The sequence below is a fragment of the Leptodactylus fuscus genome, chromosome 7 (genome assembly GCF_031893055.1).
Source record: "Leptodactylus fuscus isolate aLepFus1 chromosome 7, aLepFus1.hap2, whole genome shotgun sequence".
NCBI lineage: Eukaryota > Metazoa > Chordata > Amphibia > Anura > Leptodactylidae > Leptodactylus > Leptodactylus fuscus.
The window spans coordinates 104,708,309-104,780,397 of NC_134271.1; the positions used below are offsets into that span (position 1 = coordinate 104,708,309).

Here is a 72,089-nt window from a genome sequence, read left to right on the forward strand (position 1 = left end):
TAGTGCTTATAGAGGTATACCGTCCTGTAGCGATATACTGTCCTGTAGTGCTTATAGAGACATACTGTCCTGTAGTGCTTACAGAGATATACCGTCCTATAGCGATATACTGTCCTGTAGTGCTTATAGAGGTATACCGTCCTGTAGCGATATACTGTCCTGTAGTGCTTATAGAGTCATACTGTCCTGTAGTGCTTATAGAGGTATACCGTCCTGTAGCGATATACTGTCCTGTAGTGCTTATAGAGTCATACTGTCCTGTAGTGCTTCTAGAGATATACCGTCCTGTAGTGCTTATAGAGACATACTGTCCTGTAGTGCTTATATAGATATACCGTCCTGTAGTGCTTATAGAGATATACTGTCCTGTATTGCTTATAGAGATATACCGTCCTGTAGCGATATACTGTCCTATAGTGCTTATAGAGACATTCTGTCCTGTAGTGCTTGTAGAGACAATAGAACTCTATTGGAAGTTTTTTTTGGTGGCTGATTTTGGGGCGGATTCAGCATCAAAATCAGCACCAAAAAACTGTGTGTGCACTGACCCTAAGGCTGGGTTCACACTGGGTTTTTTGGTCTGGAACCTGAGGCAGTGCAATGCATTGGCACCCATTCGCGCACTCCGCTCCGGATTAGGCCCAAATGAATGGACCTAGTCAGGAGGGAGTGTCTTCAGGCGGATGTTGCGAGGCAAATCCGCCTGAAAGAATGAACATGCTGCTTCTTTTTTCCAGGCTCTGGAACAAACGGCTCCAGGAAAAAAGAACTGATGGGCTCTCATTGAAATCAATGGGAGACGTCTTTTTGGTCAGGATTTTGAGACGGATACCGCCTCAAAATCCTGACCAAAATACCCTGTGTGAACTTACCCTGAGAGCAGACAGCACACAGGTATATAGGGCTCTCTGCTCCTAAGAATCCACGTATGAGTAGCATTGCTGTGTTTAGTGGGCTGTGCAGTAGGCCCAGCTCCCTCTAATTAAGATAACTGTATTGTAGGTAGTAGCCGGATGGCTAGGATTTTATTTTGTATTGCATCTGTTTTGTTTTCCCTGAAAAGGTCTAATAAAACTGGTTGCGGACAGTTGCAACACACTTGGCTGGAGTGGACTTTCATTACTGTGCCAAAAAGTGCTTGTCTATCAGAGGAGACGACGGTCCGTGAGCTAATCCCGTTACAACGAATAAATGGCATTTACCTAAATCTTTAATAATAGCTACCGTATTTTTCGGACTATATATATACGCACTGGACTATAAGACGCACCCAGGTTTTAGAGGAGAAAAATAGGGGAAAAAAATTTTCAGGCAAAAAATGGTAAAATATTTAATGTATGGGATTTGTAGTTTTGGAACAGCTGCAAGGCCACATTGACAGGTGACCCTGCAGCTGTACGGGGATGTATAGGGCGTTTTTTTTGTGGGGCCAGGTGTACTTTTTAGTTATACCATTTTGGGAAATGTTTATTGCTTAGATCACCTATTATTTAATTCAGAGGCAAAACAGAGAGAAAAACCCGGCGGTTTAGCACTTTTGATTTTGACGTTCACTGTACATAAAACTATTAGTAGACCGGGCATTTTCAGACACAGGGATACCTAATGTATATGTTTCACAGTAATGTTATACTTTTATATGTATTCTAGGGAAAGGAGGTGAACTTTTATTTATTTTATTTTTTATTATATTTTTTTTAAGTGGTTTTTTTTTTTTTTTTTTTACTATTTTATTATCCCCCGCCTAGGGGGCTTGAACCTGCAATCATTTGATTGCAAGTCCCATAGACGGCAATACAAGTGTATTGCCGTCTATGGGAGATTCTATACATTACTATCGTGGAGTGTCATAGACCAGCCGCGATAGTAATATATATGTATGACAGGCCTGGGAGCCTTCATTAGGCTCCCAGCTGTCATCGGAACAGGTCGGCTCCTGCGGCCTCGCTGTGCAGGAGCCGGCCTGCATCACTAAAGGTATGGGGCCGGTGGGGACCGGCCCCGGGGCTAACTTTCACTGCCGGGACCTGCGGAGGAGGAGCGGATTTACAGCATGCCACCGCTGGTTTTCTTCAGCGGCAGGAGCGTGGCAATCTGCAGGCCCCGTGGCAATCTGCAGCTAAGACACTCCCCGGCATCTGCTGTAATAGACCGGCGGATGCCGGGGAGTATCTTAGCTGCTGGGGCCTGCAGTATTGTCACGCTCCTGCCGCTGCAGAAAACCAGCGGTGGCAGTAGCGCGGCCATGCTGCAAATCCGCTCCTCCCCCCACATTCGGACTATAAGACGCACCCTCATTTTCCTCCGAAATTTTGGGGGAAAAAAGTGCGTCTTATAGTCCGAAAAATACGGTAAATTTCCAGACAATGTCAGCTCTGTTATGCAAGAGTACAGGGATCTATCACAAGTGCACAATAACTATTACAGCATATTACATCAATGGACAAACCTGGACAACATTTAGTTAGGCCATACTAGTAAAAGTGTTCCAAATGCTGGTTAATAAATAAGATACCTGAGGCCATGGTAGAGTGAAGGACACTTCATTAGTATAGTGCCACCTCGAAGCGTTTCACCTCAACCAGGCTTTGTCAGGAGGTGAATGACATGCTCCTAATTGATAGGAAAGACCCCAGACCCTATCAGGCTGTATCATCCCACATTACAATCCTTGCTCCACACACATACGTACATACATACATACACACAGACATGCGCGCACACACACACCTGCTCCTCATTACTCAAAGCATACTTGTATTATCCCAAATATCTTACCCCCCACCTGGGCTCGTCCTATTTACCATCCCTCCCCTCCCTATCATTGTCAGCCAAGGAGTCTGTTTTTGGTGCACATATACAGTATATTTACTATCACATTTCTGTATATTTACACAACAGACTCAAATAAGTTACTGAGCTGACTCTGAATTATCTAGTCAGACCACTTAAAGCCACGGTAGGGAACCTTCGGATCTCCAGCTGCTGTGAAACTACAACTCCCAACATGCTCCATTCACTTCAATGGGAGTTCCAAGAACAGCAGAGCAAGTATGCATGCTGGGAATTGTAGTTTTGCAACAGCTGGAGAGCCGTGAGTTCCCTACCCCTGACTTAAAGGAACAGGTAACCAACATTAAAGGGTACAGCTGCAGTCTGCTGTTAACAGTCCGCTGCTAAGGTGAGGCACATATAGTTTACCCAACATTGCCCATGTGATCATACAATCTCTTGTGTCCACAATTGTGCACTTCAAAAGGATTTTTTTGGATTATCACCTAAACCATATTCAAATCCATTCCTCTACTTACTAATATAACAACTAGCAAAAATATGTTATTTATTCGCTTGTTTGTATACAGAGTTACCAATATAAAAAGTAGAGCTGTAGAGTAAAGCAGAGGGACTTATAGAGTAATAGCCAATTACCAACTTTTAAAGGTTATCCAGTTTTTAATACTGATGGCCTCTCCTTAGGATCGGTCATCAACAGGGCTACTGTAACCATAGGGTAAATGGTTCATTTGCATCAGGCCCTATTGTAGCAGAGTCCCCCTTGGGACAGTAGGACAGTCCACCATTTTGAGTGCCGCCCTGCAGTTCTAGGCAGTAGGTTTAGGCCACCATTGTTTACTTTGACACAAAACTAATATGCGTCCTCCAGGCACAGATGAGTTATACAATGTTGAAGACCGAGCTATCCACTCCCTGCATCATCATTCGGCCCCTGCCTCTTGTTGCTGGTGTCTTGGGAGTAGTAAGTGCAATGTAGTGACGTTACTTACATGATACATTGCACCTGTGGATCCCTGAAACTTCCGGGAGCAGAGACAGAAGAGAAATGCATGGGAATGGGGAAAGGTATTAGGTTTTTTTTCTCTTTGTTTGAATCAGGAGGGGAAATGAAACTGTGGGGGCAATCAGATGGGAGAATGAGACTCTGTGGCTACCAGGAGGAGGGCATGAAACTGTGGGGGCAATCAGAGGGGACATGAAACTCTGTGGCAACCAGGAGGAGGGCATGAAACTGTGGGGGCAATCAGAGGGGAGCATGAAACTCTGTGGCAACCAGGAGGAGGGCATGAAACTGTGGGGGCAATCAGAGGGGACATGAAACTCTGTGGCAACCAGGAGGGCATGAAACTGTGGGGGCAATCAGAGGGGACATGAAACTCAGTGGCAACCACGATTAGGGCATGAAACTGTGGGGGCAATCAGATGGGAGCATGAAACTCTGTGGCAACCAGGAGGGCATGAAACTGTGGGGCAATCAGAGGGGAACATGAAACTCTGTGGCAACCAGGAGGAGGGCATGAAACTGTGGGATCAAGCAGGACAATTCTTTTGTCCACACCCTACTGCGATTTCTTCCCTCCAATTGAAAACAATAGGAGGCAGATTCCAGGCGGAATCTGCTGTGGATTTGGTGTCGGAATCTGCCTCCAAATCTACAGCAAATTCTACTATGTGAATATACCTAAAGAAAGCTGTTCCCCAGGTGAAATCAGTGCACTGTTATTTTTGTTTTAGACCAAGATATCAATATTGCTTTATGATGGAGAACACTGCAAAACAACCCCTTCACCATATCTCCCAACTGTCCTGGATTTAGTGAGATAGTCCCAGATTTCAGATGTTGCCCTGTTATCGCAGGTTCTGAGAGAGGTTGCACACTACGGTGAAGCCCTTGTCCCGCAGCTACAAAGCAGGCAGGAGCAATGTTGTGGTGTCAGTACATTGCACTTGCGGCTCCAAAGCCACCTGATTACAGAAGAACGGTAAAGTGATTATACACCTTTTTTGTGCATTTTACTGAGGGGGCCACAATGGAAAGGCATTATTATTTATTTTACTAATATAGTGACACTAAATTTCACAGCCCTTTAGCGATATATACAGAAGTATATATTTTGTGTATTTTACTATGGGGAACACAATCAGGGGGCAATTTAGTGTGGCGCTCACAGGGAGAGGACATTATACTGTATGGGATCAGAAGAAGAACATTATACTGTGGGGTGGGCCGCTTGCCAGCTGTTTTGCTTATCCATAATGTGAGAGGTGACAGGCAAAGTGCTGGAGTCCCACTTTATCAGCCCCACATTCTTGACCTATGTGTGGTCCAGTGCGAGTCTGGAATAGGTTTCAGCCCCAGATGTGGGTCCTGAGGCTCATTACTAGCCCATAAAAGGTTGCAGAGCCTGCACATCAGGGCAGATCCTGGGAGGAGAGGAAGTGGCTGGGTCTATCCTGACACTGAGAGCTTTATGATACAGTATAGTTTTTTTTTTTGTTGTTGCTTTGTGTGGCTGATAGTAAGCCACGTGTACAGTTAGTATTTTCTGTTTAGTTAGCGCTCAGACAAGCAGGATTTTGTTTGATGTTATTTTGCCTGAAGTTAAGGCTCTACTTTATTTTGCTCATCTTTGTGCCTGACATAATGGTTTATTTATGTTGCTGTTTTTCTTAAATAAACCACTGTGCTGCAAGATTTGTGTGCCTGTCTCTGACTGCTTGTACCAAGCTACATTCCACACAATAAAAAGACGTTTACCTCTACATTGCATCTGTGCATGAGTTTGTTGTCACAAAGGTATGTTTCTGCACCTATTAAAGGCCCCGAAACAGCCCTGTTATGCAAAATCTGTAATGGGACCCCTACCCACTTTGTGCCCTTTAGAATAGTTGTTTATTATATGTGTCATAGGTACCCATGAAGCCCCTCAGGGTCCAGGGCTCAGTAGTGGATGCTAGCACTGCACCCCCTTATAGCTGTCCCTCTGCTAATATTGGTTTTGGAGGTAATTTGTACTTCATATAATTCAGTGCCTGGTAATCTAGAAACTCTTATCATCCAAGAAGTTTTGTAATCTGGTATTTATTTCCAGCAATAATATAAATTTACACACCCCATATTGTGTACAATACAGTGCAATCCAAGTGAGTGCATTAACAATATACAATATTGTTATAGCATACTGTGCTCTGTTGTCACTGTGACGTATATATCATGTATTACCTGTCTTGCGGTCTCATAGCAGCCTGCATTGATCACCTAGGATTGGCAGTGGCTACATAAATAGTAGTAAATAAGTCTATTTGTAAATTAATATTGACTTAGCAGCATCCTTCACTTAGTGACTAGTTACTACAACAATACAGCATTAGGACAGGTGTTGTTCAGGTCCCCATAGGAACATGCCACTCCCTGCTTCCTAATAGGAACCCATACACTTGTACAGTAAAAATCATTGTCAGCTGCAGCAAGGTAGTGTTGCTGTATTTTAACACAGGACCACAACAGCAGGATATCTCACAGTTGGTCAAAATGTCAGATGTCTCCAATCAATACAGCTTTGAAGATCACATTGAAAGATTATTTCACAGCAATTCATCTCCAAGCAAATCTCACTCCAAGTCTCGGGATACTCTCAAGTCATTTTTAGAGGTATTGCCATAGAAAACCTTTATTTATGTCCCAATCAGTAATTATTGTTTTATCTGTTTGATATTACATTATTAGCACTTCTAGAGTTCTAGTTGTAGTTGTTGACCTTTGTTGGACACTGGGCGACAAGGGCACCTATTTGGCTGATTTTAATGTGGATGTAAAGTAAAGGAGTTCTCCGATACTTTACTACTGTCATGATCAGCAAGGGTCTCAGAGCTTGGATCACTGCCAATCAAACATTAAAAGGGTCATCAAGGATCTGAAGATAATTGATACTGATGATCCAGCCATGGGATAAGTTATCAGAATCACATTGACCAGGGTCCAAAACACCGATCAGCTGATTTAGCCACTGAAATATTAGCTATATGGCCAGAAGCGGCCTTGTCCCTATTCAGTTATTTGGAGCAGAGCTGCAGTTCCCTGGTGACATCACTACAATATACAGAGCTCTGTACATTGTATATTGCTTCTGATCTGTACACTGTGGCATTGGTGGCTGGAGCTCCAATCTCATTCACTTGAATATGAGCAGAGCTACTTCCAGCAATATACCTTATATACATTTTCCATTGGCCACATAAACTGATCCTGCGGGGTTCAGGTATCGCACCCTGACCCATCTGATACTGATGGCCTATCCTGTGGATTGGTCCTCAGTATCAATTATCTTCACATCCTGGACACCCCCTTTAAATCTACAGCCAGATGTAATTTTTTTTTTATCCTCAGCCCATTATTACCAGTTATAGTGATACCTGAAGAAGGGTGAATTCATTCACATGACACCTTCCTCTACTTATATGGCTGCCAAACAAGTCATGTGATTGGCAGACTGACCTGTCGATTTGCACAAGAGCCATAAGTTGCTTTTTCTATGTGAGTTTTCGAGAGCCCAGATATAAGGCTGTTATAGGCTTGCATAAAAAGTGGTACTTCCAGCTGGTACATGAGTAGGCAGTTCAGTCTGCTGATCACATGCCCATGCAGGGTACCAAGAGGCACAGGGTACCAACAGGCTCACTGTTGGAATTGAAGTACCAGTGTCCACCTTCAATGCACTGGGAACTGCAATTTTTACAGCATATCGGGGTGTGGAATTGTTTGATGCCTGCAGTATCTGTAATGCTCTAAGCATTCTGTTAATTTAGGTTCAGGTGCAATGGGGCGGAAAGATAACTTAGGGTCCATTCACACGGAGGAAAATGGTGAGGAATTTGTTGTGGAATTTCCAAATTACCAAATTCCTCACCATTTTCCTCCGTGTGAATGGACCCTTAGAGTATATCGGGTTGAGTCTGCTAATAGGAGATCAGCTGATAAAACTCAGTTGGAGCTTACACATGTGGTGAGGTTGTATAACAGCACCTCAGCCATGCTTATCGGGGCCTTCCTCTGGACGTCAGCTGTTTACTCTGGACCCTCGAGCCATTATTTATAAGAGACGCACCAGTTATTATATATTCTACTCACAGGAGTTTATTATTTGTATATGTTGCTACTGTTCACGACAGTCAGCTATTACTATCAGACTACATCTTAGTCTAAGGTATTGGTGCATTACTGATACTAGATTTTTTTTTTTTTTTTTTAAATCAGCTCAGACCGATAACACTCGTTGTACCTCACAAAATGAGGCATCAGTCTCCATCATTGCCGAAAAGTGCTTGTAATAATCTTTATTATTCAGGGGATTACAACTTAATTAAATCAATACATGGTGCAAAAACAACAAGCTTTTATGTCAGCCAGTCGCGCCATTTCATGCGCTTCCAGACCCCTTCGGCGTCCAGACCGTTTCGTCTGTCTACTAAGTAATAGAAGTTTAGTTTGTCCATAATCATATTAATGCAATCTTCCACACTCACATCCTCTTGCCGATACATTGGTGCATTACTGATACTAGATAATTGTATCTAGTGGATGATGTACAACACATGCTTACTTGTGTCATTGCTACAGCGAGGGATACAACAGATTCCCCTATGACTTCATATAAGGTCCGTGCATAGGGAATCTTTTTATAGCCCGATTGGAGATGCCACATTGCTACAGAACATTATTATATCCCCCTCCTGATGAACCCAAAAGATGAAACACTTAAGCTGGGTTCACACGGGGGTTTTTGGTCTGGATTTTGACGCGGAGGCTTCCTCAGAATCCGGTACAAAAACCAGCTAGCCACTACTGGATGCCGATGCAGTGCATACAGTGCACCATCATCCAGTCGCAGCATTCCCCTCCGGATTAAGCCCAAATGAATGGGCCTAGTCGGGAGGGAGTGTCACGCCGCGGACATCTGCAGCTGAATCAGCCGTGGAATCCTCCTCAAGTTGCACGTCGCTTCTTTTTTTCTGCGACTGGGAACAAACCACTTGCGGAAAAAGGAACCCATTGAATTCAATGGGAGGCGTTTTTTGAGCCAGACTTTGACGCGGATTCCTCGTCAAAATCCGGATCAAACCCCCCCCCCTGTGAACCCAGCCTTTATATTCTAGAGCTTCTTATTTTTAAAAAAATCTAATAAATGTTACACATTATTTTACAAATTACCCCCTTCGGTGATCTTTTATACATCAGTTTAAAGTGGATCCATTGATTTCTGTTAGGTCCATGCAAATGGAAGAAGAGAAAGCATGTCAGTTCTTTTGACAGTTGTGAAAAAGGGACCTGCAAAAAAACAGACATGTCAATAGACACATTGAATTCAATGTGTTCTTGTGACAGACAGTATAAAAATGCATGTTAGAACTTTGTCTCCACCACAGATCACATGTTGGGGACCCACCATACATAACACCGTGTAAACAGTTTATTATAAGAGACCCTTCTAACAAATATATATGCAGAATCACCCTGGTTGCAAGTGAAAGTGACTCAATAATAAACTCAAGGGGCTGTGGGGAACTGAATTTCTTCACTGTTCTCCTGAAAATCTGTAAGCTGGTTATGGCTACTGTCTTAAGAGACCTGTATATTGTGAATGGAATAGCAGACACTGTGTGAAAGCCCTAATATTCATTATTTAGGCTCTAGATAGAGGACTGTACTGTCTGAGCAAACTTCAGATCACATGGTTGTCCTCAGTTAACTTCCTAGTACTAGAATCCGGTACCCTTGTAGTGAATCAAATGAACATGCAGCTTCCAATTAGAATTAATAAGAAATATGTCCACGCTGTAGATATTGGACATGAATGAGCCGTGTTCATGAGCCTTTCCTGTTGTCATGTGATCAGAACTATCAGATATTACATGCTCATAGTCCGTGTACAATCATATTGATATAGTATGTATAAATGAATGTGGCTGATTTATTTTAAGCAATATTGTATTTTTTTTATCTTTGCTCTTGTTCTCTTTAGTTCAATGATAAAGAACATTCATACTCCAAAAATAAAGATGGCTCCCAGAAAATAAAAAGGTATTTTTTTTACTCTTATCTATTGGGTAAAGTTCATTAGATACCAGATTGTTGCAAAATATACAAAATAAGTTTGGCTCCCATCAAATTTGTGATGTAGGTTCATTGTTACAATAATTCAGGATCATTTCATACATGCTGAAATCGCCATAGGTTTTATTAGTATTATTTACAGTAGCAGTTATGTAAAATAAAATAAGTATGCACTTTCATATGCCTACCTACATACCAAACATCAAGCAGTCATGATAGTGCTGGACAGTGCTGGTTTTATATAGTTTCATAGTTGCTGCGTTGAATAGGAATCAGCAGAATTATGAATGCAGCTCTGGCCTATATTGCAGGCTAGGAAGTTTAAATATAGACAGATTTATCATTCTGCATTGGCCACCATAACACACATTAGTAAATCCAGGCCACTGTATTTATGTTGTTACAGTAGTATGTGTTATGTGTCCATTGGCAGCAGCCAAAGGTGGATTTCACCATAAGGATGCAACTCTTCAAAGAAACCATGGGACCCAATAGCTGTGTGATTTGACGTGACTATTAGGGGATCAGCAAGAACTTTTGAGAGTTAGGCTACATTCACATGACTTGTCATGTGACATGCTTTTTTTTTAATAGATGTCACACGGCAGCCTTAATTTCACTGTTAGTAAATGGGGGCTATTCTCATGACCGTTATTTTGATGGTCCGTTATCATAGGCGTCAAAATGTTGGTCATGTCTTATTTTCGGCTTTTTTCACGGATCCCTCCTTACACTGATTTATTGGGGATCTGTGAAAATGGGTGCCCATCAGGGGCAAGATGTACGTTTTTTTCACAACCATTTTACACCTTGTTTGCATGCATCTAGACTAAGAATATTAAGGTAATAAAAAGAAAGAACAAAAATCGTGTCTGATTGGCGATAAGAGGCACATGATGCTTATGTGAGGCTCCAATCTCAGTGTCTTATATGATATGTTTCATCTGCTCTAGATTTCTGGATGAATTCTACAAACAGAACACTCAATTCCTGGGAAGTATAAACAAAGATTTTGCTGAGACTGAAGTCACTGTTTGTTGTTTGATATAAAACAAGGTCAAGCAGCTCAAATATTTTTAGAAATAACTGACTGAAAGCACACAATGTCCCTTCCTATTGCAGATTTCATGCAGCGTTATATAACACCTACATTGTGTATTGGAATACATCCAATTGATTCCACTTTCCCTGTACACTGGACTCATACAATGAGTACTGCAAATGTATTAACCACAGGCCAAAAGGAGAAAGAAAAGTCTGAAAAAAGATGTAAAATTGATGAATTCCCACACTAAGGGTGCATTCACACTTTGGATACGCTGACTGATTCTGAACGTTAAAACACGTTCAGAATCAGCGCATATAAAGCAGATCCCATTCATTTCAATGGGAGCCGGCATACGAGCGCTCTCCATTGAAGTGAATGGGCTGCTTTTTTCTCTACGAGCGCTCCCATTGAAGTGAATGGGAAGTGTTTAGAAGCGCTCGCGTGTATGGCTCGGAATGAGCTGAGCGCTTACGCCGTGTGAAGGGGCCCATAGAGAAAAAAGCACCTTTTTCATTTCAATGGGGAGCGCTCGTATGCCGGCTCCCATTGAAATGAATGGGATCTGCTTTATACGCGCTGATTCTGAACGTGTTTTAACGTTCAGAATCAGTCAGCGTATCTGAAGTGTGAATGCACCCTAAGGCTGGGTTCACACCTGTGCCTGGTTTCCATTTGGAGATTCCAAAATGCAGAGATGAAAGTCCTGCAAACAGCAATTTTCTGTACGCATTTTTCAGGTGGAGATTGGATGGAAACCCAACAGACCCCATTATAGTGTATTTAAAGAGGACCTTTCACCATATCCGGGCACAGGCAGTTCTATATACTGCCAGAAAGCTGACAGTGCGCTGAATTCAGCGCACTGTCGGCTTTCCCGATATGTACCCGGTGTGAAAAGCTTACGGCCCGGTACCGTAGCTCTTCTATGGTCAGAAGGGCGTTTCTGACCATTAGCCAGAGACGTCCTTCTGCCTCGCGGCGCCAATCGCGCTGTGCTGTGGAGCGGGGAGGAACGCCCCCTCCCTCTGCTCACATAGCTTGTCCGTAGACTAGCATTATCAGGAGAGGGAGGGGGCGTTCCTCCCGGCTCCACAGCACAGCGCGATTGGCGCCGCGAGGCAGAAGGACGTCTCTGGCTAATGGTAAGAAACGCCCTTCTGACTGTAAAGCGCTACGGTACCGCGACCGATAGCGCTTTACACCGGGCACGGGTCGGGAAAGCCGACAGTGCGCTGAATTAAGCGCACTGTCAGCTTTCTGGCAGTATATAACACTGCCTGTGCCCGGATATGGTGAAAGGTCCTCTTTAAGTGGTTTGGGTTTCCATTTTTCCGGGTCCCCAAGTGGACCCGAAGAACATAGCGTCAGCTGCAACGACAATACATTATATCATATGTTATTGCCGCTTGGGTGATGTTCCCCACAGGGATTTGGTCCATTGGAATGCAGAGCCCCAGGGCAACCATTGGACATAGTGGTCATGTGACCTTGCATTACTATGGATGTTTAATCAAATTAGACCTAAGCATTATGCCATAGTATGGAAGACCAAAGGTAGATAATAATGAGAGGAATACAAGGGTAGTCTAAAAAGTTTCCGACCCCCACATGTAGATGAGAGAAATATAAAAAATGCTTTATTTCTTTGTTAGGTCGGAAACTTTTCAGACTACCCACGTATACCATGGGAAGAATATGCAAATCTGTCTTCCATGATGTAATTAGGAAGTCAGGTGCCAAAGTGTTGCAAACCAATAGAGGGCGCTCACTGGAATGTGCAAGCCTGTCTTCCTTGATGTAATTAGGAAGACAGAATCTCAGTGATATAGCCCAATAGAGGCTGCCCCCTTTAACATCTTTAACATCATGCTCGATCTTCCAAGAGGCCTTTGTTTTGCAATGATGCTGGGTTTATTACCAGGTATAGTCTCTTAACCGAGGACGGCTGTTTCAATGTTATTGCATCTCGTCAGCCCGGTGTAGAGAAGACTAACCTGGCAGAGGTGAGAGGCTTAAACAAGGTTAGGGGGATATCGTCACTCCTTGGGGAGAGACCACCATATAGGTGTGTGGAGACTTATTTAGCCTTTAGCACTCCACTGTGCAAGGGACCATGGGAAGAATATGCAAATCTGTCTTCCATTATGTAATTAGGAAGTCAGGTGCCTCAGTGTTGCAAACCAATAGAGGGCGCTCACTGGAATGTGAAAGCCTGTCTTCCCTGATGTAATTAGGAAGACTTGCGGATCCTTTACTGGCAATTAAAGAATCCAAATGTCTTTAAATGTAATGTGGTATTGTAATATTAATTTATTTATTAACAAATATATTAGTTCCACTTAAATCATCATGCTAAAATATGGCAGAAATATAGGATTACAGAGCCCTGAAACTTTAGACGAGCAGAGGTTACTTGTCTAACCTGCTTGGTGACTCTTTGTTTTTCAGCAGGTTACATCGGACACATACTTCACTATACTGTAGCACCAGGCTTTGCAGATGGGTTTAGGCCACATGAGTGACAATACATGAGGGTTGTTAGGCCGGACATTGGAGTACACGGTCTCTGACCATAGGTCAGGTACAATACTATATGATTACCTAGTAACAGTTATTGTACAGGTGTATAGATAAAGCTGATGTTTCTAGGGAACCCGATTGGTTTTCCCTGGATAGACCTGATTTTTACCACTAGAAAGCATATTTTGTTCTGAAAGTGATATCTCCTTAGGAACCACTCTCTAGTTATGACTAGAAGATTGTATGATGCCGAATTTATTGAGGGAAATTTACTAACCAATCTACTCCAGCTTTCTGGTGTAGATGTTTGGAAATTTGGTAAATCTTTTGCTTTTTTTGTGCCAGAGGTGTGCCACATTATTGGAGTGGATGAGAGACCAAGTCAGGCCAGACTAATTTACTATAACTCACACCAGAAAAACTGATATGTGTTGGTATGAGTGTAGTACTGTAGAAGTAGGCCTGAGCCCCTTAATTCAGTCGCATCTTCTAGCAGCAGGGAACTTGATAAAGACTGGCATAGGAAGCATTAGTCTTTATAAATTCCCACCATTGTGTAGTTAGGTAGATTCTATTCTTTATCTTTATTCTTTATTCGTTATTATTTTTTTCTATTTCTTTATCATTTTTTTATGATATTTTTTAAATAAAGCATAATTATCATTACAGATATTGGTGGCATATTATGACATTGTCTGAGGCAGAGGTCTGACTGCCAAGGTGGCAGACATACCAGGATAGCATCACGTCACTTTGCTATTTACTCTACTTTATTTTGACTTTTTTTTACGTAAGTTGCGAGCCCCATACAGAACTCACAATGTACATTTTTCCCTATCAGTATGTCTTTGAAGTGTGGGAGGAAACCCATGCAAACACAGGGAGAACATACAAACTCCTTGCAGATGTTGTCCTTGGCAGGATTGAAACCCTGGACTCCAGTGCTGCAAGGCTGCAGTGCTAACCATGGAGCCACACCATGTTGCCCCAAATTGTTAAAGCCTCATAGTTTCACTGGGGATTTAACCCATGATAAAGCCACCGCTGACAGGAGTCAAAGTGATACAGCAGTTTTATAGCTCTACTACCATTTTGTTCTAATGATCATCTGGGGCCACATATACAGTCCTATGAAAAAGTTTGGGCACCCCTATTAATCTTAACCATTTTTAGTTCTAAATATTTTGGTATTTGCAACAGCCATTTCAGTTTGATATATCTAATAACTGATGGACACAGTAATATTTCAGGATTGAAATGAAGTTTATTGTACTAACAGAAAATGTGCAATATGCATTAAACCAAAATTTGACCGGAGCAAAAGTATGGGCACCTCAACAGAAAAGTGACATTAATATTTAGTACATCCTCCTTTTGCAAAGATAACAGCCTCTAGTCGCTTCCTGTAGCTTTTAATCAGTTCCTGGATCCTGGATAAAGGTATTTTGGACAAACAATTCAAGTTCAGTTAAGTTAGATGGTCGCCGAGCATGGACAGCCCGCTTCAAATCATCCCACAGATGTTCAATGATATTCAGGTCTGGGGACTGGGATGGCCATTCCAGAACATTGTAATTGTTCCTCTGCATGAATGCCTGAGGATTTGGAGCGGTGTTTTGGATCATTGTCTTGCTGAAATATCCATCCCCGGCGTAACTTCAACTTCGTCACTGATTCTTGAACATTATTCTCAAGAATCTGCTGATACTGAGTGGAATCCATGCGACCCTCAACTTTAACAAGATTCCCGATGCCGGCATTGGCCACACAGCCCCAAAGCATGATGGAACCTCCACCAAATTTTACAGTGGGTAGCAAGTGTTTTTCTTGGAATGCTGTTTCTTTTTGGACGCCATGCATAACGCCTTTTTTTTATAACCAAACAACTCAATTTTTGTTTCCAAAATGAAGCTGCCTTGTCCAAATGTGCTTTTTCATACCTCAGGCAACTCTATTTGTGGCGTACGTGCAGAAACGGTTTTTTCTCATCACTCTCCCATACAGCTTCTATTTGTGCAAAGTGCGCTGTATAGTTGACCGATGCACAGTGACACCATCTGCAGCAAGATGATGCTGCAGCTCTTTGGAGGTGGTCTATGGATTGTCCTTGACTGTTCTCACCATTCTTCTTCTCTGCCTTTCTGATATTTTTCTTGGCCTGCCACTTCTGGGCTTAACAAGAACTGTCCCTGTGGTCTTCCATTTCCTTACTATGTTCCTCACAGTGGAAACTGACAGGTTAAATCTCTGAGACAACGTTTTGTATCCTTCCCCTGAACAACTATGTTGAACAATCTTTGTTTTCAGATCATTTGAGAGCGGGCTGTCCATGTTCGGCGACCATCAAACTTAACTGAACTTGAATTGTTTTGTAGAAAGAAATGGTCCAAAATACCTTCATCCAGGATCCAGGAACTGATTAAAAGCTACAGGAAGCGACTAGAGGCTGTTATCTTTGCAAAAGGAGGATGTACTAAATATTAATGTCACTTTTCTGTTGAGGTGCCCATATTTTTGCACCGGTCAAATTTTGGTTTAATGCATATTGCGCATTTTCTGTTAGTACAATAAACCTCATTTCAATCCTGAAATATTACTGTGTCCATCAGTTATTAGATATATCAAACTGAAATGGCTGTTGCAAACACCAAAATATTTAGAACTAAAAATGATTAAGATTAATAGGGGTGCCCAAACTTTTTCATAGGACTGTATTGGATCCTTGCTAATAAGACATTGCTAGCATATCCTACTGATGTTTATGATAAGACAACCTCTTCCTATATATAATATATAGATTGGCATTATTATCGTACACTAGCTGGTACCCGCGACTTCGTCTGCGGTGATTGAGAGAGGGGTATATATAGGCATGGGCAAGGTTTTCGTACTGTGTATAAGGTATGGGATATGAAATGTAACTTTGTATCTTGTTTTTGCTATAATTTAGAGAATACGTGAGACTTTTGTGTTGAAGATAATTTGTATTTGAGCTGCTATACGGTGTTGGTATAAACTTTACATAGTGACTTTGGGACAGAAGTATTTGAAGTTAACCCTTTCCCGCCGATGGCATTTTTCGTTTTTGACTCCCCTCCTTCTAAACCCCATAACTTTTTTATTTCTCCGCTCCCAGAGCCATATGAGGTCTTAATTTTTCCTGGGACAAATTTTTCTTCATGATGCCACCATTATTTATTCTATATAATGTACTGGGAAGCAGGGAAAAAATTCAGAATGGGGTGGATTTGAAGAAAAAATGTAATTCTGCGACTTTCTTACGGGCTTTGGTTTTACGGCGTTCACTGTGCAACCAAAATGACATGTCCCCTGTATTCTGTGTTTCGTTCCGATAATGGGGATACCAAATTTATATGCTTTTATTTACATTTTGACCCCTTAAAAAAAATCCAAAACTGTATTAAAATATTATTTTTTGAAAAGTCACCATATTCTGACAGCCGTAAGTTTTTTTTATACGTGCGTGTATAGGGATGTATAGGGCGTCTTTTTTTGCGGGACCGGGTGTACTTTGTAGTTCTACCATTTTCGGGAAATGTTATTGCTTTGATCACTTTTTATTCAAATTTTTATCAGAATCAAAACAGTGAAAAAATGGCGGTTTGGCAGTTTTGACCATTTTTCCCGCTACGGCGTTTACCAAACATGAAAAATATTTGTATAGCTTTGTAGAGCGGGCGATTTCGGACGTGGGGATAACTAACATGTATGTGTTTCACAGTTTTTAACTACTTTTATATGTGTTCTAGGGAAAGGGGGGTGATTTGAATTTTTAATCCTTTTTATTTATTTTTTTTATATTTTTTTTTACTTTTTTTTTTAAACTTTTTTTTTTGCATTTATTAGACCTCCTAGGGGTATTGACATGGGTGGGCGGTGTCGTCGATTGTCAGAGTGGTGGGGGTCGGCAAACATGGCTGCTCCGGAGCGTTAAAGAGAGCCTCCTGGAGTATCGGTAAAGTGAGGCGCAAAGTGGTAAAGTATATGTATATGAGATTGTGTGGGGTTAGGGGCTAGGCTGTAGAGGGCAATATGAATTTTGTGGCTTGCTATGGTCCAAAGTGTGTGAGATTGCAGAGATGGTGGTGTGAGTTTGGGTTTTGTGGGGTCCTGGCACAAACGTATGTGTGCTATTGTGACGAAAAGTAGCCTATTGTTTAATCGGGTGTATTAACTATGTTTGTGGAAAATTTCAGCCAAATCGGTGGAGCGGTTTTTCCGTGATTGAGGAACAAACATCCGAACATGCAAACATCCAAACACACAAAACCACAAACTCACAAACTTTCACATTTATAATATTAATAGGATAAATGGTATGGAAGAACATATACAGTACATCTTATCTATACTACTGAACAAACAAGCCATAGGGACAAAAAGTTACAGTCTCCGCAATCACCTTTACACCAGAAAATGTTGTTTGACAGCACACTGTACTTGCACTTTGTGACTCATTGATTCTTTTTTTCCACAGACCCTTCTATGACCTATCTAACAGCCATGGAGAAGATAAGGTAAGCTATTATTCACAGTATATTAAGATATAGCCAGCTAGGTCATGCTAGGTGAATTCCAGAAGCAGTTATATATGTCAAATACAATGTTTTATAGTTTTATTTGGGATATAGCCAACATCTTGAGATATCTGTGCACTTTATTAATGAAATATGAATGTAAATAATAAAGCTGGTTTCACAGGTAGAATATTGCTATGTATATAAATGTGCCCCACTGTGTCAGTAGTGTGCAAATATGGATATAAATAAAGGATCATGGGCCCTGCTGCAGAAGCTAAACTTCTCCTCACAAGTCACCAACATCTGCTCCGTTCCATCTATACATTTGACGCTGGGTTCACACTAGCACCCAGACTCCATTCTGAGCACATGCAGAAGACGGAAACCTGTCAGAGCGGGTCTGGCCGTGAGCGCTGGTGAGCGTTTTATGCTCTTCGCTGCGAAACCGTTTTTTTTAAACCGGACACAGAGTACTGCATGTCCAACTCTGTGTCTGTTTAAAAAAAAAACGTTTTTGCCGCGGAGAGCATAAAACGCTCACCGGCGCTCACGGCCAGATACCTTTCAAACCCATTCAAATGAATGGGTATGAAAGAGTCCTGTAGCTTTCCGTCTCCTGCTCTGTTTTGTGCAGGAAACCTGTATGAACGGAGACCGGGCGCAGATGTGAACGAGCCCTTAGCAGCATTTACAATTCCCTTTCCTTATCTATCTGGGCCCAAGATAGACTTGTTCACAACATGGCCGTGAACTTCCCATCATTCCCATCTCCTGTCAGTGTGGGCATGCAGTAATTTGTACTACGACTTTCCTCTACAGTATTCAAACATTCACAAAAAAAAGTATGTCCAGCAACCATTGAATAAAATATAACTTTTACTTGATCAAAGAATAAAAAGGAAACATCTTACATGCTCCAGGAACAAGACAGATGTAAGATGTTTCCTTTTTATTCTTTGATCAAGTAAAAGTTATATTTTATTCAATGGTTGATGGACATACTTTTTTGTGAATGTTCGAATATTGTTGACCCCATGCAGTCGGGGTTTGTCCGGTGCAATCATATCGGATCTACAATTGAGTCGGATGTAGCAGTTACCTTTTGCATTTCTTCTACAGCAGGGGTGCCCAATACGATCTACTGGTCGATCACAATGGATGTATGATGGTCGATCGTGGGATGCAGGCAGGCATCCCCGCTGTCTGCTTCTTCACAGCGCAGGCTGAGAGTTATCTCTGGACACTGGCAGGCGGGGGCTGCGGCAGCCTGTCTACCAGTGTCCGTAGATGACTCTCAGCCTGCGCTGTGAACAAGCACTCCGGACACTTGCAGGCCGCTCTTATGGATGGAGGGGGCCGGGGTGCTGTTTGTTCACAGCGCAGGCTGAGAATCATCTATGGACACTGGCAGGCTCATGGGCCTGGTCACAGCTGCAAGCACTGCACACACTATAGTTATGTCAGTGCCGATGGATATCCAGAGGTTCCTGAATCCAAGTGTTAGGGCTCGTTCACATCTGCGTCCGGTCTCCGTTCATGCAGGTTTCCGTTTCCTGCACAAAACTGAGCAGGAGACGGAAACCTGCAGGAGTCCTTCATACCCATTCATTTGAATGGGTTTGAAAGATATCCGGCCATGAGCGGCGGTGAACGTTTTATGCTCTCCGCCGCGAAACAGTTTTTTTTTTTTTTTAAATCGGACACAGAGTCGGACATGCAGTACTCTGTGTCCGATTTTTAAAAAACGGTTTCGCGGCGTAGAGCATAAAATGCTCACCGGTGCTCACGGCCAGACCCAGTCTGACAGCTTCCCGTCTTCTGCATGTAGAAGACGGAAAGCTGAGAACGGACTCCGGGCGCTAGTGTGAACCTAGTGTTACTGCACTCTCTGCGCACACTTATGTTACTCTCCTGAATGCAAATGTGTAATGTAAATAACCCTGATATGGGATCATGTGTGGTGTGTGCTCCCTTACCACTAGGCTCCATTTTTTTGTAGTGCATCACAGAAATTCTATATGTGAAGTTGGGGTGTTGTAGTTAAAGGGATCCACTACCAACTTAGAAGGTTTGTCACAAGTTTATGATTACTGTAGGTCCCTCAATCACAATAATGGAGGGACCTGTGCCCCCTGTTTAAATGGTGTGACAGTATTACATATCCATTGCCACCATACATTCATTCCAATTGGGACATGGGAGCCCTGGTCCCCTGATTGAAAAGGGATCATCAGTTGCTTATCATCTATCCTGTGAATAGGTAGTATTTTGTGACTGTCAGACAATCCCTTTAAATATGGCCTTCTACTGTATGTACCAAGCTAATGGATATCACTGATCACATCTCTAGACTGAGCTTTTGGAGAATTTGTGATCTCTGTTCTCTGTGTTCATCATTGTTGCTTTGGATAACATAAATGTTATATTGCATCTCATTCAAGGGCAAGATCTAAGCCATCCATGTAATCAGTCACATTATTCTAATATATATATATATATATATATATATATATATATATATATATATATTTATTTATCTTGTAAAAGTTTCCAATACTCGTCTAATGTGTTGCAAAAGAGAAGCTAGTAGATCCCTATAGTTATAACCGGTTGCTGGTTGGAAAGAGGTTTTGCATTTTAAGACTTAAAGTGTAAGTAAACTTATTTATTTCTCCATAAACCAACTGTGCAGGTGTAGAGAACATACTTTGCAATATGCTTTACTAAAGAAAAGCTCCTGAGTTTTTACTTCTTATCTGAGTTATTTCAGTCCGTACACCTTACACAAGCAGTGTCAATCTTGCTATGAAGTCTATGGAGAGGGAAGGGGGAGAAGGAGTAGGCCACAAATAAGAGGCCATGTACAGAATTAAGGCGAAGTCTGGATAGTAATACCTGATAATCCATCTATGCTTTGAAAGAAAACTTTGTTTCTATAGTGCAGATACCTCTTTGCTTTGAGAAGCTATCCTCTTCCTCCCCTCCATAGACTTCTATTCTGCAGTGCAGTGCAGTGTCAGAAAGAGGTAAATATGGCAGGAAACAGGCACTTTTCTTTGATAGAGTATATTACAAAGTTTGATATCCTCACCAGCACTATGTATTTATGAAAGAATAAAAATAAATGTTTAGTTAAAGATGTGTATATTGGCATATCTCAAGTACGTAACGATTGTGTGTGCACGCGTATAAGTCAAAGACTGAGATATATCTGTATCCATTGATAAACAAAGCTTCCAACTCCCTATTTTCCTGCATTTTCTAGATGAGGCCAGTAGAGGGAGCTCTGGTAATACATAAATGATTACAAGTCGAAAGCAATCACAAGTGAAATATTGAGCTTTTAGCAGTTCAAGGTTAAACCACGACCAATATGTCCAATAGTTAAGTATAGCAGATTATTACAGAATAAAAAAAGAACATTTCCTACCCATTTAATCATGCAAGTACAAATTAAATTTAACATAGTCATAATTCTTCTTTTTATGTACTCCCGCTCAGCAGGAGAAAAACAACACACTGAACTTTCCCAGTTATTGTCTATGGCAGCTGTGTATTCCCTGGCAAGTGTTCTCATCATTGGGTGGTAAATGACTGGACTAAGTGTCAGAGACACTTATTAAAACCTATTAGGCTACAATATAGACGTTTCCTTACGCAGTTACCATAGTCCATAATCAACCTAGCAATTCATACTTATATATCCAAAATCACACCTACCTTTATAATGCTAACGTTACTCTTTACTATAATCTGTCAATGAGTCCTGAATTCTGATGTAGTTTCAAAGCTGTATGTATATTATTCTTATTCCTTATTATATATGCTCCATTTTTAGGCTTCTGGGATAAGAGACCAGTTACTTACCTACAAAATGGCAGCTGAATCTGCGCAGAGTGAACAGGCTGCTTTGTTGGTGAAGAATACAGGTTTACAAGCGGAGGTGAGACCCTTGATTCTTGAATGAAAGCCTAAATATAGGATCAATGACCTGGATCTCTACAGAAAGCTAAACGTTTCAAGCTATGTTAAAGTTGGTTCTATATGCTTCAATGAAACAGTGATGTCCAATCCACAAAATGAACATTTGTGTCTTTTAATCTAACTAGGTCATCAAAGTGATCAGTGGGGTCAGACACTTGGAACCCCCACATCTAGTGGCACCGACACCAACATCGAAGACCTTGACCGACCCCATCCTTCGCACTCTATTATGTCCTTTAGTAAGCCCTGCACACAGTATTATGTCCATTAGTGGCCCCTGCACACAGTATTATGTCCCTTAGTGGCCCCTGAATACAGTATTATAAGATAAGATAATCCTTTAATAGTCCCACATTGGGGAAATTTCAGTATTATGTCCATTAGTGGCCCCTGCACACAGTATTATCCCCCATAGTGGCCCCTGCACACAGTATTATGTCCCATAGTGGCCCCTGCACACAGTATTATCCCCCATAGAGGCTCCTGCACCCAGTATTATGCCCCATAGTGGCCCCTGGCACAGTATTATGTCCCACTGTGGACACCCATAAACAATTATTATACTCTGGGGTCTTTTCAGACCCCAGAGTATAATAATCAGAGACCTGGGGGAATAAAAACATAAAAAATTACTGTTTCTTACCTGTCCACGGCTCCTACGCTGTCTTCTCCGCTGCCGTCCTTCAGCAATGACGTCGGACGTCACATGACCCGGGACGCAGGCCAAGTTCATGTGACGTCAGACGTCAGAAAGGACGTCAGGAAGGAGGCCTGGCAGGATCGTGGAGAGGTAAGTAACAGTGTTTGTTACGTTCCTTTACCTCTCCCGGTCCGTCGATCATTATACTCGGAGGTCTGCAAAGACCCCCGAGTATAATGATTGTATTTGTGGGGCCCGCGGTATCACTTACCGATCCAGGCCCAGACAGAATCGGCAAGTGAATAGGGCCCGTAACGGCCTATTAAAAAAAAACCAAAAACGCAGCGGTAGCGGCTGGCACCGGGCCCCCTAATGGCCCAGGCCCTGTGGCAGCTGCCTCTATGGTAGTTACGCCCCTGCCCACATTTGGTTGAAGAGGCTGCAGTGTTCAGGTTAACACTGAAAAGGAAGCACAGAGCCATACATTGTATACAGCCTGTTTTTGATATTGAAGCTCAACCCCAATCACTTGAATGGAACTGAGCTATTACTGTACCATGTGACTAATGAACCTGATGTCACCAGCACAGTAGAGCGACTTCAGCATTCTTTGATAACCTACCCTATAGATAGGCTATTAATATGTAAGTCCTTAAAAACCTCATTGAAGTGTAAATGTACATGTTATGGAATAGATAAAAATATCAGGGCACGATGGCAGTGTCACTTTTGACCAAACACCATGCTAATAGTAAATATAACGCTAAAAAGAGAAAAAATCGTTGACCCCATAAATGTGTACATAGCAATAGCACTGGTATCCCACCTGTCACAGCGATCCAACAAACTGATATAGTATACCTATATCTTCCCTTTATTATTCCCATACATGTTTCCTCCCTGTTGTGTCTCCAGGGTTTCTTTGCATAGGTCACATTATGCACTCCACCAATCTCAAATGACCATAGGAGAGGTGAATCTAAGAGACCTTCTTCTAGTTGGAGGGTTACTAGATTGTCTTCGGATCCAGCATAAATTCTGTATCCTCTGTGGTGTAAGTTATTAGGTGTGAGACAAAAATATGAAATAGTCAGCAAAAATTCTTGATATGCAGGTGAAATGTTCTGTACTCAGCAAAAACATCTCTGGTTTTATGTAGATTTTGGCAAGTATTACCCAGGCGGGAAATGAGATTGCAATAATAACAAACAATGATATTTTTTAATACATATTTGTTTTATGAGCAGAACTATGGAAGTCAAAATGAAGTTTTTTTTACTAGCATAACCATAACAGCTTAGCTGCACCAAACAAAATCTGAGAGATATGCTGAACATCCTATATACTTGTATATTATATTTTATGCAAAACAGAATTTCCCAATTCTATGTAAATTACACCCTTTAGGCACCAGTCTTAATATTCCTCATGGTAAGAATTTGTACCATAAAAAAATGGGTTTGCCATTTCTAATTATTTTTGTTACTTACCTTTATTTGATACATGCAAATCCACTTATTACCAGTGGTGGCAGCAAATCATATCCTCTTACATTGTGACTTAAAGGAATGCTCCAGGCAAAACTAGTATATTGTGTCATGCCTAGGGTCTAAATAAGGATGAAAGCAGATGATAGACAGATTTAAAGAACTCAAGACTTGCACAAGGCATGACAAAGTGTAAGTATGTTCTCCAACATATGGCTCTGTATGACTCTACATCACTCAATATGCCCTGATGGCTTACATGTATCTGGGCAACAGTTCTGAAAACTACCCATCATCTAGCAGATTTTGGATTCCTGCTCTACATAGGAATTTAAATGGTGCCTTATGATTTGTTTCAATCATATAAATGTTTTGCTGTTGTTCTAACTCAGTAACTTTTACATTTCAGGTATCGGACCTAAAGAAACGCCTGGCAGCTAAAGATGTCCACCTGCAAGAAGTCAAAGAGGAATTTGAAAAATACAAAGAGAGATGTGCTCGCCAATTGTCCCAAATACAGACCCTAAAAGAGCATATCAAGGAGTTTGACCATACAACCAGTGAAAAGGCAGAAATAAATGCTAAAGTACACTCTCTCCATAGAGAGAACAGAGAATTAAGTGATAGGATCAAAGAACTGGAAAACCGATTAAGGTCAGTGGAAATAAATTGGCACTATATTTGATGGCCCTTTAAAGGGAATGTCCAGTTTCAGCAAATAAATGTTTTTGTTTGTATAATGGAAAAGTATCCAACATACTTTCTGTATGGATACATCACAGTTTTCTAGATCTCTTCTTGCTGCTTATGTAAGGAGTTACAGTGTGCAACTCCCAAGTGGAGGTACTCCCTAAAATGTGCTAGAAACAGATTAGGTTAGAATTCTGCCAATAAACTGCTATCAGCTGCCCAACACTAATTTGGAGTGTGGAATGTAAGGCTGAGCAAGGCCGAATGGCCAGGTCCACTAGCAAAACTAAGAATAAAACCTAACTTTGCTACCTAATAGGACAAAGGGAGTGGCGCTCTAGTCATCATCATACCAGAAGAGTCCATGGTAGCAAAAAATGAGTGTCAGAGCAGTCCTAGTCCAAACCAAAATCAATAACAAGAAGTTAATGCCGATTCCAAATCAAAAGTCAAGGGGGAAAAATTAAGAGAAATGGCTTACTGTCAGACTCAGAAGATCAGTATGAAAGGTCCTTCTCTGAGCAGAGTAAGAGCCCAATTGCACTAGACAATCACAGACAATGACTGAAGTTCTTCAGGGTTTAAATACCCCTCCTATACTTAATTGAATGATAAGGCAGATCTCTAAATGGGTCTGTGCCTTACAATTTTGGCAGGGTTTGCAGACCCATCTAGAGATGTTTGTCTGGTAGTCATAGAAACTTTAAGGTGGTGATCGTAGACAGAAGCTGAGAATACTGAGAATCCTAGCAGCATTTTTCCAGTGGATAAAAATCAGTCCATGGCCATGTGATGGATACACATACATACACACAGCTCGTTACAATTATAGCTAAGTAATGAGACATTTGTCTTGTACCGAGCGTTGCACCTGTATTTCTATCATATGACCATGGACTGATTTTTAATCACTGAAAGTTAACAAAGAATGACACCAAGCAGAAATCAGGAAAACCATAAATAATTGATACAGAAAGAATATAAGATAAGATAAGATAATCCTTTAATAGTCCCACAGTGGGGAAATTTCAGTATGTTACAGCAGCATAGTAATACAGATACAGGATAATAATATATTACAGAAGTAGACACCCATCTACTGAGATAAAGAAGATATACTAGGAGTCCATAGCAGCTAAGTAAGAGAAGACAGAAGGAAGATTTCAGGGTCACTTAGTTCTCTGTGCGGAGTGATCCTCGCTTGAAAATTGGAAAACTGTGTAAGTTTTCATTATACAAACAATAACACTTAGGGCTAGTTCACACGTGAGTATAAGGGGAGGTTTTTGACAGCGGATTTCGCGTCCAAAACCTCCCCTTATAATGGTGGTCTATGGAGACCGCCGGGATTCTTTTCTCCGCTAGCGGCGGGCTGCCGCTAGCGGAGAAAAGAAAGGACATGTCCTTTCTTCAGGCAGAAGCCGCGCAGGCTCAGCCGCGCGGCTTCCGCCCCCGGCAGCTCCCTCCTATGTCAGCTCATTCATTTGAGCCGACAGCAGAGGGTTAAGCCGCGACAGCGATGGTCGCGGCGGGCGGGTTTTGACAAGAGAGAGACGCGGCTCACCGCGTCTCTCTCTGTGTCAAAACCCGCACGGGCAGTTCACGTGTGAACTAGCCCTAATTCCCTGAAAATAGATAATTCCTTTAAGGGTCTTATACAGCAATATTCCAGTAACTAATGGATAAAAAAATATAAACATGTTTATTAATATACAGAATTCATCTGATCGAAAGAGAAAAAGCTGAACAGAAAAGCAGTGGCTTGGGCAAAAGACTACACGAGTGTGTTGAGAGGTTGTCTTCCTGTCTGAATATAAACATTGAGGAACATAAAGATCCTTTGGATGCTGTGGTTGCAAAGGTAACCTCTGTACTTGTCATTATGTAATTGCATCTTGCTTTTTGTTTATTATGAATGTTGAACATACTGAAAATTGTTGGAAACATTCTAAGGGAATTTTACATGAATTGAATACCTATGTGAATTATCTGTTTTATAGTTTGTTTGTTTTTTACAGATTTTTTTTAGTTCTTATTGGGTTTTTTTGGATTTTTTTACAGATTTTAACAACCTATACATGTATAAAGAATGGTGGGATTTTAACCCCTTTAAATTCTCGATATCTGCTATACATGTACGCTGGATGTCATGCAGTGTTTTTAAAATTTGTAAAATAAAAAACCCAGCAAAATAAATATTTCACAAACTTACTCTTGAATTTTTCTGAGCTGCAGCAAAGGACATGATGGGAGTGGGACTCATTATCAAAATTCTGGGCAACGTCTTTAAACATGCTGCCCGTTCAGGAGTATCCAGGTCACTTTTTTACACAGAGGAGACCCTGTGGTAATGCCCATGACTCCTCTCTAATCGCAGACATTTACTATTCTGATGCCTTCGTGCCATGTAATTGAGGCATCTGAAGAGAATCAGTGTGTGGCAGCGCCATGTTGAGGAGAATCACTTTCCCTAGAGCGAGATCCAAGATGGAGATTTGTTACCATGACGGCTAGGATCCTAATGAAAGCCTGAGATTCTATTACATACTGACAAAGGCAGTGTGTAATAGAAGTCAATAGATTTTACAATATACTGCAAAACAATAGTATTGCACTATATTGATGAGTGATCAAAGCCCATTGTATTTAAGTCCTCCAGGGGGGTCTAAAAATAAAAGTAAAAAAATAAAAATGAAAAAACTCAAAACTTTTAAAAAAAATGTATTATTCCAAATCACCTTCCTTTCCCTAGACTATATAAACATAAATAAACACAAACCTATTAGGGTATGTTCAAACAGCAGAATTTTTCCTAGCTGAAAAATTTAGCTTCAGGAATTTGAAGCTGAATATTTCTTCTTGATTAAATTCCGCACCCGCCAGGTAGAATTTTCTGCCTCCCATTCACTTCAATGGGTGTTATCAGACGGAATCCACTTGAAGATCTAGTATGTTGCTTATTTTTTTCCACTAACTGAAAAAAATCAGCTACTGCCTTCCAATGAAGTCAATGGAGGCTGGTTTCAATTGGAATTTGGAGCTGATCATGAGGTGGAATCTGCCTCAAATTCAGTGCCAAATTCTACCGTGTGAACATACTTAAGCATCCCCGCATTTATAAATGTCCAATCTATAAACTTATAAAAATACATATCTTATCTTTATATTTAAACATCGTAGCAGGAAAACCAATCAAAATAGCTAAATCATTGGGGGGTTGCTGGAACTAAATACTGTAAAAGAAAAACCCACAAAAGTTGGGTGGGGGGGTTGGGGGGGTTGAAATTTCACTCCATACTGTATTTTTTCCAGCTTCCCAATACATCTCATGGGATATTAAATGGTACAACTATGAAGTACAATTTGTCCCGCAAAAAATAAGCTCTTATACGGCTCGGTGAAAAAACTTATATAGTTCTACTTTCAATACTCTCCTTGTTGCCTTTGCAACAGTCTACCGTCTAGCTTCACTTTGCTGTCAGACTTATGACCTGACATAAAACAGTAATACAATATACCTGTATATAGTAATAGACAAGTAGCAGAAGTCAGATTTCTAGACTTGGACACGCATGGGAAGGCGAAAACATGTTGCTCAAACTTTAGTACAAAATAATATTAAAACGAAGGTTTCAAAAGGTTACTTGGAACTGTATGCAGATTATAATGTTGCAAATGTCATTGTAAAGTGGAGTTTTCCTTTAAATGAAATTTCCTAGTTATTGATTGCATCAATGCATTATCTGTGTGTCTGTAGTCACATTTGCCCCAGAACATCATGTAACATGTTTTTTAAGTTGTTGAATATATTAAATGGGAATACACATTGGTGTCTTTTAGTAGGCTATCAATGTATGATCAAGATGAAGATGCTGGAACACTATTGTGCTTTCACTGGTTTTCCAGGCATAGCAACGCATTTTTGGCTATGCTTGGTACTGCAGTTCACCTACTTTTATGTGACCCCCCACTGATCAAACATTTGTGATTTTTGCTAAGAATAGGCTGTCAGAGTGTGTTCCTGGAACACCAGTTATTCTTCTTTCATAAAAATGAATTTGTCTTTTTCTAGGTAGAAAAAATGATGAACGAATATAGACTCCACAAATCCAGGATCACAAGCCTTGAAGATGCTTTGGCAAGCCAACAAGTGGAGTCTAAAGCCAGTCGAGACACTATTGTTAAACTGGTCACTGAGACAGAAAAACATAAGAAAGCAATGGCTGACTTTCCTGCAGAACTTAAATCTCTGAAGAGGGTGAGATAAGACAGAAGTCTTTGTTCCCTTAAAGACCTAAGTGAACAATAGTCACAACAACTTTGGAACACAAAGCGCTTGTTGTTTCATCTTTGTTTTTGTGTTGAGTGACACTGAGGGTCTCTATAACCCAAGGTTGTGTCTTACACAGTCCGCTGTGGTTGTCAGAGATAATTCATCAATTTCACTGTTTCTTCTACACTTTATCAGGTCACTTTCATGTCATATCTATTGCTCTGTAGCTAGAATCATACTTGTGACCTGTATTGTCATCAGTTGGGTCACACACTTTCACTCTTGCTTCATATCTGTTATTTGATATCCAATAAAAGAAAAGATAAGTTTCTAAAAATCTGTAAGTCTATCCATACAATAAAGACACTAGACTGTGATGGAGGGGACCGGCATTAAACTGCTTGTCGTAGCGGTATAGCGACCATGTGAAGTTCACTGCATTCAGTTTTATATACAGTAGGTTTCCTGGAGTTTAATACTATATGCGTATATTTATATATAGGTAGCTCCCCCTTGTGGTGGCTACTCAGACAGATCATTTCACCAGTCATTAAGACTTGGAGAATTGTAACACCTCAGTCAAGTGAATGGAGCAGAATTGTAGATTCCTTGTAGATCATTTTCTGTTATCGGTCAATCTATTTATCATGACTTTATCTGACAGCTGCCATTGCGGGAAATTTCTTTGAAAGGATACCCTTCATTCTTAAAATTGGTGAGACTCCATCAGTCAGATCTCCAGTGATTCACAAGTGCTGCCATATGCTAGTCATGTGCAATCACTTGAAATAGTAGTAAAATCCCTTTAAATAAAGGCATAAGTGTACTTGGTGGAGCTAGGTTAGCACTATTTTGAGTTTTACTATGGACCCCATGAATTCTCAGTATACCATTAAAGGGATTCTACTACTAAATCTTTTTTTTTTTTTGTGCTTTAGACGTCGGAATAGCCTTTAGGAAGGCTATTCGTCTCTTACCTTTAGACATGGTCTCCGCTGCGCCGTTCCTTAGAAATACCAGTTTTAACCGGTATGCAAATGAGTTCTCTCGCAGCAATGGGAGCGGGCCCAGCGCTAAAACGGCGATGGAGGCATCCCCACTGCTGCCAGAGAACTCTCTCCAGCGACGCCTCCATCTTCAACAGCAACTGTGTCTTCTTCCAGCTGGGGTCACACTCCGCTCAGTACGCAGTATGCTCTTGTAGTTCTAAAGGAGAACTACAGGAGCATTCTGCGCATGCGCGCAAGAGCGGCGTGTGACCGCAACCGGAAGAAGACGCGGTTGCTGTTGAAGATGGAGGCGTCGTTGGAGAGAGGTCTCTAGCAGCAGTGGGGACGCTCCCATCGCCATTTGAGCGCTGGGGCCCACCCCATTGCTGCAAGAGAACTAATTTGAATACTGGTAAAAACAGGTATTTCTAAGGAACGGCGGGCCGGAGGCGACTGAGCAAGGTAGGAGACGAATAGCCTTTATCAAGGCTATTCCGACGTGGTAATTAGAAAAAATGTTGGTTTAGTGGTAGAATCCCTTTAAGGATAGGTTATCATTGATTAGATAATTCTCTGCTATCTATCTATCTATCTATCTATCTCCTATCTATCTATCTATCTATCTATCTATCTTGAGTTTATCTTACAGATCTCATTGGGAGAAGCCTCTCTGCAAAGTCGCTGAGATCACTGATCACTATTCCATACAGATTGGCTTTGTAAGAGAAATACAAATACTCATAAACAGCACACACAAGTTTTATATAATTATTTTTCCATAATTTGTAAATAGGAGAAAGATGAGGCTGTTTTGGCCAGGAAGAACATTGAGCGAGAAAAGGAGATTTTGCAAGAGAAGCTGAAGGACAATCATAAAGAATGGGGCAGTATTCGTCAGGAGCTTATTGAAAAGGAGAAGAAAATAAATGATCTGGAGCGGGCTCTGCGTACCTCAGATTACGACGCTAAAGCATCACACAGCCTACACCAAAGCTTCATAAGTCAGTTGGCTACAATCCTGAGTAATGGATTTACAACTGTCCCTAGAACAGAGGAAGCTGTTAAGGAGAGAATCCAAGAACTCTGCAGCAGTGAACAAACTTGGAAATCTGTGAGTAATATACTAGAAAACTAAGGAGAACTGACAAGAGGAAAGTAGGTTTCAGCATAAAGAGTCTGACCACCAAATTCCATTAGATACCATTATCAGTCTGGCTTCTATATGACACCCTGCAAGTGTTGCCAAATGTCTTCTTCTTTCTAACCAAAGTGTTTGGCAAAGAATATATTATTTTATGATAATCCCTGTACTATTGGAACTTAAAGGGGTTGTTTGGTAAAGAAAAACATATTCATGCATTATGACATTTTAATTGGAGTTAATGTTAGGGCGGGGGGTCCTCTGTTTAGGATCAAAACCTCTTGGCTGTATAGAGAGCAGCAACAAGAGCATGTATAGGTGTAGCGGACCTGTCCTATCCTGCATTACACAAACACCATTCAGTTGATTTAGCAATGTATAATTTTTCCTGTGGTGTTGGTGCAGGGAAATTGAAAACTTACTACAAAACAAGATAACTTTTTGTCAAGCAGAACCCTTTATACAAGTAGGGATTTACAACCCCTCTAATGGAAAAATAGTCAAACTTTAATTTCATGATCATGTATTATTTTCTGTTACATATAACATGCCAGCTTATACAGCACTGTACCTTCATAGATGAGTGCATATAACAACTTCCGCTAAATCCATATGTGTGTGGAGAAGAAAACCATAGCCATGCTCACGAGCTGTTAGAACAGACAGTAAGAAATCCTGGGGAGGATTTCATGCAGTTAGTTTAGAAGTAGCACAAGTAGCAGAAAAAGATGGCGTTTTAATAACTGGCTTAAGAAAGTGAAGAATACATTTAATTTCTCCAATCCAACTAAAAATGCAGGTGATTTTGCAAATAGTCTGTTTTGTGCATACAGCTCCTATGCAGACCTATGTGTATCCATGGTTACAGACTACAAATAAACCCTGTGTGTAGTCTGATCATATGTTGCGTGTTGCTCCTCTCCATATGCTTTTACTTACTACAGACAGTAAAGGATGAGATAGACATAGAGTAAAGGTGACATCATGGCACCTAGACTCCTCCTTTATGGAAACAGCATTAGATTTTCATTACCATCCATTTAGAAATATATAATAGAATCATTTCTGTATCTTTGACTGAAGTGTCATCTTCTATTCCCATAGACCTGTGAGGAACTGGAGGAAAAGATTGTGAAGCTGAATAAACAAGTAGAGACACAACTGGATCTATATCATGAGGCTATGGCCAAGTCTTATAAAGTAGAAGAACAACTACAAGAACATCAGGATTCCATGAAACATTTAAAGGGAAAGCTTGCTTCAGAGGAAATGATCAAAGATGGATTTAACACAGAGAGGAAAAGGGTATGGACAGTATATAGGTAACATGTATACATGCTGGTTGAGATTTTTCCTCTTATCAGTAATTTCATCTACTTGTGGTGTGCAACTTGTAGCCCTTCATCTGAAAGTGAAATTCTAATAGACAAAAGTTTTCAATGACTGTTGTCGTGCTCACTTTCATAGCAAACACAGTCGTTGGCTTTCCTCTGGTCCACAATCTGCGATTTCTGACTATCCACGCTGCTGTGTGTTTCCTTCTGTTGCTGTACCTGGTCCTGCCCATAGAGCTGATCCTCCATATAACTTGAAAGCTTCACACCTTTGCCTTCTCTTCAGCCAATCCCCAGCTGCTGCCACCTCTTTTAGTCTGCTCTGTCCTCTGCTCAGTGTCTGAGTAATATTGAGTCTTGTGCTTCAGATTCTGTGAGGGTTTACTAATTTACTATCATTACACTGGTGATTGATTCTTGTTTTCAACCTTGGCCTGTTTATTGACTACTCTCTTGGACTTGATCCTGTTCTGTTGCCTATCCATGTATAACCTCTGCCTGTCCTTAATTTGTGAACTGGAGCTGCTAGGCCTGATTCTTTGCTTTGTTTCTGAACTTGCTTATTTAATGTCAGACACTGACCTACAGCCTGTACTCGTCTATCCTCTGCCTGACCCCTGGTGCACTGCACCAGAGTCTGACTGGCTGCTGGTTAGCAGCCATCTACACCAGGACCACATCTTAGACTTCCTGGGCTGAAGTCCCATCCCCATATGGAGTTAAAGGGTAAAGACCTGGGAACTTCTGAAGTCCCTATCCTCGTACAGGGGTTAAAGGGTGAAGACCTGCAGATTTCTTAGATAACAACCTTGGGAGTGCCCCAACGCCTAATCGATTAAGTGGCACTTTGGATCCACAATCAACTGCCCATGAGACATAGAATACTGGAGTTCTAAACAGTCCTTTATATAAAAAAGTGATAATAGATATACTGTATATCAATACGTCACTAAAGGTCCAATTGTCATATTCATCCACTTTAACATGTAAGTGGTCCATTGGTTGTCCATTTGGTGCCAGCACAGCCAAGACCATTGAGCAGAGAGACTCCATTTAGAGGTGCCTGGTGTTGAGGGTGCTGTGAGGGTGCTGCTTCCTATGTTATGCATCTATGACAAAGGGGGTGACAGCCTTGAAATATAGAAGTTACTGGCTGTAGTAGATCTCAATCTCTCAGAGACCTTGTGCACCTAGGCAAGTGTCACACTTTGTAAATCTTCTTATGGAGTCTGCTTATTTGTAACTGTGTAAAAACTGCATTAGAATCATGTTTAGAATCTCTGGCTATCTCCAAATGTTAGATTTCATATACTGGGAAATAAAGGTATGAATAGTGCGCATATCTTATATTATATTATGTTATGATGAACTATTATAACATATACTGTATTGTATGGTATACAGTTTTCCCATTATTGTTCGCTTTGTTTTCGGTTACTAGTGTATTTTGATGCAGACCTCCCAGAGGCAAAATTGTTAACACATCAGACACTACTTTGTCACCTTTACTTCCGTATTCGTACCCTTATAATCCTTGATCATCACATACAATATATTATGTATCCTGAGGACCATTTGGATATTGGAACCGTATTGGGTGCCACTGTACAGAAATGTAGAAATTTGAAGAATGGATGACTATAACACTACAGTGCTAGTAGAAAAGCCTTGTCCTATGGACAGGGGTGAACCTGCCCCTTTTGCCGCCCGAGGCAAAGTGCAGAAAGCCGCCGGGGCGGAGCGGGGTGTGGCTTAGTGGATGGGGCGGGTCATAGCAGAGGGGGCGGGGCTTAGCGCCGTTCGCCGGCAGAGAGCAGGCCCGGAGACTGCCTGCGCTCTGCCTGAGCGTGCGCGGAGGCTGCTGGAGCAGCGCTGCTCCAGTGGCCTCCCCAAACCAACGCTCCGTGCTAAGCCAGTCCAGGACAGCTTGTCCTGGACTGGCTTACTTTAGCAAAAATGCCGCCCTCCCTGAGGCCCTGGCATAGCGCCGCCTGAAACGCTCGCTTCAGGTCGCCTCATGGGAGGTGCGGCGCTGCCTATGGATGTAGGAGAAGATTGAAGGGATGCTTCAATGTACTGTAGCTGATAGCTACAATGTCGTTTTTAACCTTCGACCCCAAATATACAATTAAAGTTCCATTCTTTTTTCTGTGTCAGATGTACCCACATAGGAAATATTCTAGGAAGATATACTTATTTATTAAAGGAAATATCAGCTTTGGGACAGTCTCCCATAAATAAGTCTATTAGCAGATTTTAGCTGTAGTCTGCAGGAGAACCTGGCAGAAAGTGTTGAGGCCTTACATGGCGTCCAGTGATCTCAATGGGCTGTCCTTGTAATGCACAGGCTGGGTCTTTCACAATGGGAATCTTAGTTGCAGTTTTCAACTTCAGGTCCTGAATGGAGGACACCTCACTTAAGATGACGTTTTACACCCGTAAGGCAGACGAGGCTGATTTTACAATACTTTGGTTTCAGTGTTTATTCATATATTTTTTTGAGGGTCCATTTAAGCAAACCATCACAAAATTTTGCCTGTTAAATCAAGACATCTGTGAAAACGGATGCCACACGGATGCACAATGGTTGTTCATTTTTAATCTCTTGAAATCTTTTACAGCTTTATGGTCATTTTTACATAGAAAAGTGTCCTTGTCATAAAATCCATTTAATAGTGAGCGTTATCCCGCTGCCAAGGATGCAGCCACCTCGATGCCAAGCTACAAGTGTTTTTAACATGTTAATGATCTGCAGACGCTTTGGGCTCATCTTCACCTCCCTAAATATGTGAAAAGGTTTTTTAATCACTTTTAAGAAACTGCATAAACCACTTCTTCCATGTTCTGGGTAATGTTCTTGCCCTTTCAGCAGAAAATGGTTTACAAACTATTTTCCCAGTCATAGCTTGTATCATTTTTAAGGATTAGTTGTCTGGTTGACACCAGCATAAGAATATCTTCTCAGATGCTGGAGATTTTGAGATGGCATAACACTTAAGAAAATAGGTTTTTAGAAACACTCTTATAAAAGAGGTTAGATAATAATTACCCCAGTCCTCCATGCTTTAAGTACATCTGAAATGTGTGTACTGCAGCAGCCAGTAATGTGGTGCTTTACCTGTGTTATACAATAAAACATTATGGTGGAAGTTTACTATACCATCGGCATCCGTTTTCTGAATTTTTTTTTTTTTTTGCAATTAATGTAGCTTTAGCCACAAATAAGATAATATACTATTTACATCAAAATACCCCATTAGTGGATGAAAACTGCCATTTGTGCAATGGGAGGCTTTTGAGGGCACATTTTTTTGGATTCATTTTCAGGTGCCATGACACATATGCATTATCGCTAAGCCATTACTTTGAAGGGTACCAGAATGTGATCTTATTTTGGACAGTTCTGAGCAGCCATTTCAGTGCTCAATATGATATACGGTATATATATATATATATATATATATATATATATATATATATATATATTTCTTGTTTTTGGAAACAGCCTACATGCGGCACTAATATTTTGCCTGGAAATACAAGAGCTTAAAAATGAAAAAAGAACCATTTGCATTTAAAGGGGTTTTCCATCTCAATGTTTCAGCAGTCTGGCTGCTGTTTCATCTTCTCATTTCCTGTATTTCTCCCCCCCTCCCCTTCTGGCTTGCTGAACGGGCCTGAGAAGGATCACAATACTAATGCAGATCAGATAATATGCAGATGCTTGTAGAGAATGGACTCAGTGTTATCTGTGTGTTGACATAGAGAGATAACCGACTTGGCTTGCAGCAAACTGCAATTAGCTGAATTGAGTGTCCTACCATACTGAGTAAGTAACATCACTTGTTCTATCTAGCAGGTCCATGGTTATAGCAACACTGGGTAAACAATGGGAGGAATAAGTTCACATACAGTAGCAGGCAAACAAAGCAGCATTTCTAAAGCAATATATTTTGGAAAAGTCTTTAAGGGGGCTCTATCAGCAAAATCATGCTGATAGAGCCCCACATATGCATGAATAGCCTTTAAAAAGGCTATTCAGGCACCGCTAAAGTTATGCATTACGCATCGTGCACGATGGGCGGGCATTCAGGGTGCGCCGTCTTCTTCATCCACGCCCGTCTTTCTCCGGCGCTCGCGAACTGACATTGATATAAAAAAAATGGCCTGGGCTCATGCGCAGTAGCCATAGTAGAAGCCGCATGCTACTGGAGACATGGATGAAGAAGACGGCGCACCCTGAATGCCCGCCCATCGTGCACGATGCGTAAGTAGATCACATTCTTTTTTAGGGTATTATTTTAAAACTGGGGGGTAGTTTAATATAACTTTAGCGGTGCCTGAATAGCCTTTTTAAAGGCTATTCACGCATATGTGGGGCTCTATCAGCATGATTTTGCTGATAGAGTCCCTTTAATTTACATAAGCTAACATTATACATAGGATCCTTTAGATGGGACAACCCCTTTAAGGACTAATTTGGTTATTTACACTGAATTGGTGAATAAATGAAGAGGCTCTGAGGTGAAATAAAATAGTAACCCCCCTCCCCTCAAATAGGACCCCATTTTGAAACTACACCACTCAAGGAGGTTCTCAAGAGGTATCACTATGACCCCAGGGGTGTGTCTGTCAAAATAAATTTGCATTGGATGGTGTAAATTGAAATTTTTAAAGAAATATGCTATTTCACTGCCCAATTTGCCATGTCCATATATGCCAAAAAAAGACATGCACTGATAAAACTTTTATGCGGGTTATTATGGTTACAACAATGTCATATATGTGATCATAAATTGCTGTTTGGGCATATAGTGGGACTCAGAATGGAAGCAGCACCGTGTTTCTGGAGAACAAATTTAGAGAGACTGGATTTTGAATACCCTGTTGCTTTTGCAATGCTGCAGAGATGCCATGAATTGTAATTCCCTGAGAAGTGACCCCATTTTGACTCCAAGGTGCTGTATTAATTTCTATTACAGAAATTAATGTGTAGCTGAAATTAAAAAATCTATATTTTTCAGAAAAATGTTATTTCAATGCTAAATATGTTGTGCCCAGATTTTGTCAATAAGGAAAAACACTTCAATTTGTCTCAGTTTTGAGAGTTTGTATAAAATGACACAACTCTGTTGAGGCTGCTCCAGTCTAAACAGCAAAGCTGAAAAGAATCCCAAGGAAAGCTGGAAAGCTTGTTATATATGCTCCAGTAGCCAGTGTGGACAGTCAGATAATAACACTATGTTTAAAATAATTGCTTAATGTAACAATGTGAATTTTTACTGATACATATGATAGTGTCCTGTATATATTTTTTATAGTAGTTTCTGTATATGATACTAACAGTGCAATGTACTACACCTAAAGTGCAGATAGATAGAAACCCAGCACGGACATTCAGGGATGTAAAAGATGAGGAAAAACAGTTTGCACAAAATCACTAAATATCAGTAAAATATTTAACAATATACTTGCTAACTTTATCATTATACGACATAATCTCTGGATGAAGACTTAGATGAGATTTTCATTTGTCTTACATTCAGGCATATTTCTCTAGGGTTGATTTCAGAAGTACTATTATTTTAACATTTGTATGTTCTCCTCTGGTTTCTCAAAGCTCAAGAAGTTCTTAATGCAGCTGGCCGAAAAGATGAAAATAAGCCAAGACATTTCATCTGAGAGCCTTGTATCACAGTACGACATGTTACTGAACAGAGCAGATGAAATCTGTAAGAGGGATAAAGAATTTTTCAGCGAAAATAAAACTCTTATCTACAATCTCCAGAAGAAGGTAATGATGAGATTTCTATTGCTGGCCATAGACCCTGAGATATTTTCCTTTCTCAATTAATGAACCAGGATTATGTAATGGTTCCAATGGTGTCAGAACTAAACTGTTGTGGATATTTAGTTACTTTACATCCGCTAGGAATTAATCACTGTGGACTGTGCATGTCGCCATATAGAGCTATGGCTAGTAGAGAAGAAGTCCATCCATTGATTTTTTTTTCTTGCATAAAATTGGGATCACCAGGGGTTACAGTACAGGCGCACAGCAGTATATGTATAGACCCAGAGTAAAAAGAAGTTCCGATGGAGCGAGAGTAAATTGGATACTACAGCCCAAAATGCATATCATCATAGCAAATTAAGTACAAGTAATTTCTTTGAGAGATTGTGTCGTGAAATCTACATTTTGCCTACCGCTAAAGTGTGATCCTACAACACCATTATGTTCTACCACAATTCATTTGTCTTCAAGCACTTTATCTCCAGCTACGTTCCTCAATATGTGCCCATGTCAGTATTGTATGCCCTATCTTGTTTTAGGCTACTTGGTGGGTTCCATTGTGAACCATATTGTTTCATGTGTTCTAGTTACCTGCAGATACATAATTTGGTGCGTCCTACTTCTAAGTGTTTGCCAGTTCCTGGTCTCCAACCATGTCATTTATTAAAGATTCTCAAATCCTTTTTCTTTTGTTGTCATTGAGCCATTGACCACTTCTTGAATTAACCAAGGGAATATATCTTTACAGGTGAATTCCCAAAAGGAAAAACTAGAGTTAAAATCTATACAAATTGAACAACTAGAGAAGAAAATCAAACAGCATGAAAGAGAAAAAGAGCATCAAACCTTCTTGAGTGCCGAAAATTCAGCAACTATGACAGCCCAAAAATTGCAGAAGAAGGTCGAGAGACTCCAGGGACAGCTCAGTGACATGAAAATTGCTAATCAAAACTTGACGGCTAAGCTTGTCGATATGAACGATCTAAAGGTGAACGCGCCACTTTAGAAAGTTTAGGGAGGAATTATGCATTGCTTCTTCCTTTAATCTTCCTAGTATCAGTTAGGTAGAAAAAGGAGAACTAAAGTTTCAAGCTATACCTATTTTTGTTATATCTACATATTTTATTCAAAACTGGACCTCATTTACGGTGTATAGTTATATACTATGTTTTGAGCCAATTTAAATGTGTAATTCATACCAAACTGGTCCAGCCTAAAATTAATCTAGAACCTGAGCCACCCAGAACCCAAAACAAAATGAATCTGGAGAAGTTCGCTCATCTCTAGACGGTATTCATAATAAATAGTGAAACACAAAATCTGTTAAATGATATCTGGTCTGAATAATGGGTTACCTTCTCAAAGAAGTGTTTTTTTGGAAATGTTTCACTTACGGTAAATAGAATATGTGCGCACCAAAATGAGGACAAATTTTGCTTGACCTAATGAGTAAAATAGATTTTCTTTGTAATATGTTGCAATCTTTTTCGTTTTACATTTTTCAAGTCAGTACTGGCCCACCTACTAGTATCTGTATAGGTCCTTTCTATAATTGGTAAGCTTGTGTGAATAGAGAGGTTTATCTATAAATTGTAAAGAGGCAGCAGTCGCATCCTAGCTCTGGTGTCTAATGGGACTCTAATGCCCACCAACACTCAAAATGACACCATTGTTATACATCGCAATTAACAGATGGGGCCGAGATTTTGCATTGGGGTCCAGAACTTTCAAATGATACCTCTACTCTTACATATTGCTGATACAGTATGTATACACAAATGCAAAATGAAGTTTGAGCTAAAAGTAATTTAGAGAGAAATGCTATTCAAAAGGCAGCACATTTTGGCTCAGTTTGTACGAATAAAAAAAATTCATGCCATTTATAAAGTGTTTAACATAATTTTTTACTTTCTTTGATAAGAGGACATGGCATAGTAGGAAAGAGGCATGCCTTGCCAAAAAAAAGTCGCCTGGTTTCTGATGCAATCATGAAAGCAAAATTCTGCAGCAAACTCAACTAATAAGTGGTAATAAGTCAGATAAGACAGTCTAAAGATGCCCCCAATTTATCATCCAGCTTCAACTATCTAAATTCACTGACGGGTAATTTACTCAATTATTAACTTTGTCACAGAAAGAGTAAATTTAAAACATAACTTTTAATTTTTAAGATAAAAAACAAACAAACAAAAAAAGCCCCAATGTGCGCTAAAAATTGAGAAATGACACACACTATACGGAATGATGGTGTCCGTGTGCGTTAATAAATTCCTCAATATATAACTGTAGTCACTGTATAGAAGGATAGTGACCCAATTAGGAGAATGTAGATAGGAGAGCCATGAGCAACTGCCCCTCAGTCATCCATATATATATAGCACCCTAACCTGTACTGGTTATAACAGTCACTCTAAACCCCTGTGATTAATTACACACCTGGGGAAGGAAAGGGTATATGGATTTGGCATAAAGTAAATATTACTGCTCTCCTATTCTGACCTAATGTGGGCTATGTACTCCTCATAGCTCCTCTACGCGTTTCGCCAATGTATATTGCATGGCTCCTGAGGAGGACGATATTAAATATTAAATATAGGCATAGCACATTACTGCTTCCTACCATCAAGGATGCAGGAACTGCAGTTTTAACTGCAAACAATAGCGGCTGTATATATTTAATATCGTCCTCCTTAGGAACCATGCAATATACATTGGCGAAACGCGTAGAGGAGCTATGAGGAGTACATAGCCCACATTAGGTCAGAATAGGAGAGCAGTAATATTTACTTTATGCCAAATCCATATACCCTTTCCTTCCCCAGGTGTGTAATTAATCACAGGGGTTTAGAGTGACTGTTATAACCAGTACAGGTTAGGGTGCTATATATATATGGATGACTGAGGGGCAGTTGCTCATGGCTCTCCTATCTACATTCTCCTAATTGGGTCACTATCCTTCTATACAGTGACTACAGTTATATATTGAGGAATTTATTAACGCACACGGACACCATCATTCCGTATAGTGTGTGTCATTTCTCAATTTTTAGCGCACATTGGGGCTTTTTTTGTTTGTTTGTTTTTTATCTTAAAAATTAAAAGTTATGTTTTAAATTTACTCTTTCTGTGACAAAGCTTCAACTATCTAGTCCAAGGTTACACTCAGTGATGTAACTAGGAATGACGGGGCGAACTTTTGACATGCCCCCCCCCCCCCCGACAGACACCGACTCCGAAGACCTCGACTGTCCCCCCCCCAAGGATTCCTGCGCGCTCTATTATGCCCCATAGTAGCCCCTGCACACACTATTATGTCCCCTAGTGGCCCCTGCACACTATTATCCCCCATAGTAGCCCCTGTACACAGTATTGTACCCCATAGTAGCCCCTGCACACAGTATTATCCCCCATACTGGCCCCTACACACACTATTATGTCCCTCAGTGGCCCCTCCAGAGAGTATTATCCCCCATAGTGGCCCCTGCACACAGTATTGTACCCCATAGTAGCCCCTGCACACAGTATTATCCCCCATACTGGCCCCTGCACACACTATTATGTCCCTCAGTGGCCCCTCCAGAGAGTATTATCCCCCATAGTGGTCCCTGCAAACAGTATTATCCCCTATAGTGGCCCCTGCACACAGTATTATCCCCCATAGTGGCCCCTGCACACAGTATTATCCCCCATAGTGGTCCCTGCAAACAGTATTATCCCCTATAGTGGCCCCTGCACACAGTATTATCCCCATAGTGTCCCCTACACACAGTATTGTACCCCATAGTGGCCACTGCACACAGTATTATGTCCCACTGTGGACACCCATAAACAATTATTATACTCTGGAGTGTTTTCAGACCCCAGAGTATAATATTCGGAGACCCAGTGGGAGAAAAACATTTTAAAAAAACTCTGTTACTGACCTATCTCCTGGCTCCTACGCTGTTGGCCTCCGAAGTGGTCCATCTTCAATGACGTAAGACGTCACATAACCCGGGACGCAGGCCTGCCCGGATCGTGGAGAGTTAAGTAACAGTGGTTTTTATGTTTCTTACCTCTCCCGGGCTGCTGATCATTATACTCGGGGTTCCGAAAAGACTCCCGAGTATAATGATAGCAGCGGTAGTGGCTGTCACCGGGCCCCTAGTGTCCCGGGCCCTGTGGCAGCTGCCTCTGCTGCTACAGCGGTAGTTACGCCACTGGTTACACTGTGTAAATCTTCACTATTGTGTTCAGACCAAGACAGTATGAAACCTTTTGCCGACTGACCCTTCTTTCCACTGTTTTGGTTTTGATCTATTTTACAAGCTGAACCTTCGAGGTTTACATTTTCATACTGTTAATGATTTTAGAAAAGAAGCTCAAAGTAGTCAGATGAGTGGGACAAATCTTTTTACCAGCGGGGATTGGATTTCTTAGCCTGGCGCTTAGACAAGTGGCACAACAGAAAAGGCATCTGTTGAAAATAGATTACATACGTGCTTATATCAGCGGAGTAAACAATGTAATATGACTTGGTTAATATAAGAGAAATATCAAGTATACTTTCTTTTATGACTATATTTTATTCTTTACCGTGTGTTCTAGTGATGACTAGTAATTGGTTCTTGAGTGGTTGTATTTAGGGATGGCCCGGCCTAACACAATATTTGCAGATTTCCTGTTGGGCCTGGCTCAAACATAATAATAATGAAAGGTCCAGAGAAGGACAACTCAAATTGAAGGTAGACTTGGAGCTAGTCACTTGCCACCAAGATCTTTTTCTTGTGGGGTGATTCATAACTACCCTATTACATCGTGATAATGGTATGTCCTATGTGTACAATGATAACAACAATGTTTATGATTATGTGAAAGTTGGACATACAAATCTTCTGCATTGATGGAGAGTGGATTATAGGATCGAAGAAGACCTTTTCCCACCAACTCCAACTCTTCTGAGATCTCCATACTCTCTTGTGGATGGTTCTAGACTGTCCGCTCCTGCCTGAGACTGCCCACCTGACAGTAGGGAGCCTAATTAGCATATTCAGTGCTGAAATTAACTGTACTAGGTGCTCTGGAATGGTGTGGGCTAGAGAAAAATTCCCATTACACTGACAGCTATTGAAGGATCCAAACAGTTGGAGTTGGTGGTGAAAGGTCCTCTTTAATTCCTCTGGTGGTCTTAAGGATCCTCCTCTCCACAGAGGCGGCAAGGGACTGTACACCCAAAGACAGAGTATGGTTGGGAACAGAAATGTGACATGTTGATTACCCAAGATTTAGTCTCTGGATAGAGTTTGGATAAGGACACCTGATGTTTTAGCTGACACATAAGTGGTATAACACTGGACATGGGATTTAAAACTTTTGAGTCCTCAAAAGTGTTTGAAATATGTCTTAAGATCTAAATTCTGGGATATTTTAATTTTAAGAAAATGAATGAATGGGTGCATGAATTGTATAATACAGTCAAAGAAAGTAAACCAAATATTCATATTTTAATAATATATCATTGAAATTACAAGTTTCGTTGAGGAAGACTACTTATTCCAGCATGCTGTCTTCTCTTTTCAGGAAAAAGTCGACCAACAGAAGAAAACCATCGAACTCCTCAGTAAGTCTTTAGAAAAGCTTGAGAAAATCAAGGATAAAGCTGCTAAAAAGGTAGTGAGCCTGAAAACAGAACTGGACTACACCGAACACGAGTCTGTGGGGGAGAAAGTGAGGTGTCAGCAGATGGTGGAAGCAGTCACTAATGAGCTGCACACAGCCAAGAGAGCCCTCGAGGAGGTAGCAAGGAGAGAAAAACAGGTACACTTCGTATATTAAAGGGAATCATTAGTATCTTTTTAGCAACTCTTAAAAACACTCATTAAATAAGTTTTTTGGGGGGAGTTGTAACTTGCAGGCACTTGAGAACTTTAAGAGACTTTATACAATACCTGGGAATAAAGAAGGTTTTTGTCCCGTAGATCTTGTGATATGTCTTTTTGGAAGAAGGGGTTTTGCATTTGCCTTTGTAAGGAATATAACAAGACTTTTTTTTTTCAACCAATCCCCAAAATGCAATTAGGAGGTGTTTTAGGGAGGTGGATAAAGTAACTGTGAAGAGTTTTAGTAAAGGTTTAATTATAAAGGTGGTAAATGTAAGAGAGATGATTTTCCCTCCCTTGAAAATGATTTGCTAAGAATTTACACAAAGACTTCCTGGCTGTAAGATACTGGGAAAGAGCAGCCTTAAGATGCATTTATCTCTGTTCTATTCTGCAGCTTGTCGACTTCAGAGAGACCATCACCAGAATGATGGGATTTAATATTAACACCTTGGCCGTTCCAGATTATGAAATCTTCGACCAGCTTAAGCGAGTTTTACGAACACATGGTCCTATTGATAACACCAAAACGGATAGGTCTAAATTGCCATATGGGTTTCGGACTGGAAATGGCCCACCGGAATACACCGTGCAGCACATGAACCCTAGATACTAACATGATGTGTCAAGAAAGGTTTCAGTATTGCTACTGTATTAATATATAAGAGGGCTCTTAGTGGAGATTGAAGGCAGCCAGAATTATACGTTTTATTTATTTGACTATCCTAAGAATCACTATAGAAAAAGTCTGGATCTACTTAAGCTAAAAAAAAAAAACCCTAAAAACATTTTACTGACCCTAGCTGGCACCAGCTCTGCAGCGATAGGGCCTCATCTCTGTGACATGACTCAACCCCGCCCTTCCCAAAACCCCTGTCTGATATCCTATTAATATTATAAATGTGAAATGTTTGTGAGTTTGTGGGTTTGTGACTTTGGATGTTCGGATGTTTGGCGGTCAATCACGCAAAAACCGCTCTACCGATTTGGCTGAAATTTTCCACAAACATAGTCACTACACTCGATTGCGCAATAGGCTACTTTTCGTCACAATAGCGCACATACATTTTTCCCAGGACCCCCACAAAACCCAAACTCAGATCACTATCTCTGCAATCTCACACACTTTGGACCATAGCAAGCCACAAAATTCATATTACCCTCTACAGCAGAGGTCAGCAACCCCTGGCACACGTGCCAAGAGTGGCACTCCTGCCATATTTCACTGGCACGCCAGCAGCACAGGACCTGCAAGAGTTAAATGAAGTCCGTGCTCTGCTAGAGTTGAGGCATAAGGACACTCTCCTTTGAGAGGGGTGCAGGAAACCCAGGGGGTGGAGCTTAATCGCTCAGGTCTGTGCCTGCCTGCTATAGTGATAGCTCCTGCCATCTACACCCTGCAAACATTCCCCGAGGAGGACAGGAAGCTGCTAGCAAAGTGAAAGTAAGAAACACACAGCTCCCTTCCTTTAGTTCCTATTCTCATTAATGTCAGGCATTTGGAGTTATTAGTTTAGTGTTAGTAACTCCATGTGCCTCACATTAATAGGAATAAACCCCATCATGCCCCTCATATTAACCCCTGTGTGCCCCATATAAAGGTTACTAATATGTGAGACATATGGAGGTACTAATAAAAGACCTCAGTAATGAAGATACTTAATTATTACCTCCAAGTCTCTCACATATCAGTAACTAGAGATGAGCGAGTACTGTTCGGATCAGCCGATCCGAACAGCACGCTCCATAGAAATGAATGGCTGCACCTGGTACTTCCGCTTGGACGTAGCCGGCGCGCTTAACCCCCCGCGTGCCGGCTACGTCCATTCATTTCTATGTCAGCGTGCTGTTCGGATCGGCTGATCCGAACAGTACTCGCTCATCTCTATCAGTAACTCTTACACAGGGGTTAATGTGAGAGACATTATGGGGTTAATTGCTATTAATAAGAGGCACATGGAGTTACTAAACTGTCATGCACAGGGCCAGACTTTATGTTGCTTGCTCAAGAGTATCCTGTGCCCAAAACTTACATGTACTGGCGCAAAATAACAAATCATACAACGTCGTATATCGAAGTATATTAACCTGAAATACCTCTGTCCCAAAGACACTATGTACAGTTTCTCAGAACACCGTATAGCAGCTGAAATACAAGTTACCTTCAACACAAAAGTCTCATGTATTCTCAGAATTACAGCAAAAACAAGATACACAGTTACATTTCATATCCCATACCTTATACACAGTACGAAAACCTTACCCACGCCTGTATATACCCACTTCTACAATCACCGCAGACGAAGTCGCGGGTACCAGCTAGTATCCTATAATAACAATAATAATTCTGGAGCATATTTCTTACAACTTTCCATTGTGCTGTTCATCTGGTATCCCTTCTAAATATTTTATGAATAAAGTGCCAACAAGGTGCTAATATTCCCCTTATGAAAGGAGTATGTGCCTGTACACAGACTGGCACTATCGGAACTGACTGGTCAGTGTGAGACTTGGCAGGGACATGCCCCCAACTGATAATTGAGGAACAGACCAGTGCAGAGGAATAAGAAATGATACTCCAAAATTGTGATATTATGGTGAATATTATGGTGGAAAGTATTTACTAAACAGACAAGTCAGGAGAGGTGACATCTCCCCTTTAAAGGGTACCTGTCATCATTCCTAAGCGCTTTTTGCTAAAACTCCACAGGTTTCCTGTGAGAACTTTCTGCCTCCATTATATCTATAGGGACACTGTAGGTGATTCTGTAGATATAAGTGACACACTGCGATTTCAAAAACCGCAACAGTTTTGGAAGTTGCAGCGTTTCCACTGTGATGGGATGGGATTGCACACACTATATATCTAAACATTCATAGATATACCATATATACTGAGATATACATTCATACAGTATATGCTCACACATATACATTATTATAGCATATATACATTTATATACATTCATATACCATATATGTCACACAAACACATACAACCATACAGTACTCACACAGTATACAAGACACATACAGTAAAGAAATGTACACACATATACATTTTAAATGGTTGTATATAGGTATGTGTGTATATACAGTATGCTATAATAATGTATATGTGTGAGTGTATGTGAGTATATATAGTATTTATACATTCATATAAGTATATATATGACATATATGGTATATGAATGTATTTTGTGAATGATTTTACCAAAAGAATATACTCATATTCTCCAGAAGTGAAGCATCTTAGCAGACTGCTCCTGTCCCCACACGCTACGATCTAAGGGATGACTCACTAGTTTATAAGGAGGAGTGGGAGGGGAGGGGGGAAGTTCAGGCAGCACGGACAAGTCTTTATCAAGTTGAAGCTAGTGGCAGAGATAGCTGAGGCTGGTAAGTGCCCAGAAGGGTTAAAAGACAAGCAGCCATTAGCTGATGCTGTAGCATTAATGATGTCCTCCCGATAGGGAAAGTATGCACTGGCAGGGGCCCCTGTGTGCTGAGGACCTGGGCAATTGCAGACAGCCGGCCAACTTTAATTATTACATTGTTGCCTGGGGCCCCCCGAGGTTACCGATCCGTACCTGACACTATTAGCCCTCATTTTGTCAATGCAAATGCATTGGTTAGGTGCCTGATCAGGGCTTCTGGCCATCCCGATCGGGCCCCTAACCAATGTATCTGCATTAACAAAATTAGTACTAACAATCAGGGCTCGGGGCCCATCGGGGGAATTCCCTGGTGGGTCAGTCTGACCCTGGTGACTCCCATTGAAATGAATGGAAGGCATTTTTTTAGGCGGATTTTGAGGCAGATTCCACGTCAAAATCCTCCTGCAAAAATCTCTGTGCGAACTGACCCTAAAGGGAACCTATGGTCTTTCTATCCTAAACAGACCTTAGCAAAGGTAGCATTAAGTTACCACCTTCCCTATGCTGCCCCTTACTAAGCTTTTTTTTCTCTAGAAAAGTAAACTTATCCTATTAATATTATAAAGGTGAAAGTTTGTGAGTTTGGATGTTTGTGGGTTTGTGTGTTTGGATGTTTGGATGTTCGGATGTTTGGATGTTTGTTCCTCAATCACGCAAAACCCGCTCCACCGATTTGGCTGAAATTTTCCACAAACATAGTTACTACACTCGATTGCGCAATAGGCTACATTTCGTCACAATAGCGCACATACGTTTTTCCCAGGACCCCCACATAACCCAAACTCACATCACAATCTCTGCAATCTCACACACTTTGGACCATAGCAAGCCACAAAATTCATATTACCCTCTACAGCAGAGGTCAGCAACCCCTGGCACACGTGCCAAGAGTGGCACTCCTGCCATATTTCACTGGCACGCCAGCAGCACAGGGCCTGCAAGAGTTAAGTGAAGTCCGTGCTCTGTTAGAGCTGAGGCATAAGGACACTCCCCTTTGAGAGGGGTGCAGGAAACCCAGGGGGTGGAGCTTAATCGCTCAAGTCTCTGCCTGCCTGCTATAGTGATAGCTCCTGCCGTCTGCACCCTGCAAACATTCCCCGAGGAGGACAGGAAGCTGCTAGCAAAGTGAAACTGAAAAACACACAGGTACATAGGATTACTGTTCTCATTAATGTCAGGCATTTGGGGTTATTAGTTTAGTGTTAGTAACTCCATGTGCCTCACATTAATAGGAATAAACCCCATCATGTCCCTCATATTAACCCCTGTGTGCCTCACATTAATAGGAATAAACCCCATCATGTCCCTCATATTAACCCCTGTGTGCCTCATATAAAGGTTACTAATATGTGAGACATATGGAGGTACTAATAAAAGACCTCAATAATGAAGATACTTAATTATTACCTCCAAGTCTCTCACATATCAGTAACTCTTACACAAGGGTTAATGTGAGGGACATTATGGGGTTAATTGCTATTAATAAGAGGCGCATGGAGTTACTAAACTGTCATGCACAGGGCCAGACTTTATGTGGCTTGCTCAAGAGTATCCTGTGCCCAAAATGCACATGTACTGGCGGAAAATAACAAATCATACAATGTCGTATATCGAAGTATATTCACTTGTAATACCTCTGTCCCAAAGACACTATGTACAGTTTCTCAGAACACCGTATAGCAGCTGAAATACAAATTACATTCAACACAAAAGTCTCATGTGCTCTCAGAATTACAGAAAAAACAAGATACAAAGTTACATTTCATATCCCATACCTTATACACAGTACGAAAACCTTACCCGCGCCTACGTACCCACTTCTACAATCACCGCAGACGAAGTCGCGGGTACCAGCTAGTAACCTTATAAAAGCAGAGTAAACTATATGCAAGTGAAGTGAGCCCTAAATAGTCATGGGGTGGGGTTGGGACTGCATTCAGTCCAATTACACCTCTCAGAACATAACTAAAATGCAGGATTTTATAAATAGTATGGTCATTTTTGGGGTAGATCTGCTCTTCTAAACAGCCATATAATCCCATTGTATATGATGATTAATAACATAGACCAATAATTTGTACTCAATTGTTATGGTTATTTTAATTAAAAAAAAAATAAAAAAATGAGGGGGGATCTTGCAATAATCCCAGAAATTGTTTATTCTCCATGAACCAGAACCACTGATTACTGAATACACAAGATTTTTATGAACCTGGTCCAACATTTACAATGACACCACACTCATAAAATAATGTTAATTGTTACTGTATCAAATATAACTTTGTATATCATTTGGGTGATAATTTATATTATTTTATATACTGTATAATATTACAATTAATATTGTTGCTTATGGTTAAATCATTGGATTAATAAAAAAAACCTGAACTGCTATTAAGACTTGACAAATTCAATTTCCCCTGGTGTCAAATGAGTAGATCCTGGTATTTTAGGACCAGCATTGCCACTTGGTCATGGGCTCTGTGGAATTTACATCAGACCTATTGAGGTTAAAGAAGATTTGTCACCAAGTACAAAATATATTTTATCCAGATTATAAGTGATAGACCAATGCAAAGTAGCAGATAATTGTAAAGTGGATTTTTAGATTTTTATTTGATTAAAATTTAGAAAACCATGTATGATTTTCATTCCACTTCACAATTATCTGTTACCCTTCATTCACATCTGCGTTTGGTAATCCATTTGGGGAGTCCGCATGGGGACCCTCCGAATGGAATACCAAACGCAATTGCAAGCGCTCAGCTGTAAAAGTGCATGGAACCCATAGACTATCGATGTAAAATGTAGAAAACAGGGCACTCACCCACCACGGGATACATAAAAATTCGATTTTATTTCATCCTCTTTAAAAAGGTCAAACCTTGACCATCGGGGTACAGAAGATGGGATGATGCAAAGAAACAAACAGCGACGATCGTTTCGTGCTTAGCGCACTTCGTCAGGCTTCACGAACCCATAGACTATAATGGGGTCCGTGTGCTTGCTGCACGATCTCCGCACTGAACATGTGGGGAGGGAAGTAGATTGTGAACGGCAAGCACATGGACCCCATTAGAGTCTATGGTGATCCGTGCTTGCAATTGCGTTTGCTATTCTGTTCAGGGAGCTCCCCATGCAGAATCCCCCGGACGCAATACAAACACAGATGTGAACCAACCCTTATTTTGTGTTGGTCTATCACTTAAAATCTCAATGAGAAATAATTGTGGTTGTAAGGTGATAAAAAGTTCAAGAGGCATGAATACTTTTGCAAAGCACTGTCCTTTCTTCCATATTTTCCCTGCTTTTGCTATAATTTGGTAGGCTAACCAGAAGTATAGGACAGAAAGAAATAAAGGTGGCAACATGGTGGCTCAGTGGTTAGCACTGCAGCCTTGCAGTGCTGGAGTCCTGGGTATGAATCCTGCCAAGGACAACTCCTGCAAGGAGCTTGTATGTTCTCCCTGTGTTTGCATGGATCCTCCCATACTCCAAAGACATACTGATAGGGAAAAATACATTTTTGAAAAAAATGGAAATTTAACTTCAGGTCAGACTACACAATGTTTGATTGCGGTCTGTTACCATGGAGATGCATGATCTGCATACAAGCGGTTGAAACACAATGGTATTTTTATTTTATTTTTTTACGATTATTGCAAATTTTCTTAATTTTTCACTGAGAAAATAGATATGTCTATAAGAACTTCAGCTGAAGTTTTGATTTTCATTCTTATAGACACAGACAGTGGCGTAACTACCACCATAGCAGCGGTAGCAGCTGCCACAGGGCCCGGGACATTAGGGGCCCGGTGACAGCTGCTACTGCTGCTATCATTATTCTCGGAGGTCTTTTCGGACCCCCGAGTATAATGATCGGGGCCCCCTGTTGGTGGAATACTTTCGGTACTATTCCGTTATTGGGCCAGCAGCAGCGCAGTTCAGCACCAGCTTTCGGGACAGCAGTTCAGTTCAGCAGCGGGAATTACAATGACATCCGAGGACTGCTGGCCCGATGCTTGTGCCCAGTAGCCAGTACATCAATGACCCCCCCTCCATCTCCTCCTCCTTCCAGTGCTGCCCCCCAGCTCTCCTTACATCTACCCCGTACCCTCTCCCCGCCACATGACTAAGCCGATGCTGGCCCGATGATAGAGGCCGTGCTTGTGTGTAGTAGGCAGTACATCGATCGATGCCCTCATCCTCCTCTTCCTTCCAGTGCTGCCCCCCAGCTCTTCTTACATCTGCCCCGTACCCTCTCCCTGTAATAGGCCTCACCGTAAATCTTGAGCAATGAATGCTACTAGATAGCCGCCGGACGCTGCAGAAAGTTTGTCCCTCCGGCTCGCTGTAGCTCACCGTTCCTATAGTCGGCGTGTTTCTTGTCAGGGCCTGGATTGAGCCCCGGTGTCTTTCCTTTCGGTCTCGGTACTAGCGCTGAGGTGAGGCCTAGTCGTGTGGCGGGGAGAGGGTACGGGGAAGATGTAAGGAGAGCTGGGGGGCAGCACTGGCAGGAGGAGAAGGATGGGGGAGGGGGGTCATCGATGTACTGGTTACTGGGCACAAGCATCGGGCCAGCAGTCCTCGGATGTCATTGTAATTCCCGCTGCTGAACTGCTGTCCCGAAAGCTGCTGCTGAACTGCGCTGCTGCTGGCCCGATAACGGAATAGTACCATACTTTCCACCAACAGGGGGCCCCGAAGCTGCAGCAACGGCTGAGACACAGGAGCTGCAGGTCTGGCTCCTGTCAGCTCTTCAGGATGCTCCCCCTCTCTCCCCCCTCCCTTTCTCTGCTGTCCTCTGCCCACCAATGAGAGGAGGAGGCGGGGCTTATCCCTGCCGTCCTGCACTGGAGGAAGAAAGGAAGAAGGAAAATGAAACTAAAGCTACACAGGTACGTACTGGGGTTACTTATTAATGTCAGGCATATGGGGTGATTACTTATGTTTTAGTAGCTCCATGTGCCTCATATTAATAGCAGTTAACCCCATCATCTCCCTCACATTAACCCCTGTGTGCCTCACCATAAGAGTTACTGATATGTGAGACATATGGGGGTAATAATAATGAAGATACTTTATTATTACCTCCATGTCTCCCACATATCAGTAACTCTTATGGTGAGGCACACAGGGGTTAATGTGAGGGAGATGATGGGGTTAACTGCTATTAATATGAGGCACATGGAGTTACTAAATTGTAATACATATGACCAGATTTTTTATCCACAATTTGTCCTGGTATAGCGGTCAGCGGGTGACGTGACAGTATTTAGTCCTGTAGGGGCCACTATTGGGGATAATACTGTGTGCAGGGGCCACTATGGAACATAATAGAGCGCGCAGGAATGCGTAGGAGGGACTCGGTCGAGATCTTCGGTGTCGGAGGGGCCCCATGTCAAAAGTTCGCCATGGGGCCCCGCCATTCCTAGTTACGCCACTGGACACAGAGGGAGTCTTTCTTACTTGCCTCCTCCATCCTCATGCGACTGGTATCAGCAGTTAGTAATCGGGACAAGAACAACAATATTAGGTTTTATTCATTTCTTTTTATCTTCGTTTGAATTTTATGTTGAAAAGTTCTTTGAAGTCCCGATCTGCATTTGGTATATGGTGCAAATCAGTTTTCTGACTGTTCATTAAGATTTCCTTCAGACCTCAATAAATAGGTTATAGACCTCTGTTTGTAAAGAAGCCCTAAATATGTCAGCTTGTTGCCTAGAAACAGGTGCACCCGGAAGTGTCTGACAATACCCAATCACCTTCATTTCAGCCACCTGCCATTCTTTAGACATGAGCTTAGTACATAGTTATATCATGTTCTTTCACAACTCGCCTAAGCATTCACTAAGGAAATGGCTCATAGGACCCAGAGCCTAAGAAAACCATTTTGGAATACATATATTTTTCTAGTAATATAGTTTTTGGATGGGATGAAAAAACAAAAAAACAATACCTTTGTTTTGTTGTAGTCATTGTATTCTATGCTGCTGACCATACTGTATAAATAATATGTCAATGTTACTCTTCAGGTTGTGATACTGAGGCACTACTGAACATGTAGAGGGTTTTTAATTTTCTTTTATAAAAAGTTTTTTCTAGCATCTATAGGGAGCTTTAATATTTAATCCCTAGTTTAATACATTGTAATAGTAACAGTATAGTTATAGCTTATGAAGCCCGATAGGCATAAAGCTATGGCAGACAGAACGAGCCACCTCTGTCAGAACACTAAGATTCCATTTTCAGTATTGTATATGGCATCCTACAGATTACATGGCCAGATCAGGACCATTGCCATGGGTGCATGCTATATATTAAAGCTCCTTCTCATGAAAATTATTCAAGTGGAGTCTGTCACCAGTAAAGTCCTTACTGAAATATAAACATAGTCAGATAGCGGGGTTCACATTAATGTCATGTATGAACCTTCCTAGGACTTGCCATGGGTGTGGCTGCCAGCAGTTAAATCACTCTACTCAATCTTGCATAAACCCTTCACTCACATTGTGTGTCAATTACACCCCAACACAATTCACACACACCAAATACAAGCCGCAACCTCTACTGAATTGAGGCTGAGCTCAGTAGAAACTCCACTCTCATATGCACATGTCTCCTCAACAGACCCACACAGACTTTAGAAGGTAATGAGGTCACAGAGCAAACACAAAGTACCATTGAAATGATTTAATACCCAAACGGTTCAGTGTTGATATATACAGAACTGAAATAAAAGATGATAAACAAGCAAAACAGTTTTTAACATAAAAGAGAGAGAAAAAAAAACCCTGGTGACTTAGAATCCTTTTGTCTCCATGGAGCTTGGAGAAGAAAAAAAAAAGATTGTTTTCTAGTTTCCAAAGTTTGACAAAGTTAACAAGGGATTCCAAGTTTTTTGTAAGGTGAAGCTCATGTCTTGTACCCCTGCCAGTGTGCCTCTCTCTCCTCCCCCTTCCCTCATTTTGCAAAGTTGCAAAATGTTCCATCTCTGTTCGACAGAGCTGGGTGCCACAGAGGTTTGAGGTCACTGTCTGGTCTCTGCTACTGTCTTGTGCCTGACTAATTTTGATAGGAACAACTAGTTGTAAGATAATAAACCTGGCTCATCCAGAGTAACCAAAAATGGCAGGACATCTGGAAGAGAACTGTCTCATCCATGACCCCATTCCACACATTGCTTATATATGAATGAACACTATATATATGAATGAACACTATAATACGGTAATGATATATACACAAGTGGACTTCTTTTCTTCTTGATTGGTGCCTCCATTTCTGAGAAGTTTTTTCCTGATATACTAATGATCTATTTGCTGCAACAAGTACATCCCATCCCTCTCTTCTATGATCGACATGCACACTCCCTGGCTCTGTCAATCATGGCAGGGAGGTAGCAGTGAGAGCAATGGTGACACTCACATTGTACCAAACAGCTACATGAACCCACAGCTCCCTTACCAGTACCATGTTGGGCTTTACACCTACCATAATATCCCTACGTTTAACTGCCTTCTTATTGGGTTTCTTATTGTAATGGTCTTCAGAATTTAAAAAAAATTTAAAATTAAAAAAACCCAAAAAAGTGAGGCCTCATTCACACATCATGCCTTTTCATGGGCAGCACCAACGATTCTCATTTGCAGACGGTGTGCTGTCAGTGGTTGATCCACTTTTCACTTCTGCAGAATATAATTTTTTTGTTTCATTTTCTATATTTGAAATGTTGATGGGTCTATGAAAAACAGATGACATAGATATCACCATTTTTTTTTTTGCATGGACCATTAGCCTTTCTTTCATGTGATGCCTCCATGACGCATCAGCATCATGTGCTTCATTGTTTTTTTATTTATCCAACACAGATATTGGAATGAACTCATTGAAATGAATAGTTACGTATGACATCTTCAAAAATGCGGGCGCCACACATATGTGAAATGCAGATGTGTGAATAAGATCTAACACCGACCTCCCAATTAAAAATAACAAAACAACAATGATACTAGTCGGCAAAAATGCAAATTTGTTTCAGCTGCCAGGACTGAGATTTCTATCAAACTTTGAGAATGTATTTACACACATAATATCGGCTGATTCTTTATGATCATAGTATAAAGTTCTGGAGAAAAATATATCCAAAGATTTTTCAATTTTCAAAAAGTGGTTACCAATGAGTTGCCTGGGCTGATTTGCTAAATTGATCATGTCTGACAAGAAAATGTTCGAATGTAATGGTGATATTTTATTCTGACCAATAAATTATTAGGCAAAGGCACCAACTACACGAAAAGTATGAAAAAAAGATGGCAGTGCACAAAAGATCCTCAATTACTCAGGATGATATTCAATTCTAGTGGAAATGCGTGATCCTGTAAGTTGAAGGGTTCATTTCTCCTGCATCAGTAACCACTGAAGGTCATTTTCCAGTAAAATGAGGAAATTTATATGAACAAACTCACAATAGGGTTATGCATTTGGCCTCTTGAATTCTCAATGTAAAATAGTCATTTGCAGATATTTCATTGATTTGCAAAAATGACAACCTTTCCCTAGGGTCTTCAAGCTTAGTTTACAAACTCCTGTATGGCGATCTAATGTTGGTTCTTGTCTAGTCTAGTTCTCCTATATCATGCCTCTTATAATACACTACAATTACTTTAGATCTGCTGCAGCTCACATTAAAGATATACTGTTGTCGCATCTACTGCTTATGCTATGATTTGGTTATGATTTTTTGCAAAATGTTCCCAAATTTTGCAAGCTCAAAATAAACACTGCGTGTGAATGCAACTTAAAGGGGTATTCCCACCTCACATACTCATCAGTCTTTACTGCTGTAAAATCTTCTTTCTTCCTGGTTTCTTGCATCATTTGGTGGGCGGGGTTTCACATGCAACCTGCCGTTTAGCTCCGCCTCCAATTTCGTGTGTAGCTCCGCCCACTCATATTGGACTATGAAGTACAGGCAGCAGCAACTCCATTCTGTGTTACATACAGAGACTTCCTGTCTCTGCCATAATGAACACAATTGAATTAGCTAGCCTGATAACTGGGAGAACAGAAGAAATGAAAGCAGCTCCTCTCCTCTATCTGCTAACAGGAAGTTAGGTCACATGGTGTAGACACAGGAATAGCTAGATACACAGGCTCGCTCCCTGCACTTAGCCCCTCCTCCCTCCCCCCTGAGAGCAGCAGATACATCACTTGACTCATGAGCAGATAAGTCAGGGCTGTGGCCACAAAGAATTGAATAAAGTAAGATAGTGGACAAACAAAGGAGTTCTGCTGAAGCAGTGTATTTAGGAAAAGTCTTACATCCACATTAACAAGCAGTATAGATAGGATCCTTGTGATGGGACAACCCCTTTAAGGCCAGGGCCCCATGTGGCATAAGTGCTGTGTTTTGGTCCCAGCAAAAATGCTACGTAAAGCAATGCAGCGTTTTACAGTCACTGCAAGGTGGTTGGGATTCTAGCGAATCCCATCCATTCTTTGCGGAAAAATATGTACAGCAGACACGCTGCAATTTTCAAAACCATTGCAGGTTTGGAAATTGCAGTATGTCAATTATACCTATGGAAATGCCAATGGTTTCCCTATAGGTATAATGGAAGCAGAAGATCCACAGAGGTTTCCTTTGAAAAGCACTGCAGGAAAAACCATGATGCGGCTCGCTACGTGGGGCCTTAGTCTAAAACACTTTTTCAGGATAAATGGAAAACCTGTGGATGGCCAAGGGTAGTATACAATGGAAAAAAAAATTATACTTACCTGGTCCTGCTCCTTCATTTTGGTGGCATGTCCCCTGTTCCCTCCACTGATATTTCACTGACAAACTACATGTAACTGCAGAGGCCAGGGATTTGCCACAGTGGTTATTTGTGCTTCAGCACTTCTGGTCTGGCTAGATGTAACATGGGATGCCCCGAACAAACAGAGGGGTAGGTGTTTATCAGTTTTTATTTTACACCACCCCTGGTCACTACAGGGCTTTCCTGGTAATGTACCAACAGAAAGATTTAGGCTCCGTTCCCACAGAGTAACGTGCCGCTCATTCTGACACATAAACACGTGTCAGAGTGAGGCGCTTCAAAACAGATCCCATTGACTTCAATGAAAATTTTTACACGTGTGTCAAAAACGTTTTTTTGTTGCGTTTTTTACACGTGTAAAAAATGTAATTGAAGTCAATGTGTTATTTTAACACATGTATTCTATACACGTGTGTTATGCTAAAATATGCTTGTGTTAACTCCGTGTGCACGAGCACCTCCAGACCGGGTAACACTGCTGAACTGATCCTACTTAATGGGGTTGTACCATTACAGACACTATATAATTCTCTATCCACAGGATAGTGAAATGGTGTGAGACCACTGGGGTCCAGCTCTATTGTGCAGGTGCCGGGAGAAGAGAAGGATGATGGGGTGGGGGAGGGTGGTATGAGTTAGTTAGGTAGGGCTAGTGGTCTGAGGACTAGCTGGGGAAACAGGAAGGGGGTCTGAGAGAGGGAGGGGGAAGGAGAGAGAGGGCGTTATTACTGAAGAGCAATGTATCATGGTAGTTGTAAACAGCAGGAAGCTACACATGTAAACAAATGCAGAGGATACCAGGAGCTCCCAGAGAAAGCCAGAAATCACTCAAAACACTGCTGAAGGTATTTGGGTGCACTTATTAACCCATTAATAGCACTAACCGACCTTTTAAAAAAATAAAATTTTGCCCGGAAAACCCCATTAGGGTCCATTTACTAGTGGGAAAAAAAAGCTAGCAGAACCCATTGAAATCAAAGGGAGGCTTTTTTTCAGCGTGGAAAATTCCACACCATAGTCCTCACCATTTTCCTCTGTGTGAATGCACCCTTAACGTTCTGAATATGGGACTTATGACCAGAATTAGCCACCAGAATTTAACAGAACCCTGGTTTATACTGTATTTCTGTGCCATTATATAATTGCATTTTGTCACTAAGGCTCGATAATTTCGTTCATACCTTCTCACGTTCCAAAATTAATTGCTTCTTTATTTTTCTGTCATAATAGCCATATGAAGACTTAGGCTATATTCATACGATATTCACAGACGTCATACAACAGCATTCATTTGAGTGAATGGGGGATATTCACATGACCGATATTTTGACGGTCCATTCTTACGGTCATGTTTTTGGCCATTTTCACATAATCCTTGATACACTGAAGTTTATAGGGAATCCGTGAAAACTGGTACCCCTCGGGTGTAAGACGACTGTTTTGCACTTCTTTAGTGTGAATCTAGTCTAAAGCCCCTTGCAGACGACCGTGGAGTGCTTTCAGTGTTCATTTCTGTTATCCCATGCACACAATCGTGAATTACATGCTCTTACATGCGGACAGATAGTCTGGGCCTCAAAACTCAGGACAGGTCCTATTCCTGTCTGGGTTTTTTTCAGCCGTGTTTCTCCCGTGCACTGGCCGTTTCGTTCAATCATGGCCAGAGGCTAGCAAACAATCGGGCTTAGGGCACATTCACATGACCGAGTGTCAGCCTTGTTCCATGTCAGCCTTATGAACATGACTGGCATGTCTGCGCAAGTATGTGGCCCTTGTTCACATGATGCATAATGGCTGTGATTGGATGGACAAAGTGCAGGTCAGGGTTTTTTTGACTGTCATGAAAACTGGACCATGTGGAAAAAATTGACATGTGAATATGCGAATTCAATGTGTTGCTAAAATGGCCAGCACTCGTCCATTTTTCACAGTTATGTGAATAAGCCATAATTTTTGTGCATTTATATTTTTAGTTGCCATGATTTTGGGGTACATAAAATGTTTTGATTAAGATAAGATAACCCTTTAATAGTCCCACTATGGGGAAATTCAGTGTTAGGGTGCATTCACACTGAGTAAACGCTAGCTTATTCTGAACGTAAAACACGTTCAGAATAAGCGGCGTCTAAAGCAGCTCCATTCATTTCTATGGGAGCGGGGATACGAGCGCTCCCCATAGAAATGAATGGGCTGCTTCTTTCACTCCGTGCAGTCCCATTGAAGTGAATGGGAAGTGCCGGCGTGTACGCTCCGGCATGAGCAGAGCTTGCCGTATACGCCGGCACTCCCCATTCACTTCAATGGGACTGCACGGAGTGAAAGAAGCAGCCCATTCATTTCTATGGGGAGCGCTCGTATCCCCGCTCCCATAGAAATGAATGGAGCTGCTTTAGACGCCGCTTATTCTGAACGTGTTTTACGTTCAGAATAAGCTAGCGTTTACTCAGTGTGAATGCACCCTTACATCAGCATTGATAATACAATAATAATACAAGAAAAACATCTACAAAGCTCAGAATAGAAAATAAAAAAAGATAGTAGGAGTTATAACAAAGAAAAATAAAAAAAACTACAGGATCATTTAGTTCTCTGTGCGGAGAGATCTTCGCTTAGCCTGATGTAGATTATGTAGCCTGACCGCGGTTGGGAGGAAGAACTTCCGAAAACGCTCCTTCTCACACTTGGGGTGAAGCAGTCGGTCACTGACAGTACTGCCCAGTGCTGTCACGGTCTCATACATGGGGTGGGAGTTATTCTCCCGCATGGAGCTCACCACGGACAGTATCCTTCTGTCACCCACCACCTGTACTGGGCCCAGGGGGCTCCCCAGGACAGAGCTGGCCCTTCTAACCAGCCTGTCTAGTCTATTTCTATCCTTCGCTGGTATGCTACTCCCCCAGCAGGCCACTCTGAAGAAGATGGCTGATGCTAATACAGAGTTGAAAAAGGCCCTAAGAAGTGGCCCCTGGACTCCAAAGGCCCTCAGCCTCCTGAGCAGGTGGAGTCTGCTGTGGCCCTTTCTGTGCAGCGCATCCAGGCGATCAGCCCAGTCCAGCTTATTATTGAGGAGCACACCCAAGTTGACTATCTCAATGCCTGTCCCTTAGATGTCCACCGGTTTCGGAGCATGTCTCTACTTACTAAAGTCCACCATCTCCTTGGTGTTCCCAGCATTAATCTAATTAACAAATTAGCTTTTATTAACGGTTTTGCAGAGTCTGTGTGAAAACATTCTGTCATTACTTTTTCTGTGTTTTTTAGAGTTCACTCGGCATTAAAAATGACATGGCAACTTTTTACCGCAAGGTCATTATGATTACGGCAATACCATATTGATATCGCTTTTATTATATTTTAACACTTTTACTTAATAAAATGCCATTTTGCAAAAATAAACAATTTGTTTGGGGACACGGTATTCTGATGGCCAGAACTTTTACTTTTTTGTTGATGTCGCACAGAAAGACTCTTTTTAAGCAAAGCAAGGTGTAGTTTTTCATAGTACCATTTTTTGATCACTTTTTTGTGTTTCTTTTTTATGGGGGAGACTGGGTGATAACATTATGGCCGAGGCCCCATGGGCAGGAAACGCCGTGCCGTGGGAAAAATCATGGCCTTTAAAGTAACTGCAAAGTAGATGGGATTCATGCGAATCCCATGCCCACTTCTCAGTAAAAACCGCAGCACAGACACGCTGCAATTTCCAAAGCAGGCACGGTTTTGGAAATTACAGCATGTCAATTATATCTACGGAAACACCGGCGGCTTCCCTGTAGATATAATTATAACAGAAAGACCACGGAGGAAAACTACACAAACTTTCTGTTTAAAACACTGTAGGAAGAACCACGATGCGTTCCTGCCGCAGTTTTTCCTACGGGTCATCCTGTGGGGCCGTAGCCTATGTTTGGATGGTTAGGGTACATGGTGATATCTCATATGTATGTTTATATTGTTATGTTATTTATTTTTTTGAAATGGGTTATTGTACGTCAATACATTTTTTACAAAACTTTTCAAATATTAAAAATGACAGCGTCTCTTGGAAAAGGATATGTGCAAAAAAATAAATAGCAAGTAAACCATCCTCATGTAGCCAAATAGCTGTTTTTTGTTTTTTTTTAAAAAAATATGTGAATAAAAGTTAAATTTTATCTATAAATATATCCTTTTCCACAATATGCAGTGATGAAGGAGCCCCCAGTTTCTCTCTAGAATTTTTTATCTTTGGAAAATTTCCTATGCTTCTTTTCCCTTTGGTCTAGAGAATTCTCTGTGCAGCGTGAAAATGAGAATCAACAAATTCCAATACATTGATGGTTGAGCTTTGGAACTCTGTATATGTTTTAGAGATGAGCGAGTACTGTTCGGCTCAGCCGATCCGAACAGCACGCTCCATAGAAATGAATGGATGCACCTGGTACCTCCGCTTTGACGGCGGCCGGCCGCTTAACCCCCAGTGTGTCGGCTACGGCCATTCATTTCTATGCGAGCGTGCTGTTTGGATCGGCTGATCCGAACAGTACTCGCTCAACTCTAATATGTTTAAATTTACATTTTTTATCTAAGTTTTTTTTTATTTTACTCTTCCACAAGGGGACCTAAACCTTGCTGCTCTGTATAATATAGCGAAAAACTATTACCAAAGCACATTACATATCTGTACATGGCAGCTAAGACACTGTTGATTAACCTCTTGGCTACCATGGCAAAACACAGTCTCACTATGGGGGCAAGAAGCTGAAGGAAGGGGCTCCTGCTGTAACCACCCAGAAGGGTAAATCAGAGTCAGTGCATTTTTTTAGCAAGCAAAGCTCCTGTGCCTATATTGATGCACCATATTATTACAGCACTAAACGATAGCTATACTCTGTGACAGAGGCGTAACTTGAGGACGTGCAAAGGGTGCAGTCACACCAGGGCCCAGGAGCCTTAGGGGGCCCATAAGCACTGGCATCAGTATTGAGATTTCAGTTTCCATCTGGTCCATAAGCCAAGGAGACCCCAGATTACCCTAATTACACTAAGGTCGATTAAACTCCTTAGTAACCATCACTATCAAGAATTTACTATAGGGATGAGGTAGGGGGCCCTGGACAAAAGTTTGCATCGGGGCCCACAAGACTTTAGTTATGCCACTGCTCTGTGAGTGACATAATAATATGGCGAAGAGCAAGAAGGGGTTAATATGGTATAAAGCCATGCTGGTATATTGTTTTCCTTGTTTATAAAGTTCTATTAAACATCATATTTCAGGACTTGCTGGAAGCTGCAGTTTTGTAACAGCTGGAAAGCCACAAGTTGTAGATTATTGGTCTACAGTCATCTTTTGAAAACCTCTTAGATAGCTGTCCAATATATCTGCAAACAAGAGGTTCACAGTGAAGCTACACTATGTGCCTAATGAAAGCCAAGAGTTTCCAACAGAAACCGGGTCATCCAGGAGAGATCAATTTATCCCTAGCACTTTGCTTCCTCCCACATGCTTGTATCCCGAACTGAGCAAAGTATATAATAACTGCTTAACTCAGCAGACAATGTACTATTGAGAAGTCATATAGACGTGCGTCATGTAGGTTCATGAAGGTTGTTTAGTAGGAGGTGGAGCATTCATAGTGCAGTCAACCATACAGCAAATAGACACACCGAGCTAAACAGTACAGGGTTCCTACTGCCGACAGACACAGACATACACAATGGAAGTTTGTGTCTAGATCTTGTTCTAGTGAAACCTAGTCAACTTCAGTGTGAGATTTAGGTAGATTAAACTACTATTTTCTGTTATCTGCCATGTTCTGCAGTTTTTTGGGAATTTATATTGGAGGCAAGTTTGTAACACATTCCTTTTGAAGACATTCTTGGTTTTAGCTAAAAAAAAACCCAAAAAAACAGCAAAATCTACAACAAATTACTACAGATTTTCTGGAATGTGTGGCCTAAGCCCAAGGGTGCATTCACACGGAGGAAAATGGTGCTGAATTTGGTTCAGATTCAGCACTGAAAAAAAAAGCCTCCCATTGACTTCAGAAAAAGGAACTCTTTGAAGTCAATGGGAGGCTTTTTTTCAGCACTGAATGTGATGGAGATTCCACATCAAATTCAGCACCATTTTCCTCTGTGTGAATGCACCCTAAGGGTGCATGCACACTACGTAACGCCGGGCGTGTATGAGAGCCGTACACGCCGGCGTTACAGCAGGGCTGCCGAACACTTCCCATTCACTTCAATGGGAGCGCTCGTAAACGCCGCTGTTACGAGCGCTCCCATTGAAGTGAATGGGAAGTGTTCGGCAGTCTGCCGTAATGCCGGCGTGTACGGCTCTCATACACGCCCGGCGTTACGTAGTGTGCATGCACCCTAAGGCCCCATATACATGACTGGGTGTGCTATCTGAGGAAGGGGAGGAAGTTGAGGGGATAGGACCTGTTCTATATTCATCGAACCAGAACAGACCATCGGAAATCATTGGCACACTGATAACCATCCATTTACGTAGAGTCTATCTCTCTATATTATAAAAATTAATTTCTTTCTATCTGTCTATCTGTTCTTTATGCGTGACCAAATGACTGGACCGATCTTCACCAAATTTGGCACACAGATACTTTAGGAGTCCAGGAAGGTTTAAGACAAGGTCACAACTCGCTCGGACTTACCATTCCGGAGATACAGCTTTCTAAAAACCCTGACCCCCCCATTAGCAAATACAAACTTGCAAGTCTTTCACTCATATTCCAACTGCATTACACACGGTCACTCCACATGTACAATCCAACCCTGATATCCAAACTGAGATACACGCATCAGAGGATTAGATACACAGGTCAGCACACAGTATCACACGTCAGAGGATTAGATACGCACGTCTGCACTCAGTTCCAAATGCCAGAGGATTAAATATGCACATCTGCACACAGTTCCACATGCCAGAGAATTAGATACGTGCATCTGCACAGAGTACCACATGCTGGATGATTAGATACACAGGTCAGCACACAGTATCACACACTAGGAGATTAGATACACACGTCTGCACACAGTTCCACACACTGAAAGATTAGATACGCGGGTCTGCACACAGTTCTACACGCCAGAGGATTCGATATGCACGTCAGCACACAATACCACACAGCGGAGGATTAGATACACGCGTCAGCACACAGTACCACACAGCGGAGGATTAGATACATGCATCTGCACACAGTTACATATGCCGCAGGATTAGATACTCACATCTGCACACAGTTACACATGCCGGAGGATTAGATACACACATCTGCACACAATACCACATGCCAGAGGTTTAGATACATGCCCCAGCACACAGTACCATATGCCAGAGGTTTAAATATCCGCCTCTGCACACAGCACCATACGCCAGAGGATTACATATGCGCCTCTCCACACAATACCACACTTTGGGGGATTAGATATGCGCCACTGCACACAATACTACACAGGGGAGGATTAGATATGCGCCTCTGCACACAGTACCACATGGGGGAGGATTAGATATGCGACTCAGCACACAGTATTACATGCTGGAGGATTAGATACACAAGTCAGCACACAGTATCACACGCCAGAGGATTAGATACGCGCCTCAGCACATAGTACCACACGCCGGAGGATTAGACTCACGGCTCTGCACAGAGTATCACACATTAGGGTTTTATTTAAGGTTTTCCCTAGCAAATTAGCCATTTTTCTTCACTGTTTTATGTCAACTTTGAAGGGGCAGGACGCTGTAGATGACACTGTTACACAAGGGCACATACAGTACACACAGCTTTACTCCAGTTATCCATAACAACCGATGGCAGGTTTTTCACTGATATCCAAACAGAGATACACGTGATCACATGACACTTATGGACACAAACACAAATGACATACAAAATACACCAGTGCTAAACTGGGCAATTATTATGGGGCCACTACACAAAGAAAAAATGAAATATACCCGTGCAAAGCCGGATCCTCCTGCTAGTATTAAATAAAAACTGATACGGTTATGTCTGTTTTTTGTGGAACACAAAAGAGTCATATTTCCCACTTTTCTGCCCTACAGAAAAGTAACATCAGTTTAACTGAACAGTTTTGCGAATACAAATATGTGATAAAAGTGGATGGAAACTGATAACCATTAGTAGAAAAAAAATGGATCAGATTGTGTGCCCCAAATGTATACTGTATCTCTCTCTCTGTCACTCTCCTCTCTCTCGCCATAATATCTCTCTACACCGGTTTTCTGGCATAGAGGGATTGATAAATCTGTCATATTATTCTGGCACATTAGTTTATCTGCTCCATTAAGTTTTTGTTACTTTTTTTTTTGCAGATTTTGCAGTTTTTTTTGGGGGGGTTTTAAGACAAAGTCAGGTGTGAATTCAGCAGCAAGAAGTATTATAGTATGTTCACACGGTAGAAACCTTTTCTGCCGTGTGGCTTTATTCGCTCCTGATTAGGCCCGAATGAATGGGGCTAAGCAGGAGTGTGTCTCAAGTTGTGGATTCCGCGGCTAACTCAGCCGCTGTATCTGCGGGAAGATAGTACATGTCGGTTCTTTTTCCTGCTAGCTGAAAAAAATCGCTAGCGGGAAAAAAAAAAATGAGGGACTCCCATTGAAATGAATGGGAGGCCTTGTTGCAGTCAGATTTAGAGGCAGATTCCGCATCAAAATCCGCCTGCAAAAAACTCCATGTGGATATACCCTAAGTGTAAAGCCCCACGTTGCTGAAACACAGCTTTTATGTTGCAGATTTTGCTGCGTTTTTTGAGCCAAAGCCAGGAGTGGACTGTGCAAAAGGTAGAAGTATAAGAACTTCCTATATATTCCCCATTTCTTTTGTGGCCATTCTTGGTTTTAGCTCAAGAAAACACAACAAAATCTGCAACAAAAACAGCTGCGTTTCAGCAATGTGGGGCCTTAGGCTATGGGCGAGGCCTTCTCGTTACTACATAAGGGTTCCTCAGCTGTGTGCTGGCTGTTGTTTTAACAACTAATACATATCCGCATAGAATATTAATGTATCTATCTACATGACCATTGTTTCAACATCCATCATCCAAGAAACAGGAAGTGACAGTAGTGACAGTAGATGGCCTAGAATTATTTAAAGGCTTCAGTATCTTAATAATTCTGCCACACCATGGGAGGTTCCATGGGTCACAGATCCCTGCTCCTGTCCACTAAAGGAGGTAATACATTGTGGGGGCCAGTAAAGGGACTGTTTTACTATGCAGGAGTCAGTACAGGGAATAATATACAAATCTGCAAATTGGAGGGTGTGGCATTCAGTCTTAGGCCCCGTTCCTACGGAGTGACACACCGCTCATTTAGGCACGTAAACATGTGTCAGAGCGAGGCGCTTCAAAACAGATCCCATTGACTTCAATGGGTGCCGGCTTACGCACGCTACACATTGAAATCAATGGGAGGCTTTATAACCCATTGATTTCATTGTGTAGCGCCTGTAAGCCGGCACCCAATGAAGTCAATGGGATCTGTTTTGAAGCGCCTCGCATTGACACGTGATTATGTGTCTAAATGAGCGGCGCGTTACTCCGTGGGAACGGGGCCTTAATTAGGGAGCCCCATCATAGAACCAAAGATTGCCAGGATGGTTTTTTGGGGGTGCTGTAATTAGGGCAGAAGAGAGGCTAGTTACACCCCTGCACAGTGCACAAATACAGACACTTTAACTGATGATGGAGGGTTAACCTACCACATCATTTAGTAAAAATTTCACCCTATGATACACCCCAAGTGGATTTTTCATACTGATTACTGATGATCTATCTATAGCATAGGTCCGTGGTGGTGAACCTATGGCACATCTACCAGAGAGAGCACTCAAAGTCTTCTCTGTGCGCATGTGTTCTGTCGCCCCAGCCAGGCTCCTTGATCTCTTGCTAACACTCTCTCAAATTATGAGTGTAGGCCATGGGTCCACAGAACTGTGGCTTACACTGATAAAAGTCCAGGAGCATATTATATTGTGTGGGAGTCACTGTGAAGGATATTATACTGTGTGGGGGCCACGGTGGAGTTTTATTTATATTTTTATGTAGATTTTGTGCTCCATATAGAGCTTACAATGTACATTTTCCTTATCAGTATGTCTTTGGAGTATGGGAGGAAATCCACGCAAACACAGGGAGAACATACCGTACAAACTCCTTGCAGATGTTGCCCTAGGCAGGATTTGAACCAAGGACTCCAGTTCTGCAAGGCAGCAGTGCTAACCATTGAGCCACTGTGTTGCTCCCACTGTGGAGCATATTGTACTGTGTGGGGGCCACCATGGAGCATATTGTACAGTGTGGGGACCACCATGGAGTATATTATATTGTGTGTGGGCTACGGTGGAGTATATTATACTGTGTGCGGGCAACTGTGGAGTATATTATACTGTATGGGGGACATTGTGAAGGATATTGTACTGTGTGGGGGCCACTGTGAAGGATATTGTACTGTGTTTGGGCTGCTGTGGATCATTGTAGTGTGTGGGGGTCATTGTGGATCAGATTGTACTGTGTGGGGGCCACTGTGAAGGATATTGTACTGTGTGGGGGACACTGTGGAGTATATTGTACTGTGTGGGGGCCACTGTGGAGTATATTGTACTGTGTGGGGGCCACTGTGAAGGATATTGTACTGTGTGGAGGTCACTGTGAAGGATATTGTACTGTGTGGATGCCACTGTTGATCAGACTGTACTGTGTGGAGGGGCCACTGTGAAGAAAATTGTACTGTGTGGGGGTCACTGTGGAGTATAATATACTGTGTGGAACCACTGTGTTGTATATTATACTGTGTAGGGGACACTGTGGAATATATTATTCTGTGTTGGGGCTACTGTGGAGCATATTGTACTGTGTGTGGGCCCCTGTGAAGTATATTATCCTCTGTGGATCAGATTGTACAGTGTGGGGTCCCATCACTATTTATATCATGCAGTATCTGTTTTATAGCAGACGTGATATTAGTACAGGCTGTAATAACATTGCATGATCACTATAAAACAGATCCTGTGTGATGTAAATAGGGAATATTAATTGTACAAAAGTACAAATGCAAACTTCTACCTTTCAGTACAAAATTGTTTGTATTATTGAAAGCTTTGGAAAACCCCATTCACACAACCATAATTTGCAGGTCTGTGACTGTCTGCTATTGTAGATCTACACAGTATCAAGTTTAAATGACAGTGTTGGCACTTTGCCAATTAAATTAATGTGCTTTAGGTTGCAATTTGGACACGTGGCCTCTAAAAGGTTTACAATCACTGGCATAGGTCATCAGTATGTGATCTTTGGGGTCTGACACTGGAACCCCATGTAGATACGCAATTACAGCATGTGCAGGCTGCTCCTATTACTTGATTATTGCCAGGTCTTTCTTAATGGCCACACTGCAAACTGGAGTTGATGAGGAGCTTGTGTGTATATTGTGCCTTTAAGTATTTTGTCATGGTCACTTAATACCATGCCTTTAAGTGTAGAGTTTGACTGCAGGTCGATTGTTAGAGCAGAGCTTATGACATAAATGTTGGGCTTTAGGACCAGAGGGAGTAATAGAGCCCCATACCTATAGGAAAACTCTGCTGTGTTTAAGCAGGGTGGAAACCGAAGCTGACTGTGGTAGGGATTCCTTGGCTCAATAAATTTATGATATGTCATGCCAGAAGGCCGGTGTGCCTTATACCTCAAATCTACGCCAGTTCCTCACCAACGTGGATTTCAATTCTGGAGCATCGGAGTTTGCCTAAATTATAAAGAGGCTGGAGTCACTTAATAATAATTCAGGCACATCTTGGCCAGGTGGGGACCTGTGGGTATGTCTGTGTTTGATCTATTTTTCCTGTTTGCATCTGATCGGTGTGTCATCCATTTTTGTGTCCACAAAATAAATGGATACAGTCTTCTATATTTTTCATCATCACCAAACAATGAATCTGTTTAAAACAGGTGAAACACAGACAGTACATAGATGATGTCCATGTGCTGTCCTGTGATGTTCATGTGCTGGCTGAGACAAATAGACTGAAGAGAAAAAAGTAGAACATGTCATGATTATTTTCCCAGTGCCTCTCAATCTGTAAAAACAATGGACTTGTGGTTCGCTCCATTCATTATAATGGGTGCATGAGCTGTCTGTGTGTTGTCCAGGAAAAAAATCAGACAGAAAGGGCCCTTTATCAGTGAAGTATCGTTGACTTTGATAAAGAGAAGTGCTATTTACTAAGAAAAGAAAAACCCACCTATAATCTGCAGTTAACTATCTGGTATCTACCTGATTGACCCTGCACCTTAAAGAGGACCTTTCACCACCTGGGGCACATGCGGTTTTATATACCGCTAGAAATCCGACAGTGCACTGAATTCAGCACACTATTAGCTTTCACTTTCTGTGCCCCCAGTTAAGAGCTATCGGTGCCGGTACCGTAGCTCTTCACCGTCAGAAGCGTCTATTGCGCTGTACTGTGAGAGCAATGAGGAACGCCCCCTCCAGTACTCGTCTATGGTCGAGTACTATCAGAAGGGGAAGGAGAAGTTCGCTGACTAATACAATGCAGTGCAGTACTACATGTTTTGTACTTCTGTCAGAATGAGCATACCAGATGAGAGCACTTCATGTTATTTTTGATTTTTTGGTGCACTATATATTTTTGGTGCACCCTGAAAAGCACACACAGTATTAACCCCAATAGTGTCCCCTGCACACACAGTATTAACCCCAATAGTGTCCCCTGCACACACAGTATTAACCCCAATAGTGTCCCCTGCACACACAGTATTAACCCCAATAGTGTCCCCTGCACACACAGTATTAACCCCAATAGTGTCCCCTGCACACACAGTATTAACCCCAATAGTGTCCCTTGCACACAGTATTAACCCCAATAGTGTCCCTTGCACACAGTATTAACCCCAATAGTGTCCCTTGCACACAGTATTAACCCCAATAGTGTACCTTGCACACAGTATTAACCCCAATAGTGGCCCCTGCACACACAGTATTAACCCCAATAGTGTCCCCTGTACACAGTATTACGTTCCTCTGTGGACACCCATAAACAATTATTATACTCTGGGGTCTTTTCAGACCCCAGAGTATAATAATCGGAGACCCGGGAAATAAAAACATAAAAAAAAAACAAAAAACCACTGTTGCTTCTTACCTGTTCCCCGGCTCCTGTGCTGTACTGTCCTCCTCTCGCGTCCTTCGTTAATGACGTCGGACGTCACATGACCCGGGAAGCATGCCGGGTTCATGTGACGTCAGAGACGTCAGACAGCAGTAGGACGGAGGCCTGGCAGGATCGCGGAGAGGTAAGTAACAGTTTTTTATGTTCCCTTACCTCTCCGGTCCGCCGATCATTATACTCGGGGGTCTGCAAAGACCCCCGAGTATAATGATAGCCCTTGTGGGGCCCGCGGTGTCACTTGCCGATCCCGGCCCAGCCAGGATTGGCAAGTGAATAGGGCCCGTAACTGCCTATTGAAAAAAAACCGCAGCGGTAGCGGCTGTCACCGGGCCCCATAATGGCCGGGCCCTGTGGCAGCTGCTACTGCTGCTACCACGGTAGTTACGCCACTGCTAATTAGCATCAACCGTACACTCCGGAAGTCTCAGAGAGCACTGTCTGCTATTCTCTGCTATGTGTGTGTACAGCACAGGCTGCTGCTGCTGCTGATGACTCATGTCCCTGCTCGCACACACTGCACACAGTGCTCACTGAGAACTTCCTGTGCTCGCTGGAGGCTAATTAGCATATGAATAAAAATTGGCTCATTCAAAAACCACTGAGGCAATTTACATACAAAAGGTAGGTGTGGAATAGCCTTTCTATGAAAGAATGTGCTTAGTTAAAAATGACTTTTCCCAATGATAGAGCAATATCTTTAAACCTAACATTTCTATCCGGAGATCTTACTTCACTTTCTACTCTATCCCCTAACTGGAGTGAGATTGCAACAATTTTGTGACCTTTTCAAAGACTGCCTTTATATCTGGCATGCGTTGACTGGAGTATTAGCATGTATATGTCAAAGCAGAGTATATAATAAGATATAGTTTTAATAGATATGATAAATTTTAGTTAAAAAATAAAGATACCTTCAGCCCTCTTTATAAAGGACATGTCACCTCTCCTGACTAGAGTTTAGATTGATCAAGAAATTCAGTTTTGGACCAACCTGAACTTGCAGTTTGATTTGCATGAAGCTGCTAAAATGGCAGCCGCGATGTGAAAGCATGGAGAAAGAAAAGAAGAAATACCACATGACCTCAGGGATCAGACGGGCTTACCTATAATGCCTTACAAGCAGCCCTCATGACAGGCTGCAACCCATCAGAGGAACTATAGGTCAGAGGATTCTGATATCTTATATCCATACCTCCCAACTTTTGAAGAACTGAAAGAGGGACAAAATGTGTGTCGCGTTACGCGCGCCGTGGTGAATTTAGCTCCGCCCACTTTTATGTTGACTCCGCCCATTCTCATTCTCTATGTGCCCTCACATAGTATAATCCTTCTACAGTCACCCATAAATTATATGTTCCCACTTTATCTCTCCCCAGTTTCATATACACCCTTCATCTGCCCCCAGTTTCAT

At 41.6% G+C, this 72,089-nt stretch overlaps 1 protein-coding gene across 1 annotated transcript; it reads left to right on the forward strand.

Annotated features, from left to right (window-relative positions):
- Positions 1-6,328: 6,328 nt before the first annotated feature.
- On the forward strand, positions 6,329-44,822 carry LOC142214042 (coiled-coil domain-containing protein 170-like). Its single transcript, XM_075282756.1, has 13 exons — positions 6,329-6,448; positions 9,816-9,874; positions 17,974-18,013; positions 21,855-21,959; positions 24,537-24,781; positions 26,534-26,678; positions 28,890-29,075; positions 30,873-31,190; positions 32,325-32,525; positions 38,175-38,348; positions 39,097-39,336; positions 43,908-44,144; positions 44,604-44,822. The coding sequence occupies exons 1-13, from the start codon at positions 6,329-6,331 to the stop codon at positions 44,820-44,822; spliced, it is 2,289 nt and encodes a 762-aa protein (XP_075138857.1).
- The last annotated feature ends 27,267 nt before the right edge of the window (positions 44,823-72,089 follow it).

Bases quoted from the DNA above. Each gene is read 5' to 3' on its own strand.
- LOC142214042 (XM_075282756.1), top strand. From the start codon at position 6,329: ATGTCAGATGTCTCCAATCAATACAGCTTTGAAGATCACATTGAAAGA. The intron at 26,679-28,889 runs GTAACCTCTGTA...GTCTTTTTCTAG, and splicing joins TGGATGCTGTGGTTGCAAAG to GTAGAAAAAATGATGAACGA. The intron at 44,145-44,603 runs GTACACTTCGTA...TCTATTCTGCAG, and splicing joins TAGCAAGGAGAGAAAAACAG to CTTGTCGACTTCAGAGAGAC.